This window comes from Camellia sinensis, chromosome 9, assembly GCF_055761805.1.
Source record: "Camellia sinensis isolate YWXY chromosome 9, ASM5576180v1, whole genome shotgun sequence".
In the NCBI taxonomy this organism is placed as follows: domain Eukaryota; kingdom Viridiplantae; phylum Streptophyta; class Magnoliopsida; order Ericales; family Theaceae; genus Camellia; species Camellia sinensis.
The window spans coordinates 158,173,628-158,245,716 of NC_138969.1; the positions used below are offsets into that span (position 1 = coordinate 158,173,628).

The following is a 72,089-nucleotide window of genomic DNA, read 5'->3' on the forward strand; positions in this document are numbered from 1 at the left end:
GTTTTTTTTTTTGCTTTTTTGTCATTTAGTGAAATTTTTAAAGATTTTTTTTCACAAATACTATACTTTTTAAGTGTATTTAAGTTAGGTATATCGAAAAATTAAAAAAAGAATTAATTAAAATATTAAAAAAATCAATAAAAAAGAAAAAAACAGAAAATAAAAAAAAATAGTTTTAAAAAAAATTAGATTCAAAATTTTGAAATCAAATAAGGTGAATATTTTTTTAAATTTTTCTAAATTCTTATAATTAAAAATTTTGATTTTTCTTTTATTGTTTTTTTTAAAAAAAGTTCACATCATACATAGCGCACTACCCCCAACGCCCACCACCACTTATCCACCAGATTGCACATTTTTATTTGTGATACTTAGGCCTCGTTTGGGAACAGGCTAATTTAGTAACTTTTTGGCTATTTGGCTAAAATGTGATGTAAAAAAAACTAGTATGTTTGGGATGATTTTTTGACTTTTTACAAAAAGATGTGCAAAAAGTAGAGAGAAAAGGGAATCTTTGACTTTTTAGTATGAATTGTTGGCTTTTTGGCTTTTTTAGTAACTTTTTGACTTTTTGGCTAAAATAGCCTCTTGCCAAACGAGGCCTTAGCCTCCGTTTGACAAGTCGTTGTTGAGATTTTTTAGATTAAAATAGTCATAAAAAAAAAAATTAATTTAATAAAATAAAATATCACATCTAACTCATAATCATTACATTCTTTATCTCATAAGAAAGTCAAAAAGTCAAAAAAACTCAAAACCCTTTCCAAACAAGACTTTTTAGCCCTAAGCTAAAATAGCCAAAAAAACTAAAAAGCCAAAAAGTCAACTCACTTCCCAAACAAAGCCAGAACATTCACAATGGAATAACTAAAAAAGTGTATTAAAACATGTTATATAACAAAAAATGATAAAAGTATGACCAAAAAATGTGTGTTAGATGTGTTAAGAATTTGTTAATTTTAAAGAGTGAGTGGTGATACAATGGATATGTTGAAATGTGTGTTAAAAATATATGTATATATATATGGTTAGAAAGTTTTTGAGGGAGACGGTCAGTTGACCGATCAATTGCAAAAAAAGAAAACATTTACTTGAAGGGTCTGGACGTCTAGGAGGACGATCCATCGGACATCTGGTCAGACAACCCCGCGGCACTTCCCCACGTCTCCCTCTCTCGCTAGCTAAAATGGTAGCTACAGTTAACACACAATACTACCAACGGACACTAATATACAAGTTAGCAACTACATTGCAACACAAAACAGTGTTTTGAGCTGGCAAAAAATTAGCAATTAACACTAACAGAGCATTTAACTAGTCCATTGTTGATACTCTTAGGAGTGTTTTGAGAAAATGATTAAAAATTACTTTTTGACTTCTTTTTATTTTTTGTGAAAGAGAAAAATGAGTTAAAAGCTGAAAAGTGTCTTTTAATCTACTTTCCTAAACAAACCGCTTTCAATCCCCTTTCGTAACAATCGACAATTATTTTCAATTATCATCAACTATCTTCTTGGCACTCTTTTTTAGCTTTCGTTTGGGATGTATGTTGATTTTTTTACTATTTTAGCATGGGGCTAAAAAGACTCATTTAGGATAGACTTTTTGGATTTTTTAACTTTTGTGAGAGAAAAAATGAAATAATTATTATTTAGATGTGATATTTTATTTTACTGACAGTTTATTTTGACTTTTTGTAGTTATTTTAGCCCAAACTTTTTATGTCAAACGAAGCCTTACTAGTTTGAAAATAAATTTTAAAAATGTATGTATATATCAAAAATACTTTTATTTTTAATTTTATTAAATAAATATCAACTCATTTAATATTGTTTTTTTAAATAAATATAATAAATGATAAATGTTACTAGACGGAACCTAAATATTTATTTATCGCATAAACTTTTGAATCATATAATAAAACTTAAAAGAGAGACATTTACATAATTTTTTATAATTATAAATTAAATTACAATTTTAAAATTAATGAAAATGTGTTGTATAATTAACCCAATAATAGAAAATATAAAATTACAACGCTTTCAAACCCAGATGTGAGCTCTCTCTCTCTCTCTCTCTCTCTCTCTCTCATATCCACAATTTGCTTTTTGTCTGCCACTTTTTCACGTGCTTTCCTACCCCGCACCGTTGATCGCTACATGCCATCTGGCCCAAATCTTGGCCTTCTTCTTCCATTTATTTGCCAAACTGCCCTATCATGCGTTAAAAATATATGTTAAAGGAAGTATTAAATGAAAATAATTACACCCATTTATAAAGAAAGAATAAAAAGTGAGGCCTGTTATTTACACTTATTTTATTTCTTTGGATCCTTGCTCTTCTATTCTTTTTTTATTATTATAATTTTGTCCTTATATCAATTTTTATTTTTGATCTCATCTTTATCTTTCCAACCCTAACTCTAATCCCATCTCCATCTCCATCTCCACTCCACTCCACTCCACTCCACTCCACTCTACTTCACCTCGGCTAGCCAACACCTCACTACCAGCCTCGCCATCGCAACCCTTCAGCTACTTTTAGTACCTCTCTGATCACCATTGCTTACCCATTCGTCACTGTAGCACTATCTCTCCATCACACAGCCCTTCGCCACTACAACCTCATCCACCAGAACTCGCAATCAGCTACGATCTAAAACAGCTACAAACCCCATAGCTCTACCCCCGATGGGCTACCTCTTTCGTTTACTTTTGACACCTGATATTCTATCTTCGTCATTTATCGCCACTCCTCTTTTTCTTTTCTTTTTTTCTTTTTCTTCCTCCAAAAACCCTAGATCTGAAAGATTTGAAATTTCAACCTCAGGATTTTTAGAGAAAGATGAAAGAGAAGAAGAATAAGACGAGATTATGGGTCTCTCTCTCTCTCTCTCTCTCTCTCTCTCTCTTGTAATGGCTGGATTGTAGTGGAGAATTCGCGTGGTGGTTGGGTTGTGGCGGAGAGTTTGCACAGTGGCTGGATCGTAGTGGAGAGTTCACGCGGCATTGGCTTGGACGTGGTAGAGAGTTCGCGCAACGGTGGCTGGGTTGCAGTGGAAGAGAAGTGAGACAGAAGAGAAGAAGAATAAAAAGAGAAGAAATGGAGAAGAGAAGATGGGAATAAGAGTTGCATGAGAGGGTAGTCGCCAGTAAGGAAAGAGGGATGGTGATGGCCGAAGGTAATGGCGACTATCGGAGGTAATGATGATGGAATTAGGGTTAGGGTTTAGATTTGGGGTTAGAGGTATAGTTGGTATTAAGGTGGGGATTGAAAGAGAAAATGAAAAAGTTTCATTTTGGTGGATGGGGGTAGGGATGTAAGAAAAATTGAAAAAAATGACCAAACTGATTAAACCGGACCAAACTGATTATATTTGGTTTGTTTTTTAACAAGAATCGGTCTGTACAATTTTTAAATTTGAATTTTTTTAATTTTTGATTTAGTATCGATTTAAACACCTTGTGCACCGATCTAAACCGAAACCAACAGCTTCAACATATATTGTATTTATTTTATATATATATATATATAATCTAATAATATAATGATATCAATAAGTATAATAAATTATTAACCTTAATTAATTAACATTATCATTTTTATAACCTAAGTTTGTCAACTTTTATTATATATAATCTTAACTCTAACTCATCATTCTTGAAACCTTATTATTTTTAAACATTTTTTTTTTAATTTTTGTTAATTTAGGAATTGAAAAGTATGTATTAACTGGATGAATGTTTGAATTGGCAGACAAATAACTAATTTAATGTTTTTATATAAATTAATGATTATATTTAAAAGTGGCTTAAGTTTCAAAAATCCCAAACCGATTAAACTGCACCAAATCGATTAAATCGGTTCGGTTCGGTGCGATTTGACCAGAGAAGTGGTCTATATCGGTGTTCAAAATAATAAAACCGATATTATCGGTTCGGTATAATTTTTTACTTAAATACCGATCATACCGAACTAATTATATCCCTAGATGGGGGTTCAAAGAAGTAGGGGACAAAGTAAAAAGAGAAGAACAAATAGCAGCACTCTAAATAATTTAAAAGTTATCTCAACTCAATAAATATTTTTATAATGAGACCAAAATGTCCGTTTTATTTTCTTTTTATTTTACCACTTCACATCATTCCTCTTATTTTTTGTATATCTTTTTTTTTTTTTTTTTTTTGTAACAACATAACAGAAAAAAAAAATGTAAATTACGTAAAGAAACACTAATGGACTTGCATTGAGGAGACCCAAAGAGCTATTAAAATCTTCAACCCATATCTCAACGACCCATACTTGTTCAGATAGAATTTTGATTTGGGTTTGTTAAAATACATATTTAATTTGGTTGAATTTTTAGAATTTATTTTTTAGAAAAAAAATTAAAAAATTAGTTTGATAAAAAAAAAACTCATTATTTTTTTATAATTTTAATTTTTTGAGAAACAAATAATTTTAAAAAATATCATTTTTTATATTTATTTTTTTATCAAACTAATTTTTAATTTTTAAAACTCAACCAAATACAAACATTTTGCAAATAGAAAGTTTTGAGGAGCTTTCACTGTGTTAGTACTGCTAAAAATAGAACACTACGCTGTAGTTTTATTTTTTTAGTCCAACACACCCCAATATTACACGCAATGGGTGTGTTTGATTGGACGGATTGGATAAGGGAGATTATAATCTATCGAACTTGAGTTCTGGGATTGTGAATTCCCCGGACTATTTTGTTAGATTGAATTTGTATCCTGTGCTTGTTTTTTCATGAGATTAGATGCCTGGAAATGACTATTTTTAGTGAATCTAACGTTTGGTTGGAGGCACAGGATAGGATAAATGAACAAAAGATTATTTTATCATTTTTCAATTGTTTACTAAGTAATAGCAATATTAAACATATCTTTAATATTTTAATTATTTTTAGCTAGATTAAATAAAAATTTATTTTATTTTATTTTTTACACAATTAAATAAATTTATTTTTTAAAATTAAATAAATAAAATATCAATCAAAATATATGTTATTTTTTTAATTAAAATTTTAAATAAATTTGTTTTTAATAATAATAATAATCAAACAATGAAATTAAATAAAACATCTATTAACATTTAAATAATGAAATTAAATAAAATATAAACAAAATTTTAAAATAAAATGTCAATAAAATATCTATAAAAAATTATTTTTAAAAAAATAACTAAAACATCAATAAAGAGTTAAATAAAATTATTTTATTTTTAAATTGAGACATTTAAATGTTATTAAATTTTACTAAATATAATACATAGTTAAATAGTAGAGGGTCAAAATGGTGATTTCACCACCTACTATTTAATTATGTATTATATTTACTAAAATTCAATAAAATTTAAATGTCTCAATTTAAAAATAAAATAATTTTATTTAACTTTTTATTGATGTTTATTTATTTAATTTTTTATAGATACTTTATTGATGTTTTATTTTAAAACTTTGTTTAAATTTATTTAATTTCATTATTTAAATTTTAATAGATGTTTTATTTAATTTCATTATTTAATTATTATTATTTTTAAAAAATAAATTTATTTAAAATTTTAATTAAAAAATAACATGTATTTTTATTGATATTTTATTTTATTTATTTATTTAATTTTTTTTTATAAAAAAAAATTATTTAATTGTGTAAAAAATAAAATAAAATAAATTTTTATTTAATCTAACTAAAAATAATTAAAATATTAAAGACATGTTTAATATTGCTATTACTTAATAAATAATTGAAAAGGGTAAAATAGTCTTTTGTTCATTTATCCTATTTAGTTCGTCCAACCAAACATTAGATTCACTAAAAATAGTCATTTCTAGACATCTAATCCCATGAGAAAACAAATACAGGATACATATCCAATCTAACCAGATAGTCCGAGAAATTCACAGTCTTGGGATTCAAGTCCGATGAATTTTATCCTATTTTGTCCTTGTAAAGGAAAAGTTCATGTGGGGACATAATTTTTGAATGACAACACGTGGTCGAGGTGTCACCGAAGTGCCAGCCGAGGTGCCGCGTGTCCTGGTCATGACGCCGAGGTAATCTCAGCTAGGCCGAGGTTATCTGCGAGAATACCGGAATCCGAGATAAGCGGATAAAGGACAAAAGTTCTAGAATGGGAGAAGACTTCAGTTTGGATAAAGATAAGACTTTTAGAGAGTTTATCCTAATCCTACTAGGAGTCCAAGATTAGCAGTAATCCTAAATCCATTAGAGCTAGGCTTCTATTGGGACTAGGATTGAGTTTGCTATAAAAGAGAGGCACCCACATGGGTTTAAGGTACGCAATTTATATTTTGAACAGTGAATTTAGCACTATTGATTGTCTTTGAGAGATATACTGACTTGATCGTCGGAGTGCCCCCGGGTGGATGAACCACCGCCGAAATCTTCTCTTTCTGTTGTAGGTCAGCCAGGTGTCATCTATTCTGCCAGTTCTCTCCAGCTGATTACTGAGTTGGGCAGTGTGATCGGAAAATCGCTCACACAATTTGGCACCGTCTGTAGGAAAGAAAAGAGAATAGATGGCCAGTAACAAACAGAAGGAAAAGATTGGGAACGACACTCCTGCTGAAAGTGGGAGACCTATTGACCTTGATATCACAAGAGACGAATGCAACGCAGAAACTCGTGACCAGAATCACGGAGTGAAAGACGTCGGCCAGACTGGCAACGCACCAAAAAAACCAGATCGAAGTGGCTACTACAACGAGGACGACCTCCAGGTATGGAAGGATAGGTGCCTGCGGAAGGACGAAGAGGTAAAAGAGATGGAAAACAAATTAGCAGACCTGCAGTCTGTCGTCAATTTCATTATGCAAAATAACGTCATGCAGCCACCGTTCCCGCTGCAGGACACGCCGATTCCAGCGGTCAATGCCCAGAAGGGAGGGCAGAAAACAATCCCCGTAGCCCCTCAGCACAACGGGAGCGAAAGATACTCTCACCGACCTTCTAGGGAAGTCGGACGAAGAGAGTCAAGAAGAGAAGAATCACGGAGGACGCATCGCACAAAGGAGGCAGACCCCAAAAGACATCGGCATGTTCAGGGGCAGGCACTGTGCTTTGACACAACTCATGGAGAAGGGTCGAAAAAGACTCACCATGAAGCTGAAAGTAGTGCACCAAAAAGACTGAAAGCAGAAGAAAGCCGAGCTCCTGGCCGGACAAAGGAGGACTTAAGAGATTACCTCAAGAGGAAGCAACAGAATGCCTACGCTGAGGGAACCTCTCCAGATAAGCCGATGACACCATTCTCGGTGGAATTAGACAGGTTTGAGGCACCAAAGAGATTCAGTATGCCGAGGTTTCAAATATACGATGGTAAGTCAGACCCCAACTTCTACGTTAGACTATATTTGAACTCAATGGCATTGTGTAATGGGAACGAGCCGTTGCTCTGTAAAGTGTTCCCCTCATCCTTCGGGGAGATTGCATCAAATTGGTTCCACAAACTACTGAAGGGAAGCGTAAAGACTTGGGAAGGCCTGACCGAGATATTTGTGGCCAGGTTCGTGACAAACAAGCTGCAGCCATTAAGGGTGGACGCATTGATGGCTCTGAAGATCAGCAATGATGAAGGCCTTAGGGCCTATGCAAAAAGAACTATGAGGTGTTCAATCGAATACCTGAATGTAATCAAGAGGTGACGGTCGTATCTTTCAAGAACGGCTTGAAAGACAACTGTCCACTACGAAAGTCTTTGGCAAAGACATTGCCAAAAATTATGGAAGAGCTCATGGCGAGAATCGAGAAGTATGCCAGAGCCGAGGAAGACACGTCGGGGACTAAGGAGATAAAACAAGAGAAAGGAAACGGCTTGCCGAAGTGAGGCCGAGGTAACAATGGATTGAGCAAACAAGAAACAGAACTGAGGGCCACACAGGCAGTAACAACTGTGTTCCGAATCCCGATTCCCAAAGTCTTGGACCGGATTTGGAACCAACCCTATTTCAGAACACCAGCAAAGGCACCAGGAGAGTTTATGGGAAGGAACGTTGGCAGACATTGTGCTTATCACAATGAAGATGGGCACACAATTTAGGGTTGTAGAGCCCTGAAAACACACTTAGAAGAACTGGTGAGGCAAGGCCATCTGAGAGACCTCATCGATGAGGCCAGGACAAGGGAAGAACAAGCAAGATTGCCTCAAGCGCCAACAGCTCCGTCTCCCCTAGCACCACAACCTCTGGCAGGAGGACCTCGGGTAGTCAATGTGATTCACTCGAAGGTCAACGAGAACGAAATTAGGGGGGAGACCCAGAAGGTGAAGCACCTACAACATGTCTACTAAGTCGAGGAGAAGAGACATCGGGCAGAGGAGCGCCAAGGACCAGTAGTGTCCTTTTTAGAAAGCCGACCTTGAGATGGTACAGCATCCGCATAATGATGCCTTGGTAGTATCCCTCCAGGTTGGGGAGTGCCAAGTAAAATGCATCCTGATTGACCAAGGCAGCTCTTGCGACATCATGTACGTTCGATGTTACAAGAAGCTCGGCCTTCACCCAGACGATATAGAGCAATCCAATAGCCCAATGGTCGGGTTCAATGGAACGCCGATATGGCCACTGGGAACAACCAGCTTGGAGGTGCAGGCGGGCACCAGGAAGGTAACAACAGAGTTCACCGTAATCGACACACCCTCCCCTTACAACATCATCTTAGGAAGGCCATGGCTGCATGCAATGGGGGCTGTTCCCTCAACACTGCATCAATTATTATGGTTCCCAACAGAGCATGGGATTGAAGAGGTCAGAGGAGATCAGCTGCAGGCAAAAAATTACTCCATGGCAGCAATGAAATCTACCTGCAGCATTCGAGAACCAGAAAAAGCAGAGATCGAAGATGAGGACGTGAAGGTTCTAGAAGATGTCGGCAATGAGCCAGCCAAGAAGAGTGAAGAAGCACTGAAGAAAATCCTCGTCCAGGAAGGGGACGAAGAACACTTGTTTCTTCTCGGCTCAGGCTTAGCCGAAGAAGAGGAAAAAGAATTGGAAGCTTTTTTTAGAGCAAACATTGAGGTGTTCGCGTGGACGCCTTACGAAATGCCAGGCAATGACCCTGAGGTCACTTGCTATAAGTTGAACGTTGACAGGTCGGCCAAACCTGTAATTCAATGAGCAAGAAGATCGACGATAGTACACGTCAAAGTAGTGGAAGAAGAAGTAGACAGACTTCTCGAGGCCAGGGCCATTCGAGAGGTAAATTACCCGACATGGCTATCAAACACAGTAGTAGTAAAAAAGAAGAATGGTAAATGAAGGGTCTGTGTAGACTTTACCAGTTTAAACAAAGCATGTCCCAAAGACAGCTTTCCTCTAAACAAGATTGACCAGCTGGTAGACGCCACTTCAGGGCATGGAATGATGAGCTTCCTGGATGCCTACAGGGGGTACCATCATGTGACGCCCCAATTTTTTTTTTGAAACATCAAGGGAAATTAAATAAACAAAATGACTTAATAAACTAAAAGGTTGACATCTTAATAGGGCATTCCAACTCTCGTACATAACCAAAGGTTCAAATAATATTAAATAAAAACTTAACATTATCCAAATACAACATCAATGAAATTATAACGTCCTTAATAACTATTATATAAAATAATATAATTTATTCGGCTCTACTCGAGGTTTCAGGTCAGCCAAGGCTCTACATTAGCGTCGACTCCATTTCAGCTTCAATTATTTTCTCGCCAAGACCTGGCATAAAACGCCAGGGCAACAAAAATATATGCCATGAGTTTTGCAACACAATAAGGAAACATAACCAACCTACCATTCTTTTTAAGAGAAAAATAATGAGATTATAAACACGAGATAATAATATAATTGTAAACATGAATTACAACCATTAAAATAATTTCCATAATTTTAATAAATTAGGCGACACTTGAAATCTCACCAAAGAGATTGAACTCACCAACGACTAAGCATGGCAACGGTTAATTTGAAACCCTCCCTTGGTCAAATATTTAAGTGTTACCAACCGTAACTACCAGGGATGCCCACGTCCGGAGTTATATACCCAAGTAGTAGCATCCATGGTCTGCCCCAAGGAAACGGTCTGCCAGGGGTACGTAACCTCCCTGTGTGCCATCAGCACATCCACCCTTATTCCAAAACCAAATACCGAAAAGGGTTCAAATAAGTCCCGTGCCATCTTAGAGTTTCGCAACACAATTTACGTGAGAATTCTCAAAACCAGGGCTCACCCTGAACAACCGGTATTAACCGTAAATCCCTTAATTTCATACACTCTTTAAAACAAAGACTCACTCTGAAAACTGGTATTAACCGTCAATTGTTAACTTTGTATATGCCTTTAATCCTTTCAGTTAATTTTGATATTAATCACAAATAATTTCAATTTTTTAATCACAAATAATGTTATACCAACTCATTAAAATTCGAACATAAAATATTACACATGTCACACAATAATAAACAATTGTACAAAATTTAAATAAACAATTCATTTAAAATCATGTTCCAATTGCCCAAATTTAGTTTTAATTCATCTTAGTAACATCAACCCACGATTCTAAAATATAAATTAGACTTCCCAACCTCTTGAAATTCCATGATGTATATAATACAAATAGATCCAATCTTACTAGTAATAACAAAATCAACTTAACTCAATTCTTAACCAAATACTTGATTCATAATCATGGGTGTTCTAAAATGTATCTAAATTGAATAAAATTCTTAAATTGCATCACATGCATGGATTAAATAAAAATCTAATTATAAAATCAAAACTTTAGGATTAATTCCAAATTTCCATAAACTTGACTTTCTTAAAACATTTCCTTCATCTCTTCAAAAAGAACTTGAATGACTCAATTTCATATAAGACAAATAAATCCAAACCCAAAAGGGTTATTTTCAAATTAACTTCTATAATTTTGAATCTAATTCAATTCTACACCATTTTTCTAATTCCTTTTTATGTACATGAAATTGAAGTTATATGACCCTTAGGAAAATGTTTGCATGTATGACATTAAAATTAAAACTAATTAATTCTTCTATATTCAAAATTAAACCAATGTTTAATTTTCCATAAACTTGATTTTTTTTTTCTTTAATAAAATTTCTTCCTTCTTTTCTTCAAAACATGAAATCGTTTACCTTAAATTCCTCAAAATCCATAATGCATGTATAAAACGCTTATCAAATCCAACCAAATTTTACATCATCAAGCTCAATCTATAATTTGACTTCTTAATTTATATCACAATTTAATCCCAAGCTCATAAACTTTAAAATATGAATTAATTTCTAAAATCTTGAAAACTTACCATGCATGCAATGATAAACTTCAAATATGTGAAGGATGAAGAAAATCAAACTCAAATATTTAATCTCAACATCAATTTCTTAATAATTAATTTCTACTTTATTTTCCATGATCATCCACATGCATGTAACCCATTTCATGTTTAGAACCCAATTTCCTTCATATCTAACCCAATTTTAAACTTATCAATCTTTTACACATGAATTAAATCTAAAACCTTGAAAGTCCAACACGAATGCAAGGATGAATTTCAAGTTTGTGAAGAATAATAGAAATCAAACTCTAACTACTTAATTTCCAAATATATTTCCATGATCTTAACACATAATTCAAAATTTCTTCATCTTCTTGCCAATTCCTATTAATTACATGATTTTGAGTCCAATTCCATCCTTAATTTCAAGTGTGATACAAGAATTCTACAACAATCAAGGTTAAAATCCTTACCTTTAACCTCCCATAGCTGAATTTCTTTTTAATTCCTTGAGTCCTCTCTTTTATCTTCATGTAGACCTCATAAACTCATTTCTCCAAAGTTTCTTCCAGCATAAGAGTTGGACCTCTCTCTCTTACTCTCTCTCTCTCTCTCTCTTTCCCGTGCGCTCTCTCTAATTTGACTCCAGCAAAAACAAAGCTTTGTGACTCCATTCTTCATCTTTTATTTTATTATTTTATTTATCAATTTAGTGGGACACTTGTCCACATAATATGAATCCATGTTTCATTAGCTTGACACACTAATCACACTTGATTTCCAGCACATCACATACACACACGTGCACTCATCTAAGGCTCCCAACACAACACTCTCACATGCACACACTAACAGATGTCTTTGTACTCACACTTTATTTTCAGTACACCCACACCCACATGCACTCTCAAATTTTTAAGCCATTATACTAATTAATTTAATTGAGTAATACCTAGTCTTAATGAACCTTGATTGACACAAAATTAGTTAATTATAACTAATCTTAAATCCCACCTAATTTAATTAGTCTAATTGACTTCCATTAGAGTTTGATTAAATATATTATTATTATTATTTATTTATTTATATAAAAATACGGGGTTTTTCAGTTTAAAAATATACAAACTGTTAAATTCAAAATATTGTGAATAATTACTTAAGAAAATTGAATATATATTATTTTTATTATATAAAAATACGGGGTTTCACACATCAGATAGCCATGTACCCCCAGATGAAGAGAAAACTGCGTTTATCACCCCAAAAGGACTGTACTGCTACAGAGTGATGCCTTTTGGGTTGAAAAACGCAGGAGCGACTTACCAAAGGTTGGTAACCAAGATGTTCAAACATCTAATTGGTAGAACGATGGAAGTCTACATCGACGACATGGTCGTGAAGACCAAGGAACCTGAAGGACATCTGGCCGACTTCAAAGAAGTATTTGAAATCCTTAAGACATATCAGCTCCGACTCAATGCCTCGAAGTGTGCATTTGAAGTTGGATCTGGTAAGTTTTTGGGATACCTGGTGACTAGAAAGGGTATAGAGGCCAGCCCAGATCAGATCAAGGCCATACTGGATTTGAAGAGCCCGACGTCGGCAAAACAGGTGCAAATGCTAACTGGAAGGGCCGCAGTCCTGAATAGATTCATCAGCAGAAGCTCAGACAAGTGCAGACCTTTCTTCAACTTAGTGAAGAAAAGCCACAGACTTCTTGTGGACCGAAGAATGCGAGGCCGCCTTGGCCGACCTAAAGAAGTATCTAACCACAACTCCAGTCCTTTCAAATCCAGAACCTGGAGAGGAGCTATTTTTATACTTAGCCGTTTCAGAGCATGCGATAAGCGCAGTAGTAGTCCGAGAAGACAAAGGGGAACAAAGGGCTGTTTACTATGTAAGTAAAACCCTGGCCGATGCAGAAACAAGGTATCTACCCTTAGAAAAATTGGCATTGGCTTTGGTAATGGCTTCAAAGAAGTTGAACCATTACTTCTAGGCCCATAAAATTGTGGTGCTAATAGAACACCCCTTGAAGTCCTTATTGCAACAAGAAGACCTGACAGGAAGAATAGCCAGGTGGGCAGTCACCCTAGGCCAGTATGACTTGGAATACAGACCAAGGACAGCAATCAAAGGTCAGGTTCTGGCCAACTTCATGGCCGAGTTCACGCCAGAATCCATCGAACATCGGGTTCCGTTGAGCCAGGGTGAACGATGTCCAAACAAGCAATGAGAAGCTCAGCCAAAGGCGAAAGAACAAAGAAAAAAGAAAAAACTCAGACCCTGCAGCATTTACATCGGCGACTCCTTTCGACTGTTCGTTGATGGGAGTTCAAACCGACAGGGAGCGGGGGTAGGAGTAGTGCTGATATCTCCAGATGGACAGATAGTGGAACAGTCCATTCGTTTGGGGTTCAAAGCCTTAAACAACGAAGCAGAATACAAAGCACTCATTGCAGGGCTGAAGCTGGCAGCAGCAGTGCAAGCAAATGAGGTAATAGTTTTTTGTGATTCACAACTGATAGTTAACCAGACAACAGGCGAGTTTGCAGCCCGAGATGAACGAATGTCGGCCTACGCAAAGGAGGTCATCAGGTTGTCAGCCTTGTTTCAGAACTGCCGCCTACTTCAGGTAAACCGAGATGATAACAACCACGCCGATGCGTTGGCCAACTTAGCTAGTGCGGTACAACCTGAAAAAGCAATGACCATAATGGTTGATTACTTATCGGGCCCAAGCATCGAACCACTGACCACAGAGCACGAAGCGATGTGTGTGGACATGGGACCAAGCTGGATGGATGCAATTGTTACGTTCCTGAAAGAAGGAAAGCTGCCAGACGACCACAAGGAGCCACACAAGATTAGATTGAAGTCGGCAAGATTCAGTCTGACAACAGAATGACACCTCTACAGAAGATCCTTCACTGGACCCCTTTTGAGGTATGTACATCCTTTACAAGTTGAAGATTTTTTATACGAAATTCATGAGGGAATTTGTAGAAGCCACGCTGGAGACAGATCACTCGCCCATAGGGCCATTACCCAGGGGTATTGGTGGCCTTACATGCAGAAGGACGCAGAAGCATATGTGAAGAAATATGAAAAGTGCCAGAGATTCGCACCACTAATACACCAACCAGCAGCAGACCTGAACCATGTATCCAGTCCTTGGCCATTTGCCCAATGGGGCATGGATCTCGTTGGGCAACTACCCCAAGCAACTGGGCAAAGGAAGTACTTGCTGGTGGCAACTGATTACTTCACTAAGTGAATAGAAGCTGAACCCCTTGCCAAAATTCGAGATGTGGATGTAAAGAAATTCATTTGGAAAAATATCATCACTAGATTTGGGATTCCAAGAGCAATAGTTGCAGACAATGGAACATAATTTGACAGTAAGCTAATTAAGAGCTTCTGTGCAAAGTTCAAGATCAAGAATTACTTTTCAACACTAAGCTTTCCCCAAAGCAATGGACAAGCAGAAACATCCAACAAAGTAATTCTGGACGGGATAAAAAAGAGGCTGCAGACAGCAAAAGGAAAGTGGGTGGACGAGCTGCCCAATGTGCTCTAGGCATATCGGACTACGCCGAGAAGATCAACAGGAGAATCCCCCTTTGCCATGGCTTATGGCACAGAAGCACTTATTCTGCTGGAGGTCGGCATCCCAAGAATCAGAACCTAGGGAGTAGAGAATGGAACTAATGATGTACTCTTAGCCCGAGATCTGGATCTTCTAGAAGAACGAAGGGAGAAAGCTGCGATTCAGCTCGCAGTGTACCAGCAGCAGTTCGCCAGAGCTTATAACAAGAGGGTTAACCCAAGGGAGTTCCAAGTCGGCGACCTGGTCTTAAGAAAAGTCGCCGACAACAGAAAGGATCCCAGAGAGGGGAAGCTTGGCCCAAATTGGGAAGGACCCTACAGAATAATCTCGGTACTGGATAATGGGGCTTATCGGCTTGAAGATAATGAGGGCAAAAAGTTGCCAAGGCCTTGGAACACTTGCAATTTGAAATTTTTCTATCATTAGAATTCCTTTTGTTCTTTTATCATTTGCCGAAGTAAATAAATAAAGATTCACCTTGGTTTTCTTTTCAAGATACTTGACATTGTCTCTAGAATACATGTATAATGAGAACCCAAGTAGAACTTAGGTTCACATGAGGGGGCAGAGAGAGGCGAAATCATTGTTTAATACTTGTTGAAATTTATGGGCAGTTTACAAGTTGAAGTTAAACCGAAATCATTGTTTACACTTGTTGAAATTTGTGGACAATTTACAAGTTAAAGTTAAACTGAAATCATTACTTAAACACTTGTTGAAATTTGTGGACAATTTACAAGTTAAAGTTAAGCCAAGGTTAAACACTTGTTGAAATTTTATGAAAAAATTTACAAGATGAAACCAAGGTTATGCCAATAAATGTACTTAGGTACTTGTCGAGGTAAAACATTAGTTTGTATAACCGAGGTGTGTCACCCTGAGAAGATTGCACGAGGAATGAAGTATATATTAAAGATATGCAAAAATATTCCAAGTATGGAGGCATACAAAGCAAGAATGCAAGCATTCAAAAGCAAAAGAGTTGTTGTATTAAAAACACATCAGCAATGTGAAGAAGTTTACAGTACTTCAAAAAAGAAAAACAAAGTACAGGAAAAGAAGGGAAAAACATAAGGCTAAGACTCCTCAGCAGTAGCAGTTGGTTGAGTTTGAAGTTCAGACGATTGTTGGAAAGACATCTCAGCAGCCTTATCCGCCGCGAGCTCGGCATCAATTTCTACAAGAGTTTCATCCATGCTCTTGTCGGCAAGGGGAACGACGGTTGATGTCTTCTCAGCCGCAGCATCTTTTGGGACCTCTTCACCCTCCTCATCTTTAAAAATTGAATTTTTTTTCATCTTTTTTTTATTTTTATTTTTAGTGAATATTTTTAAAATTTTAAGCGATTTTGTTACTTTTTTAGATGTATCTTACTTAGATGTATCTAAATAATAAAATATTTGTGAAAAAATATTTTAAAAAATTAATAAATACACAAAAATATGAAAAATGTACTGAATTTTCATATATATATATATATATATTATTTTTGGTATTTAGTGAATTTTTTTAAAGATTTTTTTTTTCACAAATATTATACTTTTTAAGTGTATTTATATTTAGGGTGTAAATCTATCCCGATTCGGCCCATGTCGGGCCTTGCGGGCTCCCGCAAAAATTCGAGTCGGGCTGGCCCACGGACAAAAAAAATTAGGCCAAAGCCCTAGCCCAGTGGTATTCGGGCCTTGGACTGGCGACCCGATGGGCTTGGCCTCAGGCTTGGGGGGGCTGGCCAATTTTTTTTTTTAATAAATTTTTTCTATCAAAATTTTATTATTTTTCATTAAAAAAGACACTGGGCCTCGAGCGGGGCCTTAAGCGGGCCGATAGGCTGGGCCACGGGGCGGGCCGAGCTTCAAAATGATGGTCTATGGGCTCGGGCTTGAGCCCAAACGAGCCTAAATGGGTCGAGCCCACGCCGAGCCGCGGACCATTTTTACACTCCTATTTATGTTAGGTATGTTTAAATTTTTTTTAAATTGCTTAAAATATTAAAAAAATTCATTGAAAACAAAAAAAAGAATACGGAAAATAAAAAAGTATATTTTCTTAAAAGTGTTTTCTGGAAACTAAAACCAAATAAGCTGATAAGCTTTTTTACGGTAAATTACACCGACACCCCCTGAAGTTTCTATTTAATACAAATCACTCCCTCACATTTGAAAAATTAGACTTACCCCTATCAGATTAAAATGACATATTTACCCCTTAATCTTTGTACATATAACATAATAAAACAATATAGATATTTTGTTTATGTCCTTTCAAGGGAAATAACAATAATTTTTTTTTTGGTTTAACTCACACAAAAAATCAATTTTTTTTTTATTTTTATTAATTTTTTTAGTATTTTAAGTAATTTTTTAAATATTTTTTTAGATACGCCTAATCTAGATATACTTATATTATATTCAATGGATTTTTAATTTTTTTTTTTTACAGATTTTATACTTTTTAAATATATCTAGATTAATGATGGAAATAAAAATGAAAAATTATATTCATATATAAAAGTTTATATAAAAAATATCATAAAATTGTTGTGATAGTGATATTATTGTAAATATAAATCATGTTTATGGATATTTTATTTTAAAGTGAAAGATCACCATTAAACTGTATCATTCATTATGTTTGAAAATTTCATATAAAATTTATGTTTGTACATAATCGCTCAATAAAAACATATTTAGGTAGAATTTAATGATGAAGAGTTGTAGAATGTAGTCATGATAATCTAAAGAAGAAATAATTGGAAAAAAGGCAAGATGATCATTAAAAAAAATTTAGTGCATGACATCAACAATCCAGGAGTAATTTGTAATGAGATTACAAACTTGAGGGAGGGGAATGTAATTTTTTAAATTTGAGGGGCATTTGTATCAAATAGAAACCTCAGGGGTGTCAGTATAATTTACCTTTTTTTAATAGCTGTTAGGTTTTTTATTCTTGGCAACCCTGTTTGACAAAACTCCTTTCAGATGTATTTATTTTCGCACTTTTTATTTCAGTGAGGCTATGAGTTTATTAGATGCGAATCCAAACCCGAATCGAACCATGCAGAGAAGTTTGTGATGTTAATACTTTCAAGATTGCCACTTCGCTGATTATTACGGGGGTCGAGCTGCCCGGTCAGCTCGCGGCCGAAGCAAAATGCAAAATTGCATTCAAAATTGCATGTCCGTCGTTGCTCGCTCGAGCCAAGGAATTCTCGCTCGAGATAGGGCTTGCTCGCTCGAGCCAAGGAATGCGCGCTCGAGCCAAGGATTGCGTCCATACAAAAACCTGAAAAAGTGTATTCCTCGCTCGAGCCAAGGATCCGTCGCTCGAGCCAAGGCACTAGTAGAAATCATGAAAAATACACTCCTCGCTCGAGCCAGCAAAGCTTCGCTCGAGCGAGCCTCAGAATCCGGATTTCTCAAGGAGTTTGTTTTCTTCCCAATCTAGGATTACTTTTGGTTCTCTATAAATACTTGGTTTTCTCCCAAAACTAAGTGATTTGATTGAAGTCCTCCAGATCTTCTTTTTGGTTCTTAAGGTTTATATCTGGGGATATTTTGTTTGTTTTCTTTGATGTTTTTATTGAGTCTTCAACTCATGATTTAAAGAGAGTACATCAAAGGTTTGTTTGTTATACACAAAAGAGAGAGTTATTCTTCAGTTGTAGATTCTGAAGAATTCGAGCCTGAAGCTTTGGTGGAATCCGTAGTGGCTCATCAGAAAGTCAATTCCGTGGTGAAGATGGGGTTGGAAGAGGCACATAGAGGTTGGTTCAATTAGGCGTTGTGGATTCGCTAGGTAATTGAGAGTATACCTGTGTAATTCCTTTAAATCTTCTTAGTGGATTGTTCTTGTGGCTGTTGCCCGTGGTTTTTTGATCACAGTTGGAGGTGTCCAATTGTGGTTTTTTTCCACGTTAAATCGTTGTGTCTCTTTGTCTTGATTGTTTGATTGTTTGATTGGGATTGTTATATTCTGCTTAAAATTGATACATAATCACAAATCAACATCTAGGGGATTTCTAGATTTTTCAATAGCAAAATGGAGATTTTTATCCAATAAGGCCTCATTTGGGAATAAATTATTTTAATATATATATATATATATATATATATATTTATAAAAAGATATAAAAAAAAGAATAATATGATAATTTATAATGACTTTTAATTTTTTTGGATAAATTACAAACACACCCCCCGAGATTTACTTAAATTACAAATTACCTTTGTGATTCTGGAAATTACATTATACCCCATAAGGTTTTTAATTTCATAACAAATAGGTCTTTTTATTGATAAATCATCAAGTTAATTAACAGTTTTTAATAATATTAAAATTTTATTTCAATTAATAATTCAGATAATTTTATTATTGTATAGGTGAACAGTTAGAAATTTCACTTTTTCAATTAATTCTGTTAAATAAAAAGTTCTGACAGGGATGTATTTATAATTTTCCAAATCACAGGGAACAAATCATATTTGAAACAAACCTTAGGGGGTGTATTTGTAATTTATCCTTTTTTTTTTTTTAGTAAGTGCTTGTTTGAGCTAACCTAAAAAAATACATTTTTTTTGTATACATACATTTATTTAAGTCATATTAATTAATATTTTCTCCCTACTATTTTAACCATTTTTTCTATTTTTTTCATATTTTATTTATAAAAATTAAAAAATACACTTTATTTTATAACATTTCAAACCCCTAAATTTTTCCAAACGATGCCAATTGACTTTGTAACGATTGCCAAAGGAAGCCTTACCAAGTAAAGTGAATGTTTCTTGAAAAGTACTTTTGACGGGTCTTTATCGAGAATTGCCAAACAAAAGCCGAAAGGTTACACATCTATCGCGCGTGGGTTGTCCATAAAGCATGCCCCTCAACTTTTCTCTAATTGCAAATATACCACCCTTTTTATCGGACAAAACAGGGTTTTTTTTTTTTTGACCAAAGAGTGTGACAACTTGGTAAAGGCCTAAGGGTTAAGACCTCATGTCTCAAGTTTGACACTCTTTTTGTTCAAAAAAAAGAAAAATTGACACTCTTTGGATCAAACTCTTGGGCGTAGAGCAGTTAATTAGGAGGTTAGTCTCAAATTATTGTTATCACAGTACTTGGTGTGGGTTTAATGCTCTTCCGCTGTGCGAGTCTTGATTTAAGCGAACTTGTCTTGACAGATCGAGGCAAATTCCCGGATTATAATCTCTTAACTCGAAACAGACAACAAAACATCTTGGTGCGTTATCCTGAATCTACGGGAGAGTGGGAGGATTTTCCTGTAACTAAAAAAAAAAAAAAAAATCTTTGACTAGGTTAATTACGGAAGGGTGGGAGGATTATTTATTTTATTTTTTTTGGGATAAAAACTTTGACTAGGTGTTTTTTTTTTTTTTTAGGACCAACTTTGAGTAGGTTAGTTGCAACTCTTTCACAATGTTAGCTACATTAAGGCCAAGTTTGGGAAGACTAAAAAAGTGCACTTTTTGTCTTTTTGAACTAAAAAATTGAGGTTGAAAATATGGATGTTTGGGTTAACTTTTTGACTTTTTATTGAAAAATGTGTAATAAAAAATTGTAAAAATTGATTTGTAGGAAAAAATTTGAATTGGGAGTTGTGCAGCCGTAATTGTTGACTTTTGGTGAATAGTGTTAACTTTTTAACTTTTTGAGTAACTTTTTGACTTTTTGACTTTTTTGGAAGTACCCAAACTTGGCCTAAATAATTAGAACTTGAATTTAAGTAGTTATCTTTTAGTTTTTATCGAAAAATTTAGAGTTCGAACTTATAAAAAAAATATTGAGCGTCAATTAATGATAATTTAACCTGATTTATTTAAGGGATATTTGGAATGATTTAAATAAATATATTTTTTAATTTTTTATAAAAAAATGTATGAAAAAATAGAAAAGTGATATGATCCAAATAAATACACTTATCTAAATAAGTGCACTTATATAATTCATGCCAAATAGCCCTTAGTTTAAGTAGTTATACTTTTTAATTTATTGAGAAAAGTTTGAGGTTCAAACTTATAAAAAAATACTGAACATCTATTATTGATAATTTGATTTGATTTATTAATCTGCTAATATTTTACTTTTCATAAATTATTAAAGGAAAAAGGTTGGGACTCTCTTTTTGGAAACTCTCACCAGCCCCCGATGCATTGTGATTGGTCAATTTTTTGTTTTGCTTGTTTGTTTTTTTTTTTTTTTTTTCATATATCTGGTTGACATGTGTCTGTGGAGATTGTGAGGATCAATAAAATAAAATAAAATAAAATAAAATAAAAGGCCTGTATCATTTTCCATTATTAAATTCATTTACAGCTTCATCTCACAGTGTGGGGCGCCTATGGATGTGGAATGAGGGTTTTATAATCTTTTTAGATTGTAGATTTAGACAATTTTCATTCAACGAACTAAATCTAGTCCAAAATTGATTGATGCGTTCAATTGAATCTGGCACAAGCTCTACTCAATTTAAGCCAAACATGTTAATTCATTTTACTTCATCAAAACATATCAAGATTTTAACTATCCAATGAAAATGTTGCACAAACTATCAAGACAATTGAGAATATGGCTCAAAATTTTCCATCAAAAATGGTCAAATGAAAGATTTTGTTAATGATAGTCTTAAAATGCACTTGTTAATTCATATTGTTGTATATCCTTTAAAAAAAAAAAAAAACATTTCATAAAAATGCATAACTATTTCATTGGTGGAATGAAAATAACTGTTTCATTTCACAATATTAGTATGAAACCGTGTAACAAAAAATTTAATATTTTATTTAAAAAATGAATAATAACAATTATTCAAAAAAAAAATCAGGGCAAAGAAGGTCATCGGGTTTGTCCAATTTTTGCATAATTGTAATTTTTATTTCTTTTTATTTATATATTTTGTTGAAAATATTTGACTTTGTGAGAAAATCAAAATTTGGAAGGCATAGAAGAAAGACATGGTCAAAATCTAAATCTGACAGTTTTTAACTACCAATCGTGACAAATTTCAAATTTCTTTTAATCAATTTTAAATACAAAAAAATATTTATCGATGTAGATCTTTCACATCCATTAATTATGAAATGGAGATTTCCATTTTCTCGGAGCATTTGAATCCGAAAGGAGTTCTTATTGAAATTGAATTTAAAGGAATTATTATTTGTTTTTAATAATTTTTCGAAAAATAAGGTAACCATAATTGAATATATTGACATCCAATCTGCAATAACTATAGAATTGTGTTTTTAACTAATGTCATATGAATAATGAGTGATACTATTGGAGGTACACACAATGTATGTGCACCTTATCTCATTGGAGGTGTTTGGTGGGCCTTTTTTAAGCCAATTTATGGTTTTTGACTTTTAAAAAGTTATTTTAGACTGTTTGGTTAAACTTATTTCAAACAGTTTCTGATTCTAACAAATTATTTTAAGCCAAAAAAGCTAATTCTGAGAACCTGCTCATCCCTTGCTTTTAATTATCAGTTTCTGCTGTGGACATGTTAATTCACAGTTATACTCTTAGATTTTTTTATTTTTTATTTTTTTAAAAATAGAAAAAAACCCAAATGGACTATAAATATTATTATTATTTTTTATGAGAAATGTAGACAACTAGTGAATAATAAAAAATAAAAGTTAATTGAAAAAGTTACTTCACAGCTTATTTAACAAGCATTACTCAGCAACTTAAATCTATAATCCAACAGCTATACCAAACAGATTAACAGCTTCTGATTAAAGTCATAATTTATAATCTGTTAAGTTATAATTTATAATTTGTTTTAACAGCTATACCAAACAGTGCATTTGCCTTCTCTTAATTCAGTTGTGAGCTATAACTCCTTTTTCTTGTGTTACATATCTAAAAACGTTACTCAAAATTTTATTCGGAATTAAAATATGTAAATATTCTAAATATGACACACAATGCATTAATTTTAAATTTAAATTTACACATCATTTTCAAAATAAAAATTAAATGGCTTACTTTGAAAATTACATTTATCGTCTATTTTTTTTTATAGGCAAATGTGATAAATTGAACAAATTATAATCGATCTATTTTTTTTTTTTTTTTTTTTTTATAAAAAGGAATGATATATATGAAAGGCCTTACGAAACAAATGATTCGGATTATCAATACGGGACCTATGATAGGTGTCACATGCCCAAACATTGCATTCTAATTTAGATCTTGGATTGGAAAAAGTTAAATCTTCAACCAAACTTTATTATTATAGTATGATATTTAATTATTACATTAGTGCAATATCTTAATGGTTATGTCAAGTGTCAAAAGATAATAAAAACAATTTAGTACAAAACTTTAATAATTCTACATTACTCATCATTTTTTCATAGGGTGGCACTCTATTACCAATTTCATTATGAAAAAGCATGTGAATAATTAGTATCAACTACCCAACACACCCAAAATGGCTATGGCATTGTAATTGCCTTGATATAAAAATTAGTAAATATAAAATGAGACATGGATATAGATAGCATTTTTGAGAAATAGGCTTTACTAATAAATTTTGAAAAAAAATTGGTGAAAAGTCCATCTTAAAAAGGTACAAGGTATTAGATGTAAGATAAAATATTGTTCGGGGATAAGATATGCTAGAAAAGGTCGCAGGCATCAGAAAAGTCATTGCTGCCGGTGACCACCAGCAACAGGTGGTGGTGGTGAGGTAAAAAAATGTGTAATATTCAATATATAAGTTATTGAATGAGTGACATGTATCAAATTTTAACAGAGTTTGGTGAATTTCAACATATAGACAAATAGATTAATTTTAACATATAATAGTCTTTTGAACAAATTATATCTTTTTAGCTCAAAAATATTAAAATTTGGGCCTAATAATCTAAAAGATTCAGAAATGGACTTATGACCTGAGTGCCCTAAATCTTGTCAATAAACAACAGTCAATTTTTCTTTTGTCTCAAGTACTGAAACGAGTAGGTATAGTTATAGGTGATTCTAACGTTGACTCTATTCTTTTTTTTTTTTTTTTTTTTTTCTTTTTTTTTTTTTTTTTTTTTTTTTAAGGCTTTGGGTGAGCAGTTTTATTTGATGTTTTAGAATAATTGAAAAAATATGGAAAATGTGTATCTGTATTATATGAATTAATCTTATACAATAGAAGGCCTATATATATAAACTGAGAAAGAGTATCTTACTAGAAATCTAACTATAAAAAAGAATATCCTCTAAAAAATCTAACTATGGTAATACCTAATATATCTAGGAATCAATACCTAATATATGTAGGAATATATACCATATATACATTAACATCCCCTCTCAAACTCAATGAGGATAAACATCTTGAGTTCATTGAGTTTGGAGAGAGAAACTAAAATATAAAATAAAACTAAATAAAATAAAAGGCAAATGGATTGCAAAATCTGAACGGGAGCGCAAAGGCGCTTAAAATAGATCAGAGGCCGAGACTAATACTAGGAGACAGTTTATGGTCTTGTTTGACCATTGTAGGAACTGGCTGCAACTAACGTCGGGACAGTTTAAGGTCATGCCGAACAGATATCGAAACTAGCTAGAACTAATGCCGAGATCAGATGCTGGAGCTAATGTTGAGAGACAGTTTATGGTCATGCTGGACCGTTGTAGGAGGTAGTCGGAATCAATTTCGAGACAGTTTACGAGGTCATGTCGGACCGTTGTAGAGACTGGATGTTGAACTAGCAAGCGTGACACACACATAATTTATGGCGTGGTGTTGAAAGATGATGGTAACATATGACTGAGTGCACCAGGAGGCGGCTTGGATGATGTACCAAGAGGTGGGTTTGGTGGTGTGCCAAGAGAGGACGGCTTGGATTGTGCGCCAGAGGAAGCGGCTTGGATTGTGCGCCAGAGAGGGGTGGCCTGGGTTGTGCGTCAGAGAGTGCAGCTTGGATTGTGCGCCAGAGGAGGCGGCTTGGGTGGTGCACCAAGGGGCGACTTGAGTGGTGCGCCACAGGGGGCAGCTTAAGTTGTGCGCCATAGGAGATGACTTAGGTGGTTTGCATGATGTATAACCATATTCACCATGATATAGGTATAATACCCCCACTCAAACTCAAATAGGTTTGAAGATAAAAACCAATTTGAGGTCGAAGCCGAAGGAAAGATAGAGTGGAGAAAAAAATGTATTGCGAGTAAAATATATATATATATATATATATATATGATAGAGATATTTGGGGTAGGAATAAACTAACAAACAAAGGAAGAGATCACCACAGAGTGATACTAATAAGAAAACATGACAGCGGAATAGGTTGAGATCTGGCAGGCGGCCAAGGCGAGACTGTCGCCCACCGGTGAAGCGAAATTACTAGGTATTTAACCTAACTCTAATACTATATTAGAATAGTTGAAAGAAATTAATATGAAAAATGTGTATCTGTATTATATGAATTAATTCTATACAATAGAAGGCCTGTATATGTAGGCTGAGAACGAGTATCCTACTAAAAATCTAACTATGAGAAAGAGTATCCTATAAGAAACTTAACTATGACAATACCTAATATATCTAGAAAATCAATACCTAATATATATAGGAATATATACCATATATATATTAACATGATCAATGAGCAGAAATCTTTCACTGGCCAAGTCAATCTTCCTGTGTACTTGAAGCCCAAAGATCTATGAATATGAGAAGGCTATTGAACATGAAGACGTGTCTTAATTCGATAGTACCATTGGTCATGACAAGTTATTTGCAGCACATGAGAGTTCTAAACTTAAATTGCATCACAACTTCTCAGTTCAGAAGGAAATCCGATTCTCTTATTCATATATGTTTTCATTTTTGATTACATATTTGATTTCTATGTTTATGACATTGTTGGTGAGCTAAATTAGTTACTATGTACATTCTCAATAGAGGGATCAATGGGTCAATCATTTTCCTATTAGAGCATCTCCATCAAACTAGTTAAATTTTTGTTCTATGTTAGTTTAAAGTTACTTTTTCTATTTTTGCTATAGACATTTTAAATAAACTGTCCAACAAACTCTCTATCCCTTTGTCATTACATTTAAACATTATTTTCTATTTTTTTTTTTATAAACTCTATACAACTAATTCCAAAAATATCAAAAGTAATATTTTTTTAACATTTGTTGAGTAAAATTCATCAAAACTAAAATAATTAACTTAATAGTTAGTATGGATTTTCAACTAAAAAATAAGAATAAATAGCTTGATCAAGATACTCTCAGAGGGTCTTGATTTAGTTGTTTACTTCTTTCCTTTTATGGGATCTTTTTTTTTGTAGTGATTGTTGGTCTTACGACTTGTCCAGTTTCTTATATGAATAATTGTCTAGTTTAACGTAATTATCTTGACATTTATAAACATTCTCTTACTAATTGACCAAAAATAAAGGAAAATTTATCTATAAATCACATATTGAGGAATGGTGATCTGATTAATCCTAAGAATTTTTTTTATAGACCAATTAGTCTTATTGATTTTGAAAAGTAAGATTTAATATATTATTTAAAAATTAGATTTACAGTTATACTCTTATTTTTATTATGTTTTTTTTTTTTTAAAAAAAGATAAGATACACAGCCTATAAAAAACAAATTTAGAATGAATTTTTATATGAGATTTATTTATTTATTTGGAATGACTTGAAATATGAGATTTTTCAAATATTCCAAAATGAGTTCAAAAACTCCTTAGTAAACTTTGAACAATGTATAATTTCAATCTGTAACACTCCAATGTAACACTCAAACGTAACACTGTAATATAACACTCCAAAAAAACTCTTTATTATACTTTTTTCAAACGTCGTACTCTAATGTAACACTCCAAAAAAAACTCCTTACTGTAACACTCTAATGTAATACACAAAAAGTTCCTTAGTATTCTTTTTCCAAACGTAATATTTCAATGTAACACTCAAAAAAAAAAAGATGCGGGAGTTTTCAAACCATTCTAAAAAGAGTACAAAAATTTATTAATAAGCTTTAGGTAAATGTATAATTTTAAATTGTGAGTGTTACGTTATTGGAGTATTATATTGGAGTGTTACGTTCTTTTTTTCGCAATGTTAGATTTGTTCTAGAAGGAGAAAAAATCCAAAACCTCTATAGTGTGGTTGTCTAAATGTGTAATTTCATATTTTGAGAAATCCATTTGATCTCTCAAAAATTAAACCCAAACATTAAGATGACTATCTTTTTGTGTAATTTTTACTTTAATGAAACTTTATGTTCATAAAAAAAAAAGGACAAAACAATTTATAAGATAATATTTTGAAATTTATTAGTATTTCACCCAAAAATAAAAATTAATAGAAGAGGGGGCGTTTTAAGTCAAATAGGATATTTCGAGAATACAATGAGTATTCATTTGAATATTACTTAAAAACCAAATTTGTTAAAAAAGACTTATTTTGTTATAAAAATTAACTTTCGATAAGCCTTTTTTTTTTAAAAAAAAATTAAAAGTTATTATAGGCATGCTAAAAAAACACTGGAAAAGCTACAAAAATCATGAAAGTACCAAAGAAGTTTTTTCTAGAGTTATTTCTAACAGAGAAATTGCACACTTAGAATTTTTAAAATTTTATCCAAAAATAATAATTTATACTTCAAATACATTTGTCCACCACACAAACAAATTCCAGATAAATTTATGAGTTAATAGGATTAATGTAATTTTAATAAGTAAACTACTTTTTTAAATATAACTCCTAATGTTGTGTTTGGTTGGGGGATTTGGGAAGAGATTTGGAAGGGAAATGGAAAAGGTAGGTGAAATGTGAATAAAACATGCCTATATTTCACCTAGTTTCACACACATTTTCTCTTTTTCTTTTCAAATCCCTCCCCAAATCTTCCAACCAAACACAGCATAAAAGAAGCATGATTGTTTGGTACTAAAAGATGATTGTTTGGTAGAAAAAAGAGAAGGAAAAATATCATGGGTAGTTGTCACAGAAACTTATAAGAATTAGAGTATGGTTGTTAGGTTAAGTTCACATGGAGAGAGATTGGTGCTGTCCAACTCACAAACATTATCCTGTCTAAAAATCCTCAATCTTTTCTAAATACTACATATATAATGTCTGTACTATCCAAACTTAGGATAATGACATTAAAAAAAAAAAAAATGCTCTTTGTCTCCTCTAAAAGTTGTTTGTATGTCATAAATAATTTTTTTTTTAATAAAAAAAATACCCAATTTAACAATGCCAATGAGTTATTTGGTAAAAAAAAAATAAATTAAAAGTTGATAATTAAAAATTAGAAACTGAAAGTATTTTTTTTTCTAATTTTTAAATAAATAACCTGTTTTTTTAAACTTATGATTATTTCATGAATTATAAGTAGAAGTTAAACAAAACATTACAATTTATTTAGATACCAATATCTTATTTTATTATTTTAAAAAATTTTGATTGAGTATTTGGTGCAACATCTTGTTATAGCCTACAACAGAGACTCTTTTAATAATTTAATGTTTTATTTAAAACAAGAAAAACTACAAGTAACCTATAAAGAACACCAAACAACAGCTATTGGGCACCCAAAAAGCAAGGGTATTATTCACCACACACACACACACACACACAAAGAAAAAAAATAATAATAAATAATATGTTTGGCCACAATTTTTCTCAATAATATCATTACCTCTTTTGTTGCTGCAAATTTGGCAATGGCCACAATTAGGGCTACAAGAAAAGCTTGTGGAATTGAATTCATGGTTTGAGACTTGCTGAAATTCCAGTTTTTGATTGCTTTTTTTTTATGATAGTATGATTTATTTTAACTTTGAAAATTTCAAATATTATATTTAAATAATTTTGTATTTTGATTTTTTGAGCCTTACAAGTCAAGTAACCAATGATTATAATAAATGTTAGGGATTGAGACATTAATAGAGCACTCGACTTCATCATTTCTCTTAATTTTTTTTTAGTTTTATCTTTTATGTGAGATTATACAAATTTCAATAAAATCTCTTAAAACCATATGTGAATCATTCTTCTACACTAAATTAAAAAAATCAATAAAACTAAACCGTATAATATGCAGTATGTTTCAATCATTTTATCAATAAAATCAAAAGGCTCGGTTCAATTCTAATTATTATTACTTTTTTTTATTTTTTATTTATTTATCACAACCGAATCGAACCAATTCAAACCACTTACACCACACTTACTCACCACACTTGCACCATTTATTTTAGAGGCTTTAGTTAGGGGCAATTATTGAGTGTAGACACCATCTCATATAGTGTCACCGGTTAATAAAATATTATAATTAAAATCATAAGAATACTTTGTCTCTCACCAACCTAATAATATAGTTTCCACTACCATAATATAAAGGAGAAATTACACATCTGTGATCCTTTAAAAAAATATTTACACATCCATAGAGAAATTTATGACTCAATGTTTTAATGTTTATAATTTTTTTTTAATAATATGTAATAATTTTTTAAAATTCCCACTGAATTGATATTTCCACTAATATAAAACCCAAGGCCCAACTTAGGTACCCAAGGAGGATTAGTTCAGCTCATCATGATTTTTAGTTTGTGTCTTTGTTTTGAAAAATTATCACATAAATCTATCTTATATCTTACGTGGTATATCCTTACAATTCTATTAGTTATATACTCACCATTCCTTATTTTTTCTCCTATGCATTACATAAAACTAGGGCTGCAAACGAACCGAGTCGAGCCGAGCTTTGCTGAGCTCGAGCTCGGCTTGTTTACTTATCGAGCTTGTTTATTGAGCTCGAGCTCGGCTCATTAATTTTAATAAAACTCGAGCTCGACTCGGCTCGGCTCGATAATTTTTTTTTAATATTATTTATATTATTTAATATATAAAAAACGTATTTATATTATTATTTTTATATATATTTATATATTTTTAATATATAAATAATGTATTTATATATTATTTAATATATAAATAATATATTTATTATATAATTTAAATAAAGATAAACGAGCCGAACACTTGCGAGCTCGAGCTCGGCTCATTTACTAAACGAGCCTAATATTCGAGCTCGAGCTCGGCTCGTTTACTAAACGAGCCGAGCCGAGCCGAGCCGAGCCCAGCCCTTAACGAGCCGAGCCGAACTTGTTCACGAACAGCGCGGTTCATTTGCAGCCCTACATAAAACAGCTACTATTAGAGCATCTCCAACGGTGTACCAAATATTTCATCAAATTTGTGTAAAAAATGGGTCATTTCCTTAATTTGATACTTCGCGCTCCAACGATTCAACATCAAATCCGTTTCATCAAATTTGCGCTGGGCAACCGGTTGGTTGACCGGCCGGTCGACCGGCCGGTCAACCGGTAATGGCAAAAAAAATTTTTTTTTTTTTACCCGTTTGAACCTTTTTTTTGGAACTTTTTGAACTTTTGGTGGTCGACCGGGTGGTCAACCGGCCGGTCGACCGGGTGGTCGACCACCTAGGCAAAATTTTTTTTTTTTTTTTTTTTGGACTGGTTTGAACCTTTTTGTGAACGGTCTGAACTTTCTCCGGGGCGACCGGTTGGTTAACCGGTTGGTCAACCGGATGGTCGACCTGTTCGTCTCATCCCAACGGTTAGGAACAGTGATTTGCTGAAATGCTTCGCCTGCACTCAGTTTGGTACCATTTTTGCTGAATTCTGGATTTGATATCGATTTGGTGAAACCGTTGGAGCGTGAAAAAGTGGGTTTTTCATCAAAATTTAAATCTGATGCTGGGTTTGGTTCACCGTTGGAGATGGTCTTAGCTTGTGGGCACATAACCTAATTAGAATTTCTGAAGCACAGTATAATTTCTCCTTTGGTTGGTTTAATTATAAATTGTGTGCATTAATAGATTAAAAAAATGATTCATTTACATAATTTATTCTTTCTAAACCCCCTTGAATGACGTAATAAGAAAAATTGAAAAAAGTTTACCCACGCTCTTATTTTCTCAAAACTCTCCTTATACACATTTTGTCTTACCACCTAATTTAGGAGATTTTGATGAGAGAAATGTAGTACTGCTGTAATAGATTAACAAAGGCCTTGCTTTTACTAAGGGGTGACTCTAAATGCCCCCCAAAATATTGGTTGGGCACCCCATTTTTCAAAAAATAAAAATAAAAATACAATTTTACCCATAGACAAAATGACAAAAAGGGTTACAAATAAACTACAATTCTAGCCAACACACCCCAACTCTGACAGACACCACCTAGCTTTGACCACTCATTTCAGTTGCTGCCACCACCTACTCCTTTAGTCGTCACAACCACTACTAGTTCTTCCCCCTCATCACCGCTACATCCACCGCCACCTTTTCGTCCCACCAATGTCGCATCCACCTTCTCATGCTATCGCCGCCGCTGCTATCTCATTCACCACCATGAACCTCTTTTCCATTGTAAATCCCCAGCAGATATGTGAGAAACTAGATCATGGCATACAGAATCAGAAACCTTTAATCTCTTTCTACACGAGGAGTGGTTGTATTAATAGAGCAAGGAGTTCAAATAAAATATATTTTGGAGTATTTAGGATGATTTAAATAAGTATATTTTTTACTTTTAAGAAAAACGTGGAATATGCATTAGTTTTGAAGTGATATGATAGAGAGATGATGTGATTCAAATAATATGATTGTGATCCAAATAAAATAATGGGCTAACACTCCATTTGTTTCACTGATACAAGGAGTTAAAGAGACCATGACTCAAAGAAGTTTCCGAAAGCAACCTGGGAACTTATAAAGGGCAAATTATACTAACAGTCCTTATAGTTTAGAGTTTGTGTCATTTTGGTTTCTGACCTTTTAATTGTGATACATTTGATCTTAAATTTTGAATTTAGTTCTAAATAATGACAATTGAAGATATTGTTACTCCATTTTAAGGACAAAGTCGTTAATTTAATAAAATATAAACTAATTGGATAAAAATAAATGTCAATAAATTATTTTTGAATTTTAAAAAAATATTTCTACCACCAAAGATAAAAATTATATAAAAATGATAAAACTTTTACATATTTATTTTTTTACCAAATTAATTTTTAGTATGTATGTGGATGATGATCATGATGAGTGGTTGTTTTTGTTGGTATTTTTGAATGATTATCATGTAATCAATTGTTGTATTTGTTGTTAATAGATATTTTTTGATGATTATTAAGTAATGAATGGTTATTACGTTTTTAATGTGTAATTAATATGTTTAATATATGAAATTTTTTAGTTTTGAATTTTTTGATTTAATGGATTGATTTAATAATGATATTAAAATTGTTGCCATGTTTGACTTTTAAAAAAATAAAAACTAATTTAATAAAAATAAAATATATATATATATATATATATATATATATATGTAAATTATTTCTACCCCAAAAGAGAAAATTATATAAAAATGTCGTGCTTTTAATTTTTTTCACCAATTTAATTTTTAGTTTCTTAGAAAAATTTCTGAAAATAGATTTTAAAAACCAAACCAAACAAAACTGTATAACTAAAAAAGTTTCAACATTATTCATTAAAAAAAAAACTATTACATTTCAAACAATATACAAATTAACCAATACAAAATAAGTTATATGACAATTTTGCCCTTGAAATTAACTATTTGCAAAGAAAATATCTTCAATTGTCCTTATTTAAAATAACATTCAAAATTTAAGATCAAATATATTATAATTAAAAAGTCAAAAACTAAAATGATACAAATTTCAAATGATAAGACTGTTGGGGTTGTTTGGGATGACCTAAATAAGTGTATTTTTTGTCTTTTTACGAAAATATGTGCAAAAAAGTAGAGAGGTGATGTGATGAAAGAAAGATAAAAAGATGGATTATTTTGAACTTTCCAAACTTGGCCATAATTTACCCTTCTATTTTTGGGAACAAAATAAAAAGCCAACTTTTAACTTTTTACCCATTTTAAGTCATAAGACCTCTCATATTTTCTACCTACAAAAAGATAAAATAAACTAAAAAATTAAAAAATTAACTTTTGACTAAAACACCACCACAAACTTTATGAGGGTTTGGCACGGCACCGCATTGCATTTCTCGGTCAGACAAAGCACAATGAAAGAACGAGCGGATATTCGGTATTGGAGTAAGGAATTTAATATAGGGAGCATTCATTAATTATAATTTCAAATTTTTTCTTCCCAAATCAATAACAATAACATAATAATAATTTTTCGAACTAATGTTAAACATTAAAAATTAATATCTATTACAAAAAGTTTTAAATTTTAAATTTTTACAATTGACCCCGACGAATTTTCATCTTTTGAAATCTTTCCATAATAGTATCATTGTCAATGCCATCAAAAATATCTCTCTCAATGTAGACAATCAAGCTATCATTCATCCATTCATCTTTTTCTTGAGAAAGAGACGATTCCCACTTTGATTTTCTTTTGAAATATTTCTCCATGACTGTTTGAAAAAACTAAAAATTAAAATAAAAATTCATAATCAAAATCTCAAACCCCCCCACAAATCAAAATCTTCAATTTTAATACAAATCAAAAAAATTAAATTAGCACAAATCACAACAAATCAAATTTTTTTTTTTAGCACAAATTATAACAAATCAAAATTCCTAATTTAAATATTAATCACTGCAAATTAATATTTTTAATTTGAGCACAAATCAAATTCCTAATTTTAGCACAAACAATAACAAACCAAAATCCCTAATTTTAATATAAATCACCACCAATTGAGATTCATAACTTTAGCATATCAAAATCTCTTATTTTAACATAAATAATAACAAATAAAAAAAATTTACAAATCAAAGCTTAATAAATAATTATAAATTAATACTCATAATTTTTATTTAAAAGTTAAAAAAATAATAATAAAGTTACCTGTAAACAATGAAGAGAAGATACCAAGGTTGTAGTGTGGTCCCAAATCTATGTTTTGTGATCTTAATTTGGTGAATCGCGAGTTGGTAAATTGCAAAACAACAAAGGAAAACAAAGAAGACAAAGAAAATATGAAGATACTTTACAAGTACTGTGAATAAATAAAAAAATAAAAAATTTCATACACTTATAGAATTTTAGAGTTTTAACCTTATTGTAATTGGATTTGTGTATACTCACCTAAAAAAAAGTTATGTATCAATATTTGATTGAGATTGAGATTCCTAAAAAAAAATATAAAATAAAATAAAAATACAAACTTGGGCGTCTAGTGTGTGTGGGATGTGTGTGTGTGTGTGAGAGTGGTCAGTGGGTTAATGTGTGTGTGAAAGTAAAGGCAGACCGCACTTTTATAAAATAAAAATAAAAAAAATTGCAAAAGTCGGGGGGGAGGTGACCCCTGAGCCCAAGCTCCCTCCGCCCCTGGGTATATTTAGGTCTCATTTATTAAAAAAATAAAATAGTCAATAATTTATATTAAAAATTCAAAATTTTGATTTTATTTTTTTTCCTTTTGTATATCTTATTGTAAAAAAGTAAAAAATAATCTCAAATATTGCTTGTTTCCACTTTTCAAAAAATATTTTTCAGAAAATTCTACTTTTTTATTTTTTGTGTTTTTTTTTTATTTTTACTGATTTTTTTTAATATTTTAAGCAATTTTTTTTTTAAATTTTTTAGATACACCTAACATAAATACACCTAAAAAGTAAAAAAATTATCAAAAAAAACTTTTAAAAATTCACTAAATACCAAAAATATAAAAAAAATATAAGAATTCAATACATTTTTTTATATTTTTATGTATTTATTAATTTTTTAAAATATTTTTTCACAAATTTTTTACTTTTTATATACATCTAAATAAGGTGCATCTAAAAAAATAAAAAAATGTTCACTAAAAATAAAAAAATACGAAAATCAAAAAATTTAATTTTCAAAAAACTTAATTCAAAAAATCAAACCAAACATACTGATAAATTTTTTTATAGCATATTTTAGTAAAAAAATAAAAAAATTATCAAAAAAATATATTTCCAAACGGCCAAAATGCCAATTCTAAAGTCAAATTTTCAGATCTGAAAATCTGTAAATCGCTACGGTAGTTTGTCCCTTAGCTCCGGCGGCAGGCAGGTGAGGTGGGTCAGGTTGGAATTAAATGGAGGTGTCCAACAAAAAAGAGAAAAATTCAAAATTTGACTTGGGGTGTATGAAGGAATGCGGTGCCCAATCAAATTATTGGAGTGTATTTAGGCCCGTTTGTTTTGGGTTACAGCAAGGGGATTAAGATTACTAGTACCTTGGGATTAGTATATGGGGTGTTTGTTTTGAGAGATAGCCTTGGGACTATTAATACCTTGGGACTAACTAATACCTTGGTATTACTAATACCTTGTTTGTTTTGAGAGATAGGGAGGGTATTACTAATACCTTGGTATTACTAATACCTTGGAGAGGGGATTCATAGTGAGGAGGTAGAGATGGTATTAGAAAAATAGTGAGGGGATTAGAATTTTTTTTATTTTTTTTATTTTTTATATATTGGAAATTTTTTTTAAAATATAATTTTTAATTTTTTATATTTTTTTATTTGTTTTATTATTTTATATAAAAATAATTTAACAATTCCTCACTACTAATTCCTTCACTATCAATCCCCTCACTACTAATCCCCTCACTATCAATCCCCTCACTAACAATCCCCTCATTATTAATCCCCTCACTATCAATCCCCTCCATTCTATCTCTGAAAACAAACGACCTCACTAACAATCCCTTCACTATTAATCCCCTCACTATCAATCCCCTCCATTCCATCTCTGAAAACAAACGGGGCCTTAGAGCTATCCTTACTTAAAGAATAGGAAAATTATAAACACCCTCTTGAGAATTGATAAAAATATAATTTTTTTTTTAAAGTTTGAAAAATTACAAATTGTCTTATAAGTGTCAAATTTTCATAACAAATTAAGAGAAATTAAGGGAGAATCTGTATGAAAATAAAAATCTCAGGGGACAATTTGTTATGGAAATGTAAACCTCAGGGTGTAGAATGTAATTTCTCAAACCTCAGGAAGAAATCTGTATTTTCAGCAAATCTCAGGGTGTAGAATGTAATTTCTCAAACCTTAGGAAGAAATCATATTTTCACCAAATCTCGAGAGGGTGTTTGTAATTTGCCCGTAAAGAATAGCTTGGGCATTGACATTCTTAGTGATTTCGATTTTTTTATGGGTGATAAAAAAAATTAATGTGTTTAGAAATTATCTTTTTCAATTTATCAAAAATCATTAATTACGGAGATGTTTGACTTTTTTTTTGTTGTTGACCTTTTTATATGACTTTTTAATTTTTTGATTAAAATAATTTTAAAAAATTAAATTACCAAACAGCATCTAACTTTATAATATAATATGCATCCATTGAATTTGAGTGGATATTTTTTTGGATCTATCACTAATCTTCTTGTTGTGTCCTTTGAAAGTGAAAACTCACAAGCAAACAAACTAGATTGGATCACACCTCACCTCAACATGATCCATATTTGGGCTTGGTTTTTCGGGACATTTTTTTATCATCATTCTCATATTTTCATTTCAATTTTTTATGTTTTCAAAATGAAATTATTATTATTTAATCTTTCTTTCTTCTTCTTCTTCTTCTTCTTCTTCTTCTCTTTTTTTTTTTTTTTTTTTTTTTTTTTTTTTTTTTTTTTTTTTTTTTTTTTGGAGAACATCATTAGTACATTTAACTACCTAAGAGGAGGAAAGGAAATGTTTACTATTAAACCCTCGACTAATGAAGTCACTGCATGAGATGCCAAGTTTAAAATAATAGTAAATTAAAAAAGAGGAATTTTTTTAAGGTCTCTGGTATTAAGATTTTATAGTATAAAGGACACTCAATATTTTCATGATGTCTAAGGTCCCTCAACATCAATCCAGAGAAAATTCAATCCAGAGAATTTATCTGGACAAATCACAGAGAAAATTTCAAATTTCTTTGGACACATCACAAAGAAAATCTCACCAGAGAATTTCTCTAGATTCAACCTAGAGAAATTTCCCTCTCAACTACAGAGAAATTTACTCATTCCCATAGAAAATTCCATCCAACCAGAGAAATTCACTTGTTGTCTGCAGTTTGATAAAAGGGTTCAAGAATATAACCAATACGAGACACAATGCAATACATGGAACTAAAGAGTGTGCATCTTGATATTGATAGCTTACCAATGTCTTGAATCAGCACTTCTGTTAACACTGTAATGCACTTATCCAGAGAGAAAAAGAGAGATACCAAAGGACCAGATATAGGTGCTAATATCAAATGTCTTCTTAGTTGTTTTATGACCATAGACCAGCTCAATTTGAGGAATGTATTGACAACAATAAACAATGTACTTACATGTTTAAACAAGTCAAAAATGTTTGGATGCACAAGTAATATACCATTAATAGAAGATTAAAAAATGAACCAATTAAAACATGTATCTGGAGAGAATGAACCATTCCCGAATTTCTCTGGATAAGAATTTCTCTGGAGAGAATGAGATGATTTGCCATCATGTGAAACTTTGAGAATTGTGATTTCCAAAACCCAAACAATCAAAATCATCTCGTCCGTTTCTCTTCCGGATCATCAAAACCGTACACCGGCGCTGCAGGTGCATCGTCGGGACATTTCCTTCCTACCATCTCCTTCAACCTCTGCTTGAACAGACCACTGTTTCTCAGCGAATTCAACGCCACCAATCCACCGAATAAATTCTCGTTGAAGAAAATCTGAGGTACTGATGAACTTCCAATTCTCTCTACCAACTCTTTTTCTCTCGTTGGATACACATCGATGTTGATTTCGACGAACTTCAATCTTCGCTCTTTGAAGAACGATCGAACCGCGTTGCAATCTCTGCAGTTCGATCTCGAGAAGAAGTTGATTCGCCCTTTGAATTCGAGATCTCTGTTTTCATTCCTGTTCTTGGGCTTCACGATCACTTTGAGTCCTGAGAGATTGAACTGTGTCACATTCGAAATCAAATTCGAATTCGACTTCGAATTTGATTCATTGTTCTCCCGGAAGAATTTCCCGATCGCCAGCATGTCAACTGAGCTAGTTTCCGGCAAGGACTGCGACCGTTGCATAGAAGGACAGTCATCGCCGTCCGATTATCATTTTCTAAGAGAAGAGGTGATGCGTGAGTCTGAAAGAGAGGAGAGAGAGAAAGGTGAATGTTTGAAGCTTATACCAAATTTCTCTATAATACATGGGGCGTGGGGTTGAGGGACCTTAGACATCATAAAATATTATTGTGGATCTCTTCCATGACTAAAATTAGGAGAGGGACCTTAGACTAATTTTTTCATTAAAAAATACAAATAATTTTTGTAACAAATTTGATTGTTTAAGATCTCATAGAATAGTTTTAATTGTTTCTTTTATTATTTTTTATTTTTATGATCGGGTGTTTGGGTTAGCACGCACTTTAATTAATCTAGGGATTCACGCGAAGCGCCCCTACCACGTGAATCAGATAAACTCGGGTAGAGTTTGCGAGCGTGGTCCAAAGTAACAGATTGCTTCTCATGGGAGTTAAACCTGAGACTTAGAGAGAGTACAACCGTAAGCCCCGAGTTGCACTCACTAAGCCAACCCCTTAAGATTTTTTAATTGTTCTTATAGATGGATTGTTTTCAGAAAATTTTCTCCTAAACAAGTTTCTATATTGTTATATTATTTTAATTTTTTGGTTTTCAAGAGTAGAAAATAGTTTTAAAAAAACAATGCCAAACCCAGAAAAGTCATCCCAATTTTATCCAACAATAAATGAACATGAACCACAACACTTATGGGCCACACTTTTAGCCCTAGCTTGATGGTTCTGGGCTGATCCATCTTCAAATAGTGAATAGACAAAACTACCCTCATTAAGTTTTTATATTGACGAAAATACGCTTCTTGCCACTGAAACAGAGCAAAACTCTCTGTTCAGGTTGGTAGACTAGAGAGGTCATCTTCTTGAAGATGAAAACCCTGACACATGAAGCACGAATACTTTAAATAGGATGATGTATTTATATCGTATTTGTATTAATTATTAATATTTTTTGAATACTCGCAGATATGTATCGAATATTTATTAAAAGTATTAGATATTTTTTAATTTTTTTTTTTATTAATTTTGAAGTATCGGATATTTAATTTTGAAGTATCGGATATTCTAAGTCATGTTTACTTACTTTATGAAATTAGAATTGTAACATTTCTTACAAAGTAATATAATATAATATAATTGTAAGTATAAATATAAGAATATTTTTTTTAGTACTTTGTTAAGTTCTTTGACAAGAAAAGCATAATGAGTTAAAAAATAGAATTTATTAAATTGATGTATCCTAATTATTTCATGCATGTCCCCTATAATTACATAGAAAGTAAGAATTAATAACAGAATATAACAATTAGTGTCAAAGGAAAAAGCATAGGAACAAGTTGTGAATTGTTCTATTATTGTAATATAAATATATTAAACTTGATATTGAAATGAAATATTTGTAAGACCTATAAAAAATTTAAAAAGTAAACAAGCTATTAGTTTAAATTAATACAAAATTCTTAAAAGTTAATATTTTACATTATAAAATGACATTGTAATTTCTCAACGTTTTTTAAGCTATGTGTAACTCACTATTAATAATTTTAAAAAATATATTTTTCACAAAAATATATTTTTCACAAACGTATCTTAACCTTACCAATATCTTATTTTTCTAGATGTTTTTATGTCACCGTATCCATATTCGTATCCATATCGTATCTATATCTCGTATCCGTACGTATGCTTCCGACACCAGGACTCGCAATATGGGCCCTCAATTTTCATACCTAAATTTTCGTTGCCACTTTCTTTCACTTTCCCGGGAAAATCCGAACTTGCTCAACTTCTCCCACAGAAAATGGCTTTACCATCCCAAAATATTGACTCTCTGCTCCACCATAACCTCTGACTCACTGAGTTATGGTGGATGGGACGACCCAAGACTGGGTGGTGGCTCAGTTCACTCTGGTGAGTCAAACCAGCTCCGTTATCTTGATAAAAGGTACATCTTTGTGTACCTATTAGGGTTTATTTGTGCTTTGGCCATTTCTAGGGTTAGGGTTTCTTCAACTATTGTGTTCCCAGCTTGTGTCATTGTTTATTCTGTTGGGTTTTCGATTGGGTTTGTTAATGGTGGACATGTGAGTTAAGCTTAATTGGAACCACGAAGAGGCCAAATGATAAAAAAATTAGGGTTTCAATTAATAAATTGAGGAATTTGATGGATTTTCTTTCTGGGTTTGATGGTAAAATCAATAATTTAATCAATGGCATAAGAAGAGGTATTGGGAGTAATCATATCACTGTGGATGATTTGGAGAGTTATATTAAGGTCTTGGAATCAATTGGGTTATCTAATTTGAATGCTAGAAGTGTTGTTGAGGCTTGTACTGACACCATGTTAGTTGAGAACCAAGAAGTGGAAAGAAATTTGAATCAAAAGTTGAGTAGGAGAAAGAAAGAAGTGGGTGAAACCGGGTTTGATTTGTTACAGTTTATTGGCGGTTTGATTCGTGGAACGTCAGTTGGTTTGAAGCATAATAAAATGAGAGACAGTATTAAGAGGGATTCAAATCATGTAGAGGTTAACGATCAAAGTCAAGGTAACATTTAGGCGCCCGCAGTGGATGAAAAGGTTTTAAGTTCAGTGTTTAATGATAATTTAGGAAATAGAACTGCAGCCATTTCTGGATATACTCGTTATAAGCTTGATATGGTACATGAAGCTAGAAGAATAAATTTATTTGTGCATGATCAAATGAAAATTTCAGATCACATGATAACTTTCCTGATTCTGTGGATTTTCGTGTCGATTTAAAGCAGATGAAAACTGAGGCTTCGTTTGAACAAGAACGGATTCTCCACAAAACCAATGGAAGTTACAGGGAGAACAGACAAAAAGAGATTTACAAAACTCATAGCAGAGAAGAAGAGAGGTTGATTTCTGAAGATGATCCGTCACACAATAGTGATATTGGTTCTTTTCCATCTTTGACGGTTTCGGATGATATTGTGTTCAATAGGTATCTTATGGAAGCTAATGCCTTTCTGAAAGAAGCCCGGGAATGTTTGAGGGTTAACGGTGATGAAGGACATGCAGAAAGTGTATTATACGAGTCTGCAAAATTACTCTGTAAAGCCATAGACATGAAGCCTTTGAGTACTGGCTGTGGGCCAGTTGGGAAATACTTATCTTCTTCATGGAGAACTGAAATTGAAAATCAGTCATTGATTGAGAGCTCTACTTGCAAACAGTGACCTGGTATTAATTCAGAAACGGGGTAAAGTTCTCAAAGGACTCCTTGTTGAGGCTGGAAGAAAATATAGGCTGGCCTTGTCAATTGATGGAAATGATACAAGAGCCTTGTATAACTGGGGTCTTGCCCTGTCCTTCCGTGCACAGTTGATTGCAGATATTGGACCGGTAAGCATTGTCCTCAACACTTACCTTTGTTTTTCTTCATATGTTTTATTAAACAACTTTGAACTCGTACAAGCTGAATTGGGTTTAGAAATCAGTCAATTAAAGGAATTTCTGACCTTATCAAAATTATTAGCTATTTCATTGACATAAATATGCTAGAAATTACTTTGATTGGGTGTACGGGTTAAATTTAAACTTCACTGTTGTATTTTTCAATGGCTCAGGAAGCAGCTGTTGACGTTGACAAGATTTTCTTGGCTACAATCGACAAATTTGATGCCACGATGTCCAAAAGCAATGTTTATACATCTGATGGTACGATAATTTGCCTTTTTAAGTTAAATGTTCATTTCTTATGCTGTTGTGCTTATGATAATGGAAATTCAGATATCTAATACTAAATTTTGACAAATGAAGAGATCAGTGGCCTCAAGTGTGTATGGTAATGGATATTGAGTGACTATGACTGGCAAATGTGCATATTTCTCAAGTCCAACTTCTGCTTAAATTGCTCCTACTTAAAAAATATGGAAAATTATCAACAAAAAAAAAAAAAAAAACTCTGAAGTTTGACTCTTGTAACAAAATAAACCTTGAGTTTTTAATTTTGTCAATTTAAACCTTAATTTTTTTTTTCAATCTAAATTATTTGTCTATTTTCGTTAAGTAAAACTAATAGAAAAAAAGTATTTTAGTCATTAAAATTCAATGTACCGTGTTAGGAAATCGTCTCTTCCTAACTAGGGTCGATGAGACACAAAATAGCAAACAAGAAAGATAAATGAATCAAAGAAATCAAACATACACACATAATACAAAGATTTACGTGGTTCAGCCTAGAAAAGAGTTACGTCCACAAATGCTGTAGTTGAGAATAATACAACTCATACAAAAAAGAGCACTCCCTTCATTTATTTATAAGTGTAGGATTAGGGCAACATGGAAACAATTGGGAAATTACCAAAGTAGCCAGGGCTCAGTGAACAGTACTTATTAGAGTCCACAGACCCAACATACCCGTTTTTGTTGAGATTAATGACTAAAATACTTTTTTTTTCCATCAGATTTACTTGACAAAAATAGGCAGGTAGTTTAGATTGAAAACAAATCAAAAGACTGGATTTAAATTGATAAAATTAAAAATTCAAGATTTATTTTGTTACGAGGGTCAAACCTTAGAGTTTTTCCTATATTTTGCCCTGAAAAATAATAAAAATAAATAAATAAATAAAACTGCTAACCCCTAAGGATATGACTTCTGCAGGAACTTGTTCGTCTGTGATGATTGTGTTATTTAAAATTGATATGAAACACAAAATTTATTGATTTGTTGTGAAAATCACTTTTTTTTAGGGTTGATATAGAACTTGTTATTACAATGAGAAGGCACTATCTTAATTAAGCTCCTGGAGACTTGTCTAGTTCAAAATATGCATACAACTCAATATCTATCACAACCTTGCTTTTCCATGCTAACGTGAAGATCAAATCGTGATTTGAGTAACTTGCAGCTCTGTATAGATGGGGTGTGGCATTGCAGCAAAGGTCTCGACTACGGCCAGGGGACAGTGAAGAGAAGGCGAAGTTACTGCAGCAAGCAACGAGGCTATATCAAGACGCACTTGACATTGACTCAGACAATCTCCAAGTAACAGAAGCCTTATATTCATGCATTTTTGTGCTCAATTTTAGGAGATAGATAGTAATGCTTTGTTGTAAAATGCCAATTTTTTCGCTTTTCCTTGCCCTTTTCTTCTTTCCGTAGTTCCTTTTTTGTTCATGCCCCACACCATGCTTGCCAAATGCAAGCCTACATAAGGTCTATTATTTCTTCTTTTTCACGGACCACCATGCCTGGACCCTTTGGACTCACCCCTGCGGAGTAAATTCTGAGTACCGTTAGAGTCCCATCCTGACCACCATGCCTGGACCCTTTGGACTCACCCTTGGGGAGTAAATCCTGAGTAACGTTCTACACACCACGGTAGTCAGGAGATCAAACCTGACTATGAGTTGTGTGAGAGTTGTGCAAGCTTTTTCTTCACCATCCTACTTTGGCTCTTTTTTGCAACCCTAATTTTGGCACATATTGAATGTGCTAATTTGGGAAGTTTGTAATAAAACCCACATGTAAATCAAAATATTGCTAAGTTAACACTTTCTGGTGGACAATATACTGAGTACAACATATATTTGAGAAGCTTGATATTGTACATTGTTTCATCACTTTATGTATCTGGATTGTGAGAAATTATTCTTGGAACAATACTCTATCTCATTTGCTGATCAATACCTCACATATTCTCTCCTTAAAACAACATAGAAGTGATAGGTCTCAAAGTTTAGACCAATAGTTATTAATTTAGAGCATTACTCAGATTTGCTCCAAAAACATTGAATAAATCTCTTCTCTGTAACTCTGCTTTTGTTATTGCTAGAATGAGGTCTTATTCTTAGCTTAAAATTTGGCATAAATCTCTTCTCTGTAACTCTGCTTTTGTTATTGCTAGAATGAGTTCTCCCCTTCGGGTTTTTGTCGAACCCCAGCAATGCTTCGAAAAACTTTCAATATCCCAGAAAATGTCACAATTCCGACAATACTATAGTTTTCTTCAACAACCCAAATGTAACTAGAGCGATGAACAAGCGCTTGAATCATCACCGCCACCAAAGAACTGCACGGATGGCACACGATTGGCTCTGACCTCCTCGCTGGGGAATACCAACCTGACCCACCACTCCTGAACCCAAAATCTTCGTCGGAAGAACAACTAGAGGAGGAAGATAGCGACGACACTGAAATTTCCTCCATTAATTCCAACATCGATCCTAACTTCTTCTCCTCCAACCTCGACTTCACCAACTGAACCAAGTCCTCCGGAGGACCACCGTGGTTGATGTACGCCATTAAATCACCAGCAGAGAGGGTTGTGATTGCTGCAGCAGCAGTCTCGTCGGAACAAGCTAGTGTGTAAGGCGATATTTCACCTATCAATCTGTGGCATTCGTCAACAACACCAATTGATTTTTGTTCAATGAACGAGCGAGAAATGAAGTCCACAACAGAGGAGGCGGGTTTATCGTAGTAGATGGTCATGGGATCGGTGTCAATGACGTTAAGTGATTCGATTGTGAGAGCTGGGAGTGGAGAGAAGACGCCAATGGAGTTGAGGAGGAAGCGGACCACGTCTTCTTGAGTTAGCCAACAGAATTCACGACCGTTGTGGAGGGTGGAGCAGCCGAAGGAGGAAGGTTGTTTGTTAAGGTGCTTCTTCGTTGAAGTGATGCTTAGATTGCTCTCAATTGGCACAACCAAGTTTTGGGCGCCTTCAATTATGTAATCTATTGCCTCCAATAAGCTGAGAAAAAAATAAAATAAAATAAAAAAAAGTGTAAATTAAAGAAAATTATGGTTTCCAAGAGAAAAATCATCTAAAAATAACTCACTTTTTAAACATAACAATTTTTTTTTTTTAATTAAAAAACAAAACAAAAATAAAAACAAAATGAAAATTTCAATTTTATTAAGAGTTCTGCTAATGATAGCTTGGGTGTTAAAGTTTAAATAATGGTTAAATGATGCTAACAAAGTTACAACTTCAATATACATTTCATACGTTTTTACATACAACTATGCTAAAGATGCCGACTAATCTACTTAATTTTCTACGGAACTTTTCACATGGGTGTGGTACTTGTGAGAGCTTTAGTAGAAAATTTGATAAATTTTTTGGAATCCATAACATTTCCCTTTACATATTTCAACTCATTTTTTACCATTTGCCAATATTATTAATAGTAGCATTTTCTTTTTTATGAAAACACAAAAAATGAAATTAAGAAACAAATACCAAAGACTACAAAAAAAAAAAAAAAAAAAAAGGAAGAAAGAAAGAAAAAAGAAAAAAAGAAAAGAGAAGAGAAGACATAACCAAAGAATTAAGATCCACTCCTTGAGCCCAAATTTTGATGTTCTGTCAATGGGTCTGGTTAATTATCTATGGCGGAACGAGCAAATATAGCACCAGCTGAGGTGTTATACAGGACTAGACGAGATGATGCTCATCATCGAGTTTATGTTCATCGATCGGAGGAAGCCATACTTTGCGTAGGAGAAACGCAGATCGAAAGGCCCTTCATCCAGGAAGAAAGCTATGAAGAGTTACGAAGGAGCCATATGCAGTACATCCATCTCGGTGTAGTTCAAATCCGACTTCAAGTTTTACATCGGATAGAACAAGGGAACCTTGCTGTTCTAGTTCTACGGGACACAAGATGGACGGGAGACCAAGCAACCTTCGCATCTATGGAGGTTGATCTTACGCGAGGGATACAGATGGTCTACATAGTTCCCAATACTATGATGACTATCGGAGATTTCTACAATCATGTGCAGATCGTGATTCAAACAAGGGGATACGAGAATTGGCGAGGAGGTGAAGCCAACCTATTGATAACTCGAGGACTAGTCGGAAGATTATCCAACACTCCAAACGTTGGATTTGCATATGAAATTCAAGGAGTAACTGAATTCCTAACATCTCGAGGAGTCAAAGCCATACCAGGAGAACAAGTTCCCATTGATGTCTTACGAGGTCGAAATTGGATTATACGACCACCAACCAGAAGGGTACATCCTCAACAACCAACAACTGCTGTTTCTCGAAATTTGCCAGGAGGCAATTTCAGCCTGCGATTTGGAGATTATGTAGCTGCTCAACGTACAGATCCAGTTCATTATGATGCAAATGATAATGAAACTATGCAATCTGACGATGACACTCAATCTATTCAGAATGAATCTCGCAATCGGCAAGAAACACTGTTATTCTTTGAAGAACAACCGAATATTTTCAAAGAAACTCTGGAACAAGCCAGTACCCGACATCCAGACACCCGCTATGCAGAGTATCACCGACGAACGGAAGGTGGTGAAAGGAGGAGGAAATCGAAATCAAAATCAAAATCCATACCGCAATTGCCAGAAACTGATTCTGATGCTGAATCATCTTATCCTCCTCAGCAACAGTCAAGGAAACAGAAGCAGAAGGACAAGAAAGAAAAACTTTGTCGGACCTGCTATCCTATGAGTGAATATGAAGGCTTTGATGCGGTTCAATTCATCAAGATATTACCACAAGCAACCAGACCAACTCGTGCAACTGATGGAGCCGTTGGCTATGATTTAACATCAATAGCCATGTATGTTATCCCAGCCCATGGAAGAACGTTAATCTCTACTGGTATAGCCATGGAGATACCCTGTGGTCTTTATGGCCGCATTGCCCCAAGATCTGGCCTTGCTTTACTACATGGAATAGATGTCGGCGCAGGAGTAATTGATCCTGATTACAGAGGAGAAGTTAAAGTACTCATTTTCAATCATAATCAGGAGGAATTCATAGTTCGTGCCGGTGACAGGATTGCCCAAATAATCTTCGAGAAAGTCTCTTTACCAAGAATGGTAGAGAAAGATGCTCGTAATTTATGTGACATCAGGCACGATGACAGGAATGAGGCTCGTTACTGGAGGGGTAACGACGGATTTGGAAGCACCGGAAAAGCTGCCCTGGAGTACAGAGATGAAGATTCAGATGATTCCTTGGAGTATCATGATCCTTTGGGATACCAACATGAAGGAGAAGAATCTGACTCCACTCTTAACATAATCGCCATGATGGAGGAAATAGAGGAAGAAGCAGAGACAGAATACCCGCAGATCGCAAAGTTGAAAGCTTTGATTGAAAAGCGGCAACAGCAGCAGCCTCATTATCTTCTATCCTCATCATCAGCGGTAACCTCTCATTATAATCCTCCGCAGGATTCTACGATGGGTCCCCCAGGTTATCCACCAGCAACAGGACATGGTCCTTCAATCAATATTCCTGAAAGGCCTTCTTATACAGGAATACGATCAAATTTCAGACGCGGAGCTAACAATGAGATGTGGAATTTACCATCTGCAATGCATCATACAGGAGCTATGTTTGTTATTCCCCAAGCACTTGGAAAATTTGATGATGCTTTCATGCGATGGGAATCAATCACAAGGTCGTATGTTGCTTCTCAAGGGTTTACAGATGTCAGAGATAAACTCCTGTTCATGGAGAATCTCCTTGGTGAAACGGAGAAGTTAATTTGGACGCAATGGCGAATGAGATATGCAGATGAATATGCCAATCTTGTAGCCATAGGCGATGGGAATGAAGGTACACAGAACATCATCTCTCAGATGAGAACTGTGTTTACCCTATAAGACCCTTATCAAGGTTCAACCCTGATGCAAGAGGAAGCTTATCGGGATCTCGAACGACTTTCATGCAGGGATGTAAAAGATATCATTAAGTTCTTAAATGATTATCTATATCTTGCAACAAAGTCAGGACGATTATTTATTGGGGAAGAGTTGTCCTCTAAGCTTTGGTCAAAAATACCAGGTGACCTTGGAGAACGAATCAAGAAAGGATTTGCAGAACGACATGGAGCAAATACAATTGGCGTCGTTCCTCGAATTCTTTATGCATACAAATATCTGGAAGCTGAATGCAAGAACGCGGCATTCCAGAAGTCACTTCGAAATCTGGATTTTTGCAGGGAGATCCCTATCCCTGGGTATTATAAAGAACCAGAGAAGAAGTATGGTGTTTGAAAGGCTACCACTTACAAAGGAAAGCCACATAATTCTCATGTCAGAATTGACAAAAGAAAGTATTTACAAAAGTCAAAACATTGTAAATGCTACTTATGTGGAGAAGAAGGACATTATGCACGGGACTGCACTAAGGAGAAGAAGAATGTCAAGAGGGTAGCTGTATTCGAAAATCTGAGCATTCCTGAAGACTATGATGTGATGTCTGTAGAACCAGGAGATGACGACTCAGATGCAATTTATTCGGTATCTGAAGGGATTGATGATACTGAACAAATCGGAGGTGGTTTAACAGAAACAATCTACATGCTTCGAGAAGCTGATAAGTGTTATTGGCTTGGCAAGGAAGGAGGATATCGGGCTCAAATTAAGGTCTCTCCAGAAATTTACCACTGCCAGCATGAATGAGATCAACAGAACCCATTACCAGAAGACAGGAGACCAGAATGCACCACATGCAGGAGAGACTTATCCTCATACTCGAAGGCTTTCTGCAACAAGTGTAATGCCTTGACATGTGCACTTTGTGCCAAGCATTACTTCAACCTCACTACGTTCATTACTCGGAAGGCTCCAATTCCTTACAATCAGAAGCCATTATTACAGGAGCAGCAAGAGTATATCCGATGGTGTGAAGTTGAGATGAAAAGGCTTCGGGAAGAAGCTATTCAGTACAAAACAGAACTTGAGGAGCTCAAGTTAATTATTCAGCTTCAGGATGATGAACGAGAGCTGAGAAGAAAAGGAAAATACAAGGAAGAAGAGCTTCATGAGTTAGAAAAAGAAGCTGAGGCAGCTGAAGCTCATGTTCAAATTGAAGAAGTTCCAACAGAGAAGGTTCTTGCCTTTAATAAAGTCGTAGCAGGAGAAGAATTAAAGGAGAAAAAGAAGAACATGCTCTACAATCTTACTGTGGAACTTGAAATTCCAGGATCACCAAGAATCCAGTTACACGCAATCCTTGATACAGGAGCAACAACTTGCGTTGTAGACTCAAAAGCTATCCCAGAAGAAGCCTTGGAAGAAAATACATATATTGTTGAGTTCAATGGTATAAACTCAAAGTCAAAGGCGAACAAGAAATTGAAGGGTGGAAAAATGTATATAGGGGATAATTGGTTTCGAATCCCTTATACATACAGCTTCCCATTCAACCTTGGAGGAAGGATCCAGATGATTATCGGGTGTAACTTCATTCGAGCAATGTATGGAGGTGTGCGTATTGAAGGAGACAATGTTACATTCTACAAGAATGTAATAACAATTCAGACCCGACAATCAGTAAATCTTCTGGAAGGATTTGAGGAAGAGGAGGATTTTACAGTGGATTATTACTATGAGCATTCACCTGAATGGCTATTTTATTCCACTACAAGTATTATTCCTCATTTTGGACAGCAATTTGAGAAGTTAATGGAGCAGCTCAAGACTTGTGGAATCATAGGTGAAGATCCTATGAAGTACTGGTCAAATAATCAGATTACCTGCAAATTGGACCTGAAGAATCCTGATTTCATAATCAACGACAGGCCAATGAAACACATAACTCCAGCCATGAAGGAGAGTTTCAAGAAGCATATCGAGCAGCTTCTACAATTAAAGGTAATCCGACCAAGTAAAAGTCGACATCGTACCACGGCGTTCATTGTAAACTCTGGTACATATATTGATCCAGTCACGAAAGAAGAAAAGCGTGGCAAGGAAAGAATGGTGTGTAATTATAAAAGGCTGAATGACAACACCCATAAGGATCAATACAGTCTGCCTGGTATAAATACCATAATGGCAAAGGTGGGCCATAGCCGTATTTATTCCAAGTTTGACTTAAAAAGCGGATTTCATCAAGTTGCTATGCACCCTGATTCAATTGAATGGACTGCTTTCTGGACACCTCTCGGGCTATATGAATGGCTGGTTATGCCATTTGGATTGAAAAATGCTCCAGCAGTCTTTCAGAGGAAGATGGATCTGTGCTTCAAAGGAACTGAAGATTACATTGCCGTCTACATAGATGATATTCTGGTATTTTCTCCAGATGAAAAGACGCATGCAAAGCATATACGATCCATGCTTGAGATTTGTCAAAGGAATGGGCTTATCCTAAGCCCAACAAAAATGAAAGTTGCAGCAACATAGATTGATTTTCTTGGATCAACAATTGGGCGGGGAAAGATAAAGCTACAACCACATGTGATAACCAAGGTAGCCCAATTCCCAGACGAAACTCTTAAGGAAACTAAGGGCCTTCGCTCTTGGTTGGGCCTTCTTAATTATGCCAGGCATTATATTAAGGATTTGGGCCGCTTGCTAAGCCCATTATACTCTAAGGTCAGCCCAAACGGAGAAAAGAGACTTAATGCCCAAGACTGGGATTTAATCCATAAGATCAAAGCCCGGATCTAGAAACTACCAGATCTGTCAATTCCTCCATTACAATGTGCTATCATTCTTGAAACCGATGGATGCATGGAAGGCTGGGGAGGAATCTGCAAATGGAAGTTAGCTGCTAAAGACCCTCGATCTACAGAGCAGATTTGTGCATACGCCAGTGGAAAATTCAACCCAATCAAATCCACTATTGACGCCGAAATCTACGCATGCATGAATTCCCTGGAATCATTCAAGATTTATTATCTTGATAAACAGCAGCTCACTCTAAGAACTGATTGTCAGGCCATAATCAGTTTCTTTAATAAGACAGTGGATCATAAACCTTCACGGTCTAGATGGATAGCCTTCACGGATTACATCACTGGCTTAGGCATAGAAGTGTCATTAGAACATATTAATGGTTCTGATAATACTCTTGCTGATGCATTATCCAGGCTTGTTTATTCACTGCTTTCTGTTACAGAATGGCCAACCGAGGTGGAACCGGAAGATATGGAGGTGCTAGCAGGCCTTCAGCAACTCGAAGAACTTATCCTCTGCTGCAAAGAGAAGAAAGAATTATCCTCTCTCAGACAGAACCATCCAGCCGTTGGATTGATTCACAATTTCATCCCCGTGCTGCACACTACCAGTCTCTTCTGCAACGAATCGAGGATCGTTTCACCTACGACTCTGGAATTACCTTGGATGAAATGGCAGAAATCCAAGTCCAGCTTGCCAACGAAGAAGATGATGCTATTGACCAAGCCAGGACTTCCCTGCAACAGCTCCTCAAGATTCAGCAGCTCAAACTTGAAGCCATTGCCAGAGCTGCAACCTCTGATAACCAGTATGGAGACAAATTACCAGAAGTCCATCAGCAAACATGTGAATTGAAGGAAATTGACAATGAACTATTTGACGTCGTCATGCTGATGAGGGTGTTTCGTTTCTGATAAGGGTTATCTATAGTATCTGTTGATATTATTGTATGTTCAATAATGTGTGTGGAAGAACGTGGTGGGTCCAGACTGCTTCGCCATGTCTGTGTCCGTCTCTTCTGACCAGTTGTGTCTATGTCAGTCTGTCCGTGTCAGTCTTGATAATGTTCCTCTTCAATCAATACCCACTATTGGGAAAAGCTGAAGGAATGTTATCCTTTATCTATTTGTTTATGTCTTATTAGAGATATTTTGTAAAAAGGAGAGGTTCTAGTTCTCTCTTAGAACGATAAGGTTTCTGATGAGATTCGCGATCGTGTAGATCAATGAATTCCTTACACGTATCCTCAATCTTATTCTGATCTTATCCCTTAAGGTCTATAAATAGAGTCTTAAGTTTGTAAGTTCAAGCATCAAGACAAGTTCCAAAAACTACACTTGACACTTGAAATCGAGTCTCGAGTCTTGTAATCAAAGTTTGAAGAAGCTTCCGCTCTCTGTAATAAATTTCTGTAAGTTTCTATCTAGTTCTTTGCTTATATTGCATACATAGATCCTGCTGTTTTACCTCTGGAGAGATCTGTTGCTCCAAGGTATTTGATGTAGAAGGACGCCCCCTTATTCGTTGAAGTGCATTTCTTGCTCTTCTTTGCAAAACATAATTTCGGCGCTGGTCCTGACGATATTCTCTGATCTGATCTTCAAATAGTGGTGCTCCAGGTGTTGCTGTTGTTGGCCGTGGTTGGTTGGTAACTCGTGGCAGGGTCACCGTTCTTGTCCTGGATGTTGAGGCCATCACGAATTTTTAAGCCTGAGTTTGTCAAGCTCCTCTTGTAGCAACTTGTTTGGATCCCGATGAACTCTGAGAAGTCCTTTTCCTTCCTTTGGCTTCTCCTTTGGTCCGAGTGAGAGATTTTTGATTTTTGCAACAAGATCGTCGGTTGATAGAGCTGGGGATTTCTGGGCTTCCAAGGCTCGGATTCTCCCTTCAAGTGTTTCAACCTGTTTTGACAATCTTAAACAAAGTTCAATTATGGTATTATTTTGCCGAATCAGGGTTTTTACTCCTGATGGTATGGACAACTTGTCAGAGGAAGTTGCTAAGCCGATTCCTGGTGCTTCAGTTGTTTCAGATGCTTTGAGGGCTTCCAGATACACCAAATCGTTTTGACTCATTCAACAAGTGCTCTTTTGAGCTGTTGAAGAATCCCTTCAATCGATCTTAGCTGTTGCTCCTCCTTGTTCCACGATTTGTTTTCAAGGAAAACCTGGGTTAAGGAATTGATTCCTTTTTCAAGCTTTTCTACCTTTTTGTCAAGCTGCTGGATTGAGGTTTCCAGGGACTGAATTTGAATTTGCTGGCTTCTAAATTCTTTCAAATTAACTTTGCTTGAGAGGCAGACTCGATCGTAAATTACAGCAATATTATGAGCTAGTTCTTTAGTGGATGGCTTTTCAATTGAGGCAAGATCAAGGTAGTTCAGGCGTGAAGTTTCAGATTTTTCATACCATTCTCTAATGTTTTGTTCCCATATATTTGTCATAGCATTTCTACTGGTCTGAGTAAGAATATATTAACTAGTCTGAGCTGTCTGGATTACCAATTTACCAAAAGGAAGCGCTATAGACTATATTTAAATTTCAAGGTCCAAGTAGTCCTTACCAGTTAAATTTCTTGTTCACCACAGGGTTTCACTGGACTTACTCCTCTCTGCCAGATATAGGGCCTGTGTCTTTTACTTAAATCTTAACTTCAAGGATTATACTGCCTTTAGAAACTTAAATATAGAAATCATGCTATACCTTTTTATAATTTTGGAAACTTTAACAGCCTTTGCCTTGGTTAATATACGATTACCTTTGCCCTGGCAGGATGCTAATAACAAAATATAGTTTAAACATTAAATAAAGCAGAATAAATCATTAATCAACAGAGGCCTTTACTACCCTGATAAGTGTTTAAGCTACAATAGCCATATTAACTAGAGCTGCAACCTCTGATAACCAGTATGGAGACAAATTACCAGAAGTCCATCAGCAAACATGTGAATTGAAGGAAATTGACAATGAACTATTTGACGTCGTCATGCTGATGAGGGTGTTTCGTTTCTGATAAGGGTTATCTATAGTATCTGTTGATATTATTGTATGTTCAATAATGTGTGTGGAAGAACGTGGTGGGTCCAGACTGCTTCGCCATGTCTGTGTCCGTCTCTTCTGACCAGTTGTGTCTATGTCAGTCTGTCCGTGTCAGTCTTGATAATGTTCCTCTTCAATCAATACCCACTATTGGGAAAAGCTGAAGGAATGTTATCCCTTATCTATTTGTTTATGTCTTATTAGAGATATTTTGTAAAAAGGAGAGGTTCTAGTTCTCTCTTAGAACGATAAGGTTTCTGATGAGATTCGCGATCGTGTAGATCAATGAATTCCTTACACGTATCCTCAATCTTATTCTGATCTTATCCCTTAAGGTCTATAAATAGAGTCTTAAGTTTGTAAGTTCAAGCATCAAGACAAGTTCCAAAAACTACACTTGACACTTGAAATCGAGTCTCGAGTCTTGTAATCAAAGTTTGAAGAAGCTTCCGCTCTCTGTAATAAATTTCTGTAAGTTTCTATCTAGTTCTTTGCTTATATTGCATACATAGATCCTGCTGTTTTGGTATCAGAGCTAGTTAATATGGCTATTGTAGCTTAAACACTTATCAGGGTAGTAAAGGCCTCTGTTGATTAATGATTTATTCTGCTTTATTTAATGTTTAAACTATATTTTGTTATTAGCATCCTGCCAGGGCAAAGGTAATCGTATATTAACCAAGGCAAAGGCTGTTAAAGTTTCCAAAATTATAAAAAGGTATAGCATGATTTCTATATTTAAGTTTCTAAAGGCAGTATAATCCTTGAAGTTAAGATTTAAGTAAAAGACACAGGCCCTATATCTGGCAGAGAGGAGTAAGTCCAGTGAAACCCTGTGGTGAACAAGAAATTTAACTGGTAAGGACTACTTGGACCTTGAAATTTAAATATAGTCTATAGCGCTTCCTTTTGGTAAATTGGTAATCCAGACAGCTCAGACTAGTTAATATATTCTTACTCAGACCAGTAGAAATGCTATGACAAATATATGGGAACAAAACATTAGAGAATGGTATGAAAAATCTGAAACTTCACGCCTGAACTACCTTGATCTTGCCTCAATTGAAAAGCCATCCACTAAAGAACTAGCTCATAATATTGCTGTAATTTACGATCGAGTCTGCCTCTCAAGCAAAGTTAATTTGAAAGAATTTAGAAGCCAGCAAATTCAAATTCAGTCCCTGGAAACCTCAATCCAGCAGCTTGACAAAAAGGTAGAAAAGCTTGAAAAAGGAATCAATTCCTTAACCCAGGTTTTCCTTGAAAACAAATCGTGGAACAAGGAGGAGCAACAGCTAAGATCGATTGAAAGGATTCTTCAACAGCTCAAAAGAGCACTTGTTGAATGAGTCAAAACGATTTGGTGTATCTGGAAGCCCTCAAAGCATCTGAAACAACTGAAGCACCAGGAATCGGCTTAGCAACTTCCTCTGACAAGTTGTCCATACCATCAGGAGTAAAAACCCTGATTCGGCAAAATAATACCATAATTGAACTTTGTTTAAGATTGTCAAAACAGGTTGAAACACTTGAAGGGAGAATCCGAGCCTTGGAAGCCCAGAAATCCCCAGCTCTATCAACCGACGATCTTGTTGCAAAAATCAAAAATCTCTCACTCGGACCAAAGGAGAAGCCAAAGGAAGGAAAAGGACTTCTCAGAGTTCATCGGGATCTCGAACGACTTTCATGCAGGGATGTAAAAGATATCATTAAGTTCTTAAATGATTATCTACATCTTGCAACAAAGTCAGGACGATTATTTATTGATTGAAGAGGAACATTATCAAGACTGACACGGACAGACTGACATAGACACAACTGGTCAGAAGAGACGGACACAGACATGGCGAAGCAGTCTGGACCCACCACGTTCTTCCACACACATTATTGAACATACAATAATATCAACAGATACTATAGATAACCCTTATCAGAAACGAAACACCCTCATCAGCATGACGACGTCAAATAGTTCATTGTCAATTTCCTTCAATTCACATGTTTGCTGATGGACTTCTGGTAATTTGTCTCCATACTGGTTATCAGAGGTTGCAGCTCTGGCAATGGCTTCAAGTTTGAGCTGCTGAATCTTGAGGAGCTGTTGCAGGGAAGTCCTGGCTTGGTCAATAGCATCATCTTCTTCGTTGGCAAGCTGGACTTGGATTTCTGCCATTTCATCCAAGGTAATTCCAGAGTTGTAGGTGAAACGATCCTCGATTCGTTGCAGAAGAGACTGGTAGTGTGTAGCACGGGGATGAAATTGTGAATCAATCCAACGGCTGGATGGTTCTGTCTGAGAGAGGATAATTCTTTCTTCTCTTTGCAGCAGAGGATAAGTTCTTCGAGTTGCTGAAGGCCTGCTAGCACCTCCATATCTTCCGGTTCCACCTCGGTTGGCCATTCTGTAACAGAAAGCAGTGAATAAACAAGCCTGGATAATGCATCAGCAAGAGTATTATCAGAACCATTAATATGTTCTAATGACACTTCTATGCCTAAGCCAGTGATGTAATCCGTGAAGGCTATCCATCTAGACCGTGAAGGTTTATGATCCACTGTCTTATTAAAGAAACTGATTATGGCCTGACAATCAGTTCTTAGAGTGAGCTGCTGTTTATCAAGATAATAAATCTTGAATGATTCCAGGGAATTCATGCATGCGTAGATTTCGGCGTCAATAGTGGATTTGATTGGGTTGAATTTTCCACTGGCGTATGCACAAATCTGCTCTGTAGATCGAGGGTCTTTAGCAGCTAACTTCCATTTGCAGATTCCTCCCCAGCCTTCCATGCATCCATCGGTTTCAAGAATGATAGCACATTGTAATGGAGGAATTGACAGATCTGGTAGTTTCTGGATCCGGGCTTTGATCTTATGGATTAAATCCCAGTCTTGGGCATTAAGTCTCTTTTCTCCGTTTGGGCTGACCTTAGAGTATAATGGGCTTAGCAAGCGGCCCAAATCCTTAATATAATGCCTGGCATAATTAAGAAGGCCCAACCAAGAGCGAAGGCCCTTAGTTTCCTTAAGAGTTTCGTCTGGGAATTGGGCTACCTTGGTTATCACATGTGGTTGTAGCTTTATCTTTCCCCGCCCAATTGTTGATCCAAGAAAATCAATCTGTGTTGCTGCAACTTTCATTTTTGTTGGGCTTAGGATAAGCCCATTCCTTTGACAAATCTCAAGCATGGATCGTATATGCTTTGCATGCGTCTTTTCATCTGGAGAAAATACCAGAATATCATCTATGTAGACGGCAATGTAATCTTCAGTTCCTTTGAAGCACAGATCCATCTTCCTCTGAAAGACTGCTGGAGCATTTTTCAATCCAAATGGCATAACCAGCCATTCATATAGCCCGAGAGGTGTCCAGAAAGCAGTCCATTCAATTGAATCAGGGTGCATAGCAACCTGATGAAATCCGCTTTTTAAGTCAAACTTGGAATAAATACGGCTATGGCCCACCTTTGCCATTATGGTATTTATACCAGGCAGACTGTATTGATCCTGAATGGCTGTGTGCGTTCAAGGTACAAATTAGAAAAAGTTTGAAAAGCATTGTACATTCTCTGATCCACTCACTCTTATGGTTAATGTCCTTTTCAAGCATTTAACAAAATCCTAATAAAAAATTACCAAATTACAGTAAATCTAATCAAATCATATTATTAGAAGTTGTTTTTCTCCCTAGATCATCTAATACATCATAGAAATTCTGTGAGGGTGATTGTTCCATGGAAGAATATTGGATTTGAAAACATAATTTAAGGCGTTAAATCAAGATTACCTCCAATTTAAAATTCAGGATGTGATCCCTCTTATCAAACCAAAGTCCCTATAATTCAATTATAACGAATTTACAAATCTAATCACATCAAAGACTTCCAACATTGGCACATAATTTTAATCGTAAAATCGAAGTGAATAACAAACCTAGATTGCGATTCTAAAATTGCTACATAAATTTATGAATTTAATCATAAAATCATCAAAAACACGAAAAAATCAAAATAAAGCCTAAATTTAATCTCAGAATTGTATTGTCAATTGATATATTATTATGCTGATCAAATTACAATGTAGTCCATATACTTTGGGCCTGTCATTTTGATATTCATAATTTCAATCAACTCAATTTTAACTTTTTTTTGGATCAAATTAATTACAACTTAATAGAAAATACACACATATAACATGTGTAATATTTTAAGGAAAAAATTATAATTTTTTTTTGATAAATTGCAAAAAATTATAAATTTACTTTAGTTAGTTATCCTCAATCAATTTAATAATTATTTTTTGTCAACCAAAATGCTAGAGACTCAAAAGATTTATTAAAATTTCTACCAAATATTTCATATAGATGTGGAATCCTACCATGCAGTTCCATACGAATCTCACGCCATATAAGACATTTCATAAAAATTTTAATAAATCTTTTAGGTCCCGTTTGTTTTCAAAGATAGAATCGAGGGGATTGATAGCGAGGGAATTACTAGTGAGGGGGTTGATAGTGAGGGAATTAGTAAAATTGTGTTTGTTTTCATAGTGAGAGGATTAGTAAAATTGTGTTTGTTTTGTTAGTGAGAGGATTGATAATGAGGGGATCGTTAAATTATTTTTTATATAAAAAAATAAAACAAATAAAATTATGATTTTTACTTAACAAAAAATACAAAAACATTAAACATTAATGTTTTAAAAAAAATGCCCAAGAAGTTAACAAAAAAAAAAAAAAAATTTGCGTCGACCGGTTGACCAGCCGGACGGACGTCCCATAACACCCAATCCGAATGGACTAGTTGCTAATACCATCTCTCACTCCGGATTACTAATACCCTTTGACGAGGCCCATCATAGTTCCTTCGGACTACTAATCCGGAGTTCCAAAATCAAAATAAATGAAAGCTTTGTTTAGGGTTGGTTTGGGGTGTCCTAAAAAAGTACACTTTTTGTCTTTTTACGAAAAGATATGCAGAAAAGTAGAGAGGTGATGTGATGGAAAAAAGATAAAAAGATGGATTATATAGGTTATACCAAACGAGGCCTTACTGTTCATCTATCACAGTCCGGAGTCCGGAGTGGACTGTGATAGCTGATAACAAACGGGCCTTAGATCTGTAGCATTACTCATCCGCCAAACACACTAACCACATTTTGAATTAAAATAAATTGACACAAAATCTAAAATTGAGAATAGCCAATTGAAAGGGTAGATATCGAAATGAAATAAAAGATAAATTGTAATGGCTATCAGTGTAAGGGCTCGTTCAGGAAGTAAATTTTTTAACTTAAAAGTTAGGCCAAGTTTGGGAAGATCCAAAAAAGTCAAAAAGTCAAAAAGTTACTCAAAAAGCTAAAAAGTTAACACTATTCATCAAAAGTCAACAATTACGGCTGCACAACTCCCAATTCAAATTTTTCCCTACAAATTAATTTTTACAATTTTTTATTACACATTTTTCAATAAAAAGTCAAAAAGTTAACCCAAACATCCATATTTTCAACCTCAATTTTTTAGTCCAAAAAGACAAAAAATGCACTTTTTTAGTCTTCCCAAACTTGACCTTAGAAAGTTACTTAAAAAAATAAAATAAAAAATCAACCATCTATACTAAAAAATTACAAATTTTAGTTTCTCTCTTATTTTTACACATTTTTTTCGTAAAAAATCAAAAAAATCAATGTAAATATACAAATTTTTTTTATATCATATTTTAACTAAAAAACTAAAAAAATTACTTAGAAAAGCATGTTCTGAGGCCTAATTTGTCCTATTATCTCCACAAATCTTGAATTTGGAAACAGAATTTAACGAGTTGAAAAGACGATCTCCAATTTAAAATTCAAGATGTAGTCAAAAGCAAAGATAAGTAATCAATAAATCCAATTCACATCAAAACACTTCCAATTCACCATTGTTAATTTCAACCATAAAATCGAAATGAAGCGAGCACAAACCTAGAATGCGATTCCAAATGCCGGACGAGACCAGGCACTTCGGGAAGGAGATCAGAGATCGGCGATTGAAGCGCCAAAGAAGGACTCAACAGGTTCGTCACTCTGCATAGAAAGCAAATCACATCAACCATGCAAACCTTGCCGACGCATCGGCAATCAGTCTTCCTCGCAGCAACCGAAGAATGGTCACAGTTCCATACGCTGACGTAGCTCTCGCCGGACCTCTTGAGCGCCGATAATGCGTCGGCGACGGTGGCGGAGATCGGAATCGACCTCAGCGCCGGCTTTCCAAGGCAAAGGCCCGACACCTCACGAGCCAGAAACCTAACTGCCATGCAATAACAGAACGAATCTGGGATGGAAAGAGAGGATTTTCTCGAGAAAGAGTCGAGAAAATAGAGAGAGATGTAGAAAATGTATGTACGCATGCGAGGGGTTGATATTGAAGGGGCGAAAGTGTTGGAGTTTGTTTGACAGGCTGTTTATTTGAAACGGAAAACAGATATTTTATCTCCCGATGTACCCCAAAAAAAAAAAAAAACAAAAACAAACAGATATTTGTAGCCGGCAGTTACCGGGAATAGCCGGTGACTTGTACGGAGTATTTTTTTTGTTACGGTCATATTTGGTGAATACTATTTTTTATTAATTATAAATGTATATACTTTTATTATTTTTTAAACATTTAGGGGTGGTTTGGCCTTTCTTATATAATTTATTTTTTTATTCTTTTTCTATCACATCACTTTTTTATTTTTTTGTATATCTTTTCGTAAAAAGATAAAAAGTACATTTATTTAGATCATTCCAAACAACCTCTTAATATAAATATAGTAAATTTTACTGTCAAAATTAATCACAATAATAAAAGATATCACATGACATATACTCTATCTGTATATAAAAATTACTCAATTGGATTTGTTTCATTTGGTAAAATTAAGGAAAAATTACAAATCAATTGAAAGATTAAAAAAAAAGTACAAAATTATTAAAAATATATATATTTTTTTAATTATTAAAATTGATAAGTTTTATTATTGATTTGTAAAAAAAAAATTTTTGGATCTCTCAACTGAATTGTAATTTCTTCTAAAATTAAAAACAAAAATGATAGAGGCCCGCATTTTTTATCAAATTTTTACAAAATACTTGTATTGGTGTGGGTTTCACCTGGGTCCCTTCTCATGTCAGTGTTTGATAAAATTTTTTGTATCTCTAATATTACTTAATTAAAAAAAGAACACCTTGTTTTTAGTTTCGATGGAAGATTTTTTTAGGCCGTGGTTAGGGTTGAGCAAGTAATCCGTGAAATCCGTAATTTGATTCAGTCCAGTTCAATCTGATAGGTTTGAATTGGTTTTTTGAATCCGCGGTTCGGTTTCGGATTGAAGAATTAAAAATTCGTAGTCTACGGATTGGTTCAGGATTGAACCCTACGGTTTTAGATTGGAACCGATCTGAACCGTATACGAATAGTCTATATTTTTATTATACATCCTCCCTCATAGTATCTTCTATTAATTCTATATAAAATTTAAACTCAAACATAAAACCGTATAATATCTTCTTTTATTACTCTTGTTTGTTGGTTTTTAGTTTTAATTTGCAATGGTTTAAATACTTATAGTGAAACCAATTTTCTTATGGTTGTTTAAATTTTAGAACAATATGTCGCTTTTATAGAAAAATATGTTGCTATTGTGGAATTACTATAGCGCTATGTTTATATTTTTATAAAATTAAAGTGTTATAAATATGTTTTTGTTATTTAATTATGTGAATCCGTGGTCCTAAACCGATTCAATCCGTATTTAAATAGATTGGTTCGGATTGGTTTCATGATTTAAACGAATTGGATTGGTTTCGATTTTTTAGGAACCGTAAATAACGGATTGGTCCTGATTTATCCCAATCTGATCCAATTCGGACCATGCTCATCCCTAGCCGTGGTGCATCTGACTCTAGATTAATCTTGATAATCAAAATCGTTTAATATATAAAACTCATTGAGTATATTTTTTTTATTAAAAATCATGTTAATTGAATATCTATCATCACTTGATTAAATTATATTTATTTTAATGATAATTATTATTTTTAAAATAAATTAAAAATGCCAATATAATTTGATGAAGTTAACGCGCAATCTAATCATAAAGTTTGAAGTTAGGCCCACCAAGGTCAAAATCATCATCCCGTCCGTTCCGAACTAAAGAAAAGTTGTTCCCAAATTAAAAAGAAAAAAAATTATAATTTATGGTACTTTTTAAAAGAAATAAATATTTTATAATTATTAATATTAAAAAAAATTTATCACAATGGGTAATGAATTTTTTTTTAAAAAAATACGCTGTTGTGTAATTTCTCTGATTAAAGACGAGCCATTTTTTTTCTTTTAATTGAGTTAGAAGATTTTAAAAATTAAAAAAAGAAATTGAATTAATTTTCAAAAAAACTAATAAAGGTAAAAAAAAACTTAATTTCATATAATAAAAGAATGATTACAAAAATTGATTTATTTTGTCTCCTGTAACTTGAAAAAAAAATAATTTGAGTTAATTTTAAAAAATCCCTAAAAAAAAAAAACTATAAAAAAAAAATCAATTCGCTAATAATAAGAGGGTCAAACCCAAATTTTAAATTGTATAGGGACTGGTCATTATTTAACAATGCTAGGTCTCGTTTGGAAATATATTATTTTAGTAATTTTTTAGTTAAAATATAAGGTAAAAAAATTTGTATGTTTAGAATGACTTTTTGATTTTTTAGTTTGGAAATATATTATTTTAGGTAAAAATATAAGGTCTCATTTGGAAATATATTATTTTAGTAATTTTTTAGTTAAAATATAAGGTAAAAAAATTTGTATGTTTGGAATGACTTTTTGATTTTTTATAAAAAGATTTGCAAAAAATAAAGAGAAAGAGTATTTTTGATTTTTTGGTATAAGTTATAGACTTTTTAATTTTTTTAGTAATTTTTTAACTTTTAAGCTAAAACTATTACTTCCCAAACGAGGCCTTAAATAAGCACGTATCCATGTAGAAGGTCATTGATAAAATATTATAGATAATTATTTTTATTTTTATAAAAGAAATTCAATATATGAATTGGTATCCACTTTTCAAAGATAGAATAAAAATTTAAGATTTTTTAAAATAATTTTTAAGCTATGAAAGTATAGTTTGGGAGCTGAAGAAAACAAAATTGTCCGTCTAAAAATATAATAAGAAAAGGAACAAAATTATAGAGATCACGGGTCATTGATCTTGTAAAATTCTTATGGTGAGACATGGTTATAGAATTTTTTTAACATAGGGCAACAACCAATACTTTTTTTAAAAAATATATTTTTATTTAATTATTAAAATTTAAAAATTTCATATGAAACTTTGGAAGTTTCACAATCTTTTTTAATGAAATGTCACTTTGTTATAATATATATATATATATATATACATAGATTAAAATGTCGATGCATATAAAATCATTAAACATCAAAGAAATTTTTTTTTATGAAAGATGTGTTGATTCCTATATTTTAGTGGTATAAAAATTTATATTTTAAAATTGATTAATTAATTTTCCTTTTAAAATTCGTAAATTAAGGCATAAAACTATTCAAAATCTTAAATAGAATAATTAATAATTAACTTTCCTTTTACATAGATTAATTACTATCTTTTTTAAATGATTAAAATCTAGCTAATAGAAGATTTTTTGATTATTTAAAAAATAAAAATTCTAGAAAAATAGTATAAGGGTTTTGAGTTTCACGAGCGCCTTCTCATTATAAACTCAATTTTCCTTAATATATATAGATTACAATGTGTGGTTGATTAGGGGCATTTGTTTGGAAGGACTAGATAAAAGGAAATTACAATGTAATGGACTATTAAATTTTAGATAAATAATTTTTGGCCTATTTGGTTAGAAAATTATGTGTATTTGATTATAGTCTAGTTTTAATTTTCTAAACAACTGATAGAATAGTAAATTTATTGGATATGAAATACAATCCCATGAAACAAATGGGGTTGATTATGTTTTATATTTTAGATTTGACAGAGAAATGGGAAGCAAAGGGAAATGTAACAAACAATTGGTTTGCATTTCATACATATTTCGTTTCACTTCTCGTTTTATTTTTCAAATTAAACTTAGAATCCTAGATTCAAATACAATATACGAGGTTGGGATTGCTACTGTGCATGGTGCGCAACTGTTAGCTATATATTTTGTAAAAGCCAGTTACAATTCGACACGTGGCAGAATAAGGGTATTATTGGAAAATAATTTAAGTCTTCAATCCTGATCGTACACGTGGTGATGATAATTGGTTTTCACATGGTCTGAGCAACATTGGATCAGTAAAGAAACGCAAGGTGACGTGGCTTCAACGGTTACTCATATTCAAATTCAAATACAGGAGGGAAGCCTAACTGCAAATAGTGGCATAATGGAGCCACTTCTAAGGCAACATGATCAGAGATCATGGAGGAGCAGTTCGACGGTTCGAAGAGCAGTTCGAAGGTCATCTTTGACAAGTATAAATAGCAGAGGGACCCCCAGGAAAACGGACGGAACTCAGATCATACATACCAGTCTTTATTTCATATTTTACTTTCCAGTTTTACATTCCTGTACTTTCAATACCTGCACTTTACATATCTGCACTGCACTTCAATTCATAGGAGTAGTCTCAAGTAGATTCAAGTGGACTGTTGCTGTAAACCTCTTCGAGGCTGAGTTTGGACTATTGTAAGTTTTTCATTTTTATGAAATACTTCCATTATTCTTCATATTAATTGTTATTTCTCTTAATTTCTCCTAAGTCAAGCCACTAGTAAAAGTCCTCTTCATTGAGGCTGAAAGAACTAAAACACAATCGTCTGGTAATTGGTTGGCAATCACAATTTCTGTAAGGACTGATTGATCCTTGCTGGCACGCTCACATTTACAAAAATACCCTTCGAAAAGCCAAAAAGCCAACATATATTTTTGGCACGCCCAGTGGGACTATTAAAATATGGCTAGACGAAGACGACAAGAAGAAAATGAACGCTTGGAGGAAGGCGTAGAAGGAGAGGTAGAAATACCTAATCCAGAGGATAATGTGGTAACACATCCTGTGGAAACTCCCATGTTATCAGAACCTTTGGTCGAACAGACCAGTACTTCTGGACAAGAACCATATGCTCGTAGTATTGGACGAAACCAAGGAATTGGACCATCCACCATTCCATCTACTCAGCCAACAAATCCATGGGATGGCTTAGTAGATGCTATGGGACAACAACTAATGAACACAATGGAAAAATGGACAACATCCTTCTTGGATCGAATGAATAATCACCAACCAACAAACACAAGACACACGGAGGAGGTTTTAAATGTCCCTCAGCAAAGATTGGCTAGAGATAAACAGCCTATGCAAGTTAATGGACATTCTAATGGTCAAACTAGTACCCAAAACTTTGAAAGACCATCACCTCAGTCTTGGTATGAACTTGTTTCGAGGCCTGCAGCGGGCCAAAATGCCTCAGTACTCAACAATGAAGCCACACAAATTGGCGGACCTGGCCAAATACAAGAAACTGGCATAAGAACGGTTACAAATCCCATGTTCGAAGCCATACCTGGTACTAGGGGGTATAATAATCCTTTATTCGAATTCATACCCGGGGGGTTGGAAGGTTTTCCCACAAATGGAAGGGATACAACATCTGTTCCAACACCTTTTGCAGGTCCTTTCACAGGACAGGCTCAAAGGGGTTACCCACACCCCCAACAGCAACCTGCACCACAGGGGCACCTAGTCCCAAATATGCAACCTTATGGACCAAGAGGACCGCAGGCACAAGTTTGCCCACCAAACCCTGTGTTTGTCCCTCCAGTAGTGGTTCAGCAAGCACAAAATTTGGTTCCTAGAGACCAGATTGCTGATATTGTTAGGGAGATATGTGGACCAATGGCTCGGGGGGTCCAGACTCCTATATACAGAAAACCATACCTAGAATGGGTAGATAGGGTACATGAATACCCAAGAGGATTCAGAATACCAGATTTTACTCTATTTTATGGAACTGGAAATCAGTCAACTGTAGAGCATATTGCTAGATTTGCTGCTCAATGCGGTGAATTCACTAATCATGATTATATGAAACTGAGATTATTTCCAAATTCTCTGACTGGAGGAGCATTCGTATGGTACATCAACCTTACACCTGGGTCCATTCAAAATTGGCAACAGATGGAAGAGGCATTCCATGCCCAATTCTTCCAATCAGAGCCAGAAGTTTCCATGGCAGACTTGGCTAGATTGAGTCAAAGGCCTGAGGAAAAGGCTATTCAGTTTATTGCCAGATTTAAAAGGGCTCGGAATAAATGTAGAGTCATTCTCCCAGAGTCAGAGTTTGTAAGATTGGCTCAAAACGGTTTAGAGTTCAGGCTTCGAAAGAAGTTTGATTCAACTGAGTTCAGGGATTTGGTCGAATTAACCTATAAGGTGTCTAGATATGAAGCATTATTAGAAGAAGAACAAGATCGAAATAATGCCTCGTATAAGACATATTATAGAGATCCCAATTATGAAATCGATGCAGCAGAGATTGTGGGCAAAGAACCTGTAATTTGTGAAGCATTGATTCATAAAGACACCACCATCGACCAGCAGTTTAAAAAGAAAGATTTCCACAGAAAGTATTCTTTCGATCTGGCAAAAGCAGATGACATTTTGCAGCCAATTTCCTTAAGTTACCAAAGGGAGTAAAACTGCCATCTCCAGATGAACTTAAAGGAAAAATATATTATAAATGGCATAACTCTTGGTCTCACTCGACTAAAAACTGCATTGTTTTTCGAGACAGGATCCAGGAGCAGATTCGGAAAGGAAGTCTGAAATTCCCAACCAAAACAGAAAAGATCATGGGGATTGATAGTAACCCGTTTCCAGAAGTTAGAGAAGGCACAGCTAATGTGGTTGTACCAAACTTCCAGAATCTATCTCTGTAGGAGTTGGAAGAGGTCAACGTGCAAATGCATACTGCCAACCAGACAACTGCTAAGAAGGAGACTAGAAACCCACCAGCTATTGGACAAGGTTTCTCACATCAGAAGGAGCAATCTGACGAGGAAGCACTAGATGACAATTCCTTGGAAGCAGCTGTAATGCAGATGATGTGTCCCAGGTGCAGACTGAGTCATAAATGGTTGAGGGGGCTTCCAATTGATGGAAAGCAATACTACAGAGATGTTCAAAGACATTCTAAGCCAACCAATGCTTACAACAAAAGGCCGTATCCGGGTAGTGATAGGCAGCGACCATCAATGGTTGAACCTGCAGTGGACAGAATGCATGCTAAAGGCAAGAGGTCCTTGTATGAGTCTAGACCACCTAACTACTACAGAGTAGAAAGCAACCATTCTGAAAGAAGATTGGGGAAGAGTTCAGGTTACGGAATTAAAGCCAGGGATTGGCCTCCTAGACCAACCTCACGCAGAACTGAAAGTGGCCACTTTCATCAAAGACCAGAAACAGACTCGAGACATGAAGTCAGGAACAAGCATCTACCTTCACAGCCAGTTTCGAAGGCGGTTTCGAAGGTAGAAAGAAATAGTTCCACATCTGGATCAGTAGGTTCATGGGTGCCTGGAGTCCCGGACTGGTTTGTAATGCAAAACAAACCTAGGGAAGTGTTTGCTTATGGAGATGTTGTAAACCAAGGCAGGATGATCAAGCCTCCTATGGTGGCTCCGAATAACTGGGTGCTGCTTAAACACCCAAAGACGAGAGAACCAGACATGGTCCCAGTCATCTCAAGATCACAGAGGAGAAAAATTCAGCGCAGGTACACCCAGTACCAGAAAGATCTGAAGGAAAGTGGAGAAAATTCTTCACCAGTCAAAACGGAAGGAAGGAAGAACCCAAAGTCAGACCATGCTCCAAAACCGGTTCCACAGAGCAAAGTGGCCTGCAGCCGAGAACAATTGGCTAAGGTTCATGCCGAACAAACAGCCAGAGAGAAGGCTAGTTTAGCTGGATTGGAGAAGGCTCTGATGAAGAGTGATAGTGAGACAGAAGAAGAGATTGGCACAAGCCAAAAGAAAGAAATGATGGAAGAAGAGATGTTCGAAGCCTTCATGGCTGAACAAACGTTTCTGACTAAAGAGCCAGTTGAGAAAGATCCTTCAAAGGGATCAGTTAGCAATGAAATACCAGAATGCATCATGCAGGATGTTTCTGAGGAAGTCGACCAAAGTGACCAAGAGGGGAAACAGGTACAGCCAGCCATCCAGTTTGGCTCGTTTCCCCCAGTATCAGTGAACATGGTACACATACTACCACAGGAATTCCAAGCTGGAGATGAGAATCAAGAGGGGCAGGAAGCTGATCCAGTTCAGATCTCTAGTGAAGACTCACAAGCAAGTATGGTGCAAGATAATTTCGAAATGGTTACCCCGATGGAAGATGAATATGAGAGCGAGGAAGTGGTAAGCATCAACCTATCGTATCCATTCGAGTATCCCTCGACTTCCATGACACAACATGTTAAGCCTTTGTACATCAAGGCTTTCTTCGATGGGATACAACTGAATCGAGTCCTAATAGACAATGGGGCAGCAGTAAACTTGTTGCCAAAATCTTCTTTGAAGAAACTAGGGAAAAGGAATCCCAGGTTGATCCCAACCAGCACAACCATCGCTGGTTTTGCTGGAGATAAGCAAATGGCTCAGGGGATTCTACCCATTAATTTAAGTGTGGGAACCAGGGATTGCATGACAGCATTCTTCGTAATCGACAGTAATACTAAATATAATGCCTTACTTGGAAGGGATTGGATCCACACTAACAAATGTGTGCCTTCTTCTTTGCATCAGAAAATCATGATGGCTTTAGGCAATGGAGAGACAGAGGAAATCGATGCAGATCCTCAACCCTTCATAGCCTGTGCAGACTTTGCGGAGGCTAAATTGTATATTGAGGGAGTGACACCGCTCAGTATACTGATGAAAGATGACGGTTCAGCCGAAGTGACGGCTGATGAGGAAGTGACACACTTGAAGCACTTCGTCCAAGAAAGTGCTGATGAAGAGGTCGTTCTAAAGGATGACAATGATGCCTGGTTATAGGCAAAGAAGTGAAAAGTAAGAAGCCACATCCTTGGCTCTGATTAAATTCTCAACATTGGATGTAGAAGCTATAGTCCAGAGAGTACAGGAGCAAGAAAGGGAGGCCATGATACTCGGCTGCAAGCAGAAACAGCAACAGGTCAGAATTTTGACCCTTGGGAAATATTGTGCATTGGACATTGAGACAAAAGTCCAGGAGATACAGGAGGAGGATGCCTTATGGACAGATTTTGTCTATGAGGAGGAGGGCAAGGATGTTGAACTAAAGAACCTAGGAGCAGAACAAAGCAAGAAGGCTACTTCGAAGGTTGAAGAAATCAAGGAAGAAGCTTTGGTAAGTCCTCAGGCACAAGACCCTTTAGAAGAAGTAAATCTAGGGGAAGGTTCTGTACAACAGCCCACTTATATAAGTGCTTGTTTGAATGCTCTGGATAGAAACCAGCTATTGGTTGTTCTGAAGAAATACAAAGATTGCTTTGCATGGTCTTATAATGAACTACCAGGATTGGATAGGTCATTAGTGGAATATAGGCTCTCCATGAAGCCTAATTTCAAGCCTTACAAGCAGAAACCAAGGAGGATGAGTCCAGAAGTAATTCAGAAGGTCAAGAAAGAGATCCTTAGACTCCTCAAGGCAGGTTTTATTAGAACAACCAGGTATGTCGAGTGGCTATCTAATATTGTGCCTGTAGTCAAGAAGAATGGCAAAATGAGGGTATGTATCGATTTCAGAAACTTAAATCTGGCAACTCCCAAAGATGAGTACCCTATGCCTATAGTGGACTTGCTGGTAGACAGTTCAGCAGGTCACCAAGTCTTGTCAATGATGGATGGGCATTCCGGCTATAACCAAATCTGCATTGCAGAGGAAGATATCCACAAGACAGCATTCAGATGCCATTTGGTCTAAAGAATGCTGGAGCTACATATCAAAGAGCCATGAACACTATCTTTCATGACCTCATTGGAGGGTATTTAGAATGTTATATTGATGACATTGTGGTTAAATCCCAATCCATAGAAGAGCACCTGTTTCACTTAGAAGCAGCCTTTGAAAGAATGAGAAGGTTCAAATTAAAGCTCAACCCTCTTAAATGTGCCTTTGGCGTATCATCTGGAAACTTCTTGGGTTATGTGGTACACAAGAAAGGAATACAGATTGACCAGAACAAAGCCAAAGCCATCATTGCAGCCAGGCCTCCATCAAGTAAGAAAGAATTGCAGAAGTTCCTTGGACAGGTTAACTTTCTTCGAAGGTTTATTTCTAACACTGCAGGAAAAACTAAAGTATTTTCTTCCTTGTTAAGGCCGAAAGCTGAAGAAGAATTCGTGTGGTCAGCAGAACATCAAATTGCTTTCGAAGGTATCAAAGCCTACTTGGCTAACCCTCCAGTGCTGATGCCACCAAAGGGGAACAAGCCCTTGAAGTTGTACATAGCTGCAACAGAGGATTCATTGGGAGCTTTCTTAGCCCAAGACAACGAAGAAGGCAAGGAGCAAGCTATTTATTACCTTAGTAGGTTTTTTAATTCTTGTGAATGTAAATATTCAGCTGTTGAAAAGCTGTGTCTTGCTTTGTATTTTGCTGCAATAAAATTAAGATATTATCTTTTGCCTACAACTGTCTTGGTAATTGCAACCACAGATTTGGTTAAATATATGTTATCTAGACCAATGTTGAGGGGAAGAATTGGCAAGTGGATACTTGCCTTATCAGAATTTCATCTAGAATATGTCCCTCAAAGGGTAGTAAAAGGGCAGGTTTTAGCCAATTTCTTGGCAGATCATCCATCTCAAACAGAGAACCAGGAGATAATGGAGCTTGGTATGGCTAATGTTGAGCCATGGCAGATGTGGTTTGATGGGTCGAAAGCCAATGGTTTAATTGGAATTGGTGTTGTAATAAGATCTCCACAAGGGGTAGAAACCACACATGATTTCAGAGTAGATGAAGCCACTTGTTCTAATAATCAGGCCGAGTATGAAGCTTTAATAGTAGGATTAGAAATCCTTATTGGGCTACAAGTACATGCAGTTGACATATTTGGAGACTCTCAATTGGTGGTTAATCAAGTGAAAGGGATTTTCAAGTGTCAAAGCATAAGTATTTTGCCATATTATGTTGCTGCATTACATTTGCTTTCTCAGTTTCAAATAGCAAATGTAACCCATGTTCCAAGATTCTTGAACATTAGAGCTAATGATGTGGCTCAAAAGGCTTCGAACTTCAAGAGAAAGGATAATTCTCAAAGGGACATAAGTCAGGCAACATACCAGAAATTAATACAACATTTGAATAAAAGGAATATGGTCTTGGAAGCCAACCATAATGACTTACAAGAACAAGATTGGAGGCATCCAATAATGCAATATTTAGCTGGTCCATCTTCGAAGGCCAGCAGGAAGGTCAAATTGCAGTCCATGCAATATATGATATATGGTAATGCTCTTTACAAAAGAGGGGGAGATGGCTTATTGCTGGAGTGTTTGGGCCCAAAAGAAGCATTAACAGCCATGGCTGAGGTTCATGAAGGCATCTGTGGCGCTCATCAGCCTGGTGTAAAGATGAGATGGTTGCTTCGAAGGCATTCCTATTATTGGCCAACCATTCTTAAGGACTGCATCGAATATGCAAAAGGTTGCCAGGCATGCCAAAAACATGGCGCAATAAGGCATGTGTCCATAACTGACTTACATGCAGTAGTGAAGCCTTGGCCATTCAGAGGATGGGCCATGGATATGATTGGCAAAATACACCCACCTTCTTCGAAACATCATTGTTTCATTCTGGTGGCCACTGATTACTTCACTAAGTGGGTTGAAGCCAAGCCATATAAGGCTGTAGATCAAACAGAGGTCATTGGGTTCATTAAAGACTTGATCCATAGATTTGGCATCCCACAAACCATAACTATAGACAATGGGACTGTGTTTGATGGGAAGATAGTGAGATCTTTTGTGGCAGAATTTGGAATTAGTCTTGTTAATTCCACACCTTATTATGCACAAGCCAATGGTCAAGCTGAATCATCCAATAAATCCTTGAAAAAGGTATACAAAAGGTTGTGGAAGATAATCCTAGGGATTGGCACAACCTTCTGTTGGATGTTTTGTGGGCTTACAGAACTTCCCCAAGATCAAGCACAGGAATTACTCCTTATGCCTTAGTATATGGGCATGATGCAGTGTTACCTGTGGAAATTAATATTAAATCTTTGAGGGTAAAATGCCAAGATCAGTTAGATCCCGAGCAATACCATCAAAGCATGTGCCTGGAGTTAGAAGGCATAGATGAAGCCAGAATCCTGGCTTTGAATAGCATTCTTTTACAGAAGAAGAAAGCAGCCAAGAATTACAACAAGAAAGTTAAACACATTGGCTTTGATGAAGGTGATTTGGTATGGAAAACTATACTTCCAATAGGAATTAAAAGCCATAAGTTTGGCAAAT

General features: G+C 34.7%; 2 protein-coding genes across 8 annotated transcripts; one reads left to right on the forward strand and one right to left on the reverse strand.

Moving 5' to 3' along the window:
* Positions 1 to 39,760: 39,760 nt before the first annotated feature.
* On the forward strand, positions 39,761 to 43,644 carry LOC114318037 (uncharacterized). 7 transcript variants are annotated; one of them, XM_082887861.1, is made up of 5 exons: positions 39,784 to 39,988; positions 40,844 to 40,956; positions 41,044 to 41,444; positions 41,669 to 41,759; positions 42,956 to 43,644. In XM_082887861.1, exons 1-3 carry the CDS (start codon positions 39,941 to 39,943, stop codon positions 41,276 to 41,278), a joined length of 396 nt encoding a protein of 131 aa, XP_082743987.1. In that variant the 5' UTR covers positions 39,784 to 39,940; the 3' UTR covers positions 41,279 to 41,444; positions 41,669 to 41,759; positions 42,956 to 43,644. The 7 variants fall into 7 exon arrangements, 5 of the variants coding, with proteins under 5 accessions (XP_082743985.1, XP_082743987.1, XP_082743986.1 ...); XR_014340502.1 differs by having other exon boundaries at positions 39,789 to 40,022; XM_082887860.1 differs by having other exon boundaries at positions 39,794 to 39,988; positions 40,841 to 40,956.
* Positions 43,603 to 60,045, reverse strand: LOC114318035 (CBS domain-containing protein CBSX5). The gene is made up of 2 exons (XM_028264876.2): positions 59,505 to 60,045; positions 43,603 to 44,803 (listed from the first exon to the last, which is right to left on the reverse strand). Exons 1-2 carry the CDS (start codon positions 59,930 to 59,932, stop codon positions 43,951 to 43,953), a joined length of 1,281 nt encoding a protein of 426 aa, XP_028120677.2. The 5' UTR covers positions 59,933 to 60,045; the 3' UTR covers positions 43,603 to 43,950.
* Positions 60,046 to 72,089: the final 12,044 nt, after the last annotated feature.

Excerpts from the sequence above, each read along its gene's own strand:
- LOC114318037 (XM_082887857.1), top strand. The coding sequence starts at position 39,941 with ATGGTGGATGGGACGACCCAAGACTGGGTGGTGGCTCAGTTCACTCTG. Across the intron at positions 39,989-40,840 it reads TGGTGGCTCAGTTCACTCTG|CAGATGAAAACTGAGGCTTC; the intron begins GTGAGTCAAACC and ends GTCGATTTAAAG.
- LOC114318035 (XM_028264876.2), bottom strand. The coding sequence starts at position 59,932 with ATGCGTACATACATTTTCTACATCTCTCTCTATTTTCTCGACTCTTTC. Across the intron at positions 44,804-59,504 it reads CATTTGGAATCGCATTCTAG|CTTATTGGAGGCAATAGATT; the intron begins GTTTGTGCTCGC and ends TTTTTTTCTCAG.